The sequence below is a fragment of the Sceloporus occidentalis genome, unplaced genomic scaffold (genome assembly GCF_023333645.1).
Source record: "Sceloporus occidentalis isolate IW3139 unplaced genomic scaffold, rSceOcc1.0.p SCAF_9, whole genome shotgun sequence".
In the NCBI taxonomy this organism is placed as follows: Eukaryota; Metazoa; Chordata; class Lepidosauria; order Squamata; family Phrynosomatidae; genus Sceloporus; species Sceloporus occidentalis.
This window is the reverse complement of record NW_028316989.1, coordinates 37,982,748-38,054,836: the sequence shown is the minus strand read 5'-3', so window position 1 is coordinate 38,054,836 and position 72,089 is coordinate 37,982,748. Positions and strand designations below refer to the sequence as shown.

General features: G+C 43.1%; 1 long non-coding RNA gene across 1 annotated transcript; it reads right to left on the bottom strand.

Moving 5' to 3' along the window:
- Positions 1 to 11,448: 11,448 nt before the first annotated feature.
- Positions 11,449 to 34,588, bottom strand: LOC149307300 (uncharacterized). The gene is made up of 4 exons (XR_016282279.1): positions 34,513 to 34,588; positions 17,569 to 17,628; positions 13,730 to 13,784; positions 11,449 to 11,710 (listed from the first exon to the last, which is right to left on the bottom strand). It is a non-coding gene; the product is annotated as an uncharacterized LOC149307300 (long non-coding RNA).
- Between the last annotated feature and the right edge of the window lie 37,501 nt (positions 34,589 to 72,089).

Below are 72,089 nucleotides of genomic sequence, written 5' to 3'. Positions count from 1 at the left end.
AGCTACTCTGATGTCATATAAATCTGTGTTGGCCCAGACTTCTGGATATCTAAGCAACCCCTAGTGATTTTGGAATGTGAATTCTGAGCAGCTTGTGCCAATTTAACTTCCTTCACTCTTTGATACACTTCATGAACTTTAAAGGAAGTTAGCTGCTGGTAATGTTTGGGGTGGCCTTGAACCCTTCTTTCTGGAAAGTAGAGAAACAACACATATTGCTTATAAAGATGGTTTGTGTGTGTGTTTCCAATGAACACTACTTTTTCTTCCAGGCCCATGTGATGGAAAGGGCTGTAAATCTAACAAATAAATCATGAACAAATTGTCACTTGGGGCAGAACAAAACAAATGGGAGTGTATGGGTTGTTTGTATGGATATAGGCAATTTAAAAAAAAGAAATAGAAAAGGAAGCTGTCTAACATGCTTTGACAGCTCCACCAGTCATTACCAGAGCTATTTTTGTGTTGAAAGGAAACGTCATGCTGCAAGGCCTTCCAGGCGAATATGCAACTATGGCAAAATGAGGATGAAGCATAAAAAGAACAGAGGCTATGCATCTATATTCCCTTTACTGGAGAAGGTGCAAATTGTCAGCAGGGTTACTGGGCTGTCAGAGTGCAGCAAAAGAGGCAATGGGGACAAATCATGTCAGGGCAGCCCTATTCAGCTGAATATTGGCATTAAATGAATGCGCACATGGGAAATCATATCAGAGACTTATTACACTGGTCTCTGAACTTTGTATGCACCTTACACATGCACATGTACACTTTTATGGTATAGTATTTGTACACTTATATAGTCTAAGGGATCCTTTTTTTTCCCACAAGGGCCCTTTTTGTGTAACTCCCAGCATCCACAGTGAGCCTGGCTATCCAGCATTCGTCTGATGAAAATAATTCAGGTTGACTCCCTGTTGTTCACATGCACCCTAAATGCACCTGATGAAGTTGGGGAGGCTGCCAAAACCCTTGCTTAATTTTGGGCAAATAAACTCAGTAATGTTTCCAAGTGTTCCCAAAAGATGCACATTGCTGGCAGTGTGAATAAGCTTTCAGATTGATTTGGATCAATCTGCATTGCCCCTTCCTAAAAAGGGAGGGGTTTTCGTAAGCAGGAGGAGCACTTACTTTATTAGCTGTACAGTGTCCACCTAGCCAGATATCCTCCCCACTGTTGCTGGCAAAGCACCATTTAAGACACCTACAATGACAGACATCACAAATTGCAAAGAGAACACTGAGAACACTTTGCAAAGATGCTAACACAGCAAGTAAAAACCTTTGATAAATGATTTCCATGGTCTTTTATGGTAAACGATGAGGAAACGTCACGAAAGCATGCAACAACAGAAGCAGATGCACATCACCAGCAACGACAGTGGAAACACATAGATGCACATCACTTGACTAACATTAAAAAAGAAAAGAAAAAAAGAAGCCAGGATGCATCGATTAGATTCACATTGCCACCTCCATTTTAATCCAAAACAATGCCATGTGTGAATAACACTGGGTTAAAATGACTTGAGCACATTTGGGATCACCAAAAGAAATGGAAACTACAAACCTGATATGCGTCAATGCATCCCTCAGATGCACATCTCTTCAGAATAAAAGCTAGTATGTGAATGGCCCCCAGATGTGTACAGAATGACAGTTGCAGATTGGTGCATCTTGACAGCATCAGTTTGAACCAGTTGAAGCTTCCAAATCACCATTTGTCATGTAGATATATGCTCTGTAGATCGAGTTGTAAAAAAAAGGGAAAAGGTAATCCCTTGACATAAATATCTAGTCATAACCAACTGTAGGAAGCGGTGCTCATCTCCGTTTCTAAGCCGAAGAAGCATTGTCCAAGGACTGCTCTGGTGGTCAGGTGGCCAGCATGACTGCACCGAACACTGTTACCTTCCCACTGAGAAGTGGTACCTATGTATCTACTTGCATTTGCCTGCTTTTGAACTGCTATGTTGGCAGAAGCTGGGACTAGTGACAGGAGCTCACCCATCATGCAGCACTTGGGCCTCGAACTGCAAACTTTCTGGTCTTCCGGTCATCAGAATTGCTGACTTAACCACTAAGCCACTGCATCCCACATCGAGTTGTAGAGATATCAAAAATCAGCTTTGGTTGGGGAAAAGTGTAAGTGATTGAATGGTGTGTGTGTGGGGCGGTGTGTGTGTGAGCATCATCTATTTCCTATCCAGAATTATTGATCTCTTTTTAATGCTTATTCTGGAACAAACTTGTTGGTACTGCAAGACAGTTTACTATTATCTCTGTGTGCCCAAACACACTGGACTTCTTCCATGCAAAGAACAGATATGAGGCAATTTTTGTGAAAATGGAAGTGGTGGTTTCTTCTATAGAAGTAAGTTCTCCTCCCCCACCCCTTTTAAAAAAGAGTCCTTTTCATGCCTTAATGTTCCTTCTTGCCAGATTCACATGGTAGGGGCAATATGGCCCTAAAATAACTCAACCTCTCAACAATGTGCCTGCAGGATAAAAGAGGGATATGGAGGGATCATTTCATGCAATGTTGAAATATATCTGTCTTCTGCTAAGAGCTGTCAACAGCTGCATAGTAGCATCAGTATGCAACAGTGGGAAGTGGCGATGGGAAATGATAGCCAGTGAAATTACAGGAAGATTGGAGCTATGCAGAGTGCAAAGGAGGCAGGCGGAGATGGGTTCTTAACACCAAGATAAGCTTCCTTTCTTCTTAAACAAAATGGTCTGGGATCTTGGGTAGCCAGGAGACAAATGGCTGTGGGAAGGGTAATATCTTGAAAAGTGCTGCATTCTCTGCAAATTTATTACATGGCACAGCCTAAGGAATTGCCAGCGTTCATTCCCATCTGTCACTCTACTACCTACACAGATCTCTTCAAATAGTTTTTAACCTAGTAAATTATGGGCACTCCATCCATTTGCAGTACCACTGGAGCACGCCAAATAGAAGAGCAAGAGACTCTGAAGTTGCTTGGCCACACATGTCCTGGTTTTCATGTGAAATGCTGGAGGATATGGATGTTACTGTCATTTTCAAAATTATGAGTGTGTGCATTTAGGTTTATAAATTATCACATGCAAAACTGGAAAGTCATATGCAGAAGCTGACATTGCAATTGGCCATACAGCAGAATTTATCCCATCTGACTCTGAAACAGGTGCTACAAAAACCCATGTAATTACAAAATAAAAATAGATTTCATCATAGCACCACCCCTCCAGGTTGCAAACTGAATTAAACATGCAGTAGATTCACTTAAAATAAATGTGGTTTTCAATTTCTTACAGGAGGATATGAGTAAGAAAACACACAACACACCCTATAATTATCACTGTTTGCAAGCATCCTCCAGGATTTGACACAGGCCCTTTTTGAGCATTGTGACTATGGCAATTTTGTATGCTATACTGAGATCAATAAAAAGAGGGATATGTTTCATAGTATTTCAGGAATACATATATGTGTCCATGTTGAAAGGAATCATGGCTATTTAGGAGCTTCATCTCACTTGAAATGTGGTGTGGGAGGAGCGTTGTAGAGATACCATGGGCTGCGAAAAAACCCAGCAAACTCCAAATAAATAGATTCAAGAGCAAATTAATCCTAAACTCATACTTTTAAATTTTATTTTTCTTTTTAATATAATTTTATAAGTGAAATTTTAACTATTATTTACTTATACAATTTGATTATTTATTGTGATGTTTGTTGATTGATTGATGTTTGTTGATTGATATTTGTGATGTTTGATCAGTTGATCGTAATAAATCTATCTATCTATCTATCTATCTATCTATCTATCTATATCCTAACCTCTCCCTAGAAGCCAAAATAACTAAACCGAGGCTGTCTCCACACTGCAAAAATAATTCAGTTTGACACCATTTTAACTGCCATGCTCAATGTTGTGGACTTCTGGGAACTGTAGTTTTGTGAGACATTTAGCCTTCTCTGTCAGAGAAATCTGGTGGCACAATAAACTAAATTTCCCGGAATTACATACGGTAACATTGAGCCATGGCAGTTAAAGCGGTGTCAACCTGGATTATTTCTGCAGTGTGGATGCAGTCTGTTGTGCTTTGAACATATCTTGAGAAGAAATGGCTCATTAGAAAAGGGAATAGTGCTTGGCATGGTAGAAGGCAGTAGGAAAAGAGAAAAACCACATTACAGATGGATAGGCTCAATCAAGGAAGACCTCATGCCAGAGCTTTATCGCATGGGGCTTAAACCGTTCCCCAGCGCGTTCTAACAGGGGCAAGCGGGGGCGTGCACGGAACGCGATGGGCACCGGATGGGGCCCAAAACGCGACTTTATCGCATGGGGGGACACCGCCACCACGCGTTCCCATCGCATCCCAATTCGGTTCCAGAGGACGCAAGTCCAACTCCCTGCCATGCAGGAAGACATAATCAAAACCCTCTGGACAATAGCCATCTGGCCTTTGTTTAAAAAGCTCCAAGGATGGAGACTCCACCAGCCTCCATTGTGGAACAGCTCTTATGGTCAGGAAGCTGTTTAGGTGTAATTAGTTTGAATCCATTCCTCCAAGTCCTATTCTCCAGAACTGCAGAAAATAAATTTGCTCCATTTTCAATATGACATCTCTTCAAATATATAAACAGGTCTATAATATCACCTCTTAATCTTCTCCAGTTAGACTCAATTAGGGTGCTCACAGGCATGAATCTACAAGTCTTAAGCAGAGCAGTGGAGGACAGGGGTCTTGGAGATGTCTCATCCACAGGGTCACCAGGTCAACCTCAAGGAAGCTAACAACAAGACTCAGAGACTTATCACATGGTTATTAAACTGATTTACCTCTATCTGGTTTAAAGCTGAATTCGAGCAGCATCCTGATCTTATCAGACATTTTTTTGCCACCTAATCTGCCACCCAAATACAGCCCAGGACAACCCCCACCTCCAGAGACACTCTGTTGGCCAATTCTTTACATCAGAAAACATCCGAATCCGAAAAGAGCCAGGAGGAGCGGCTCTGGAAGCAGGGACGGACTCCGGCTGTATTCAGGTGGAAGATTTGGTGGCAAAAAAGTCTAAGATCAGGATGCAGCCCGAATTCAGAAGTTGAAGACGAAGAGCACTTTCAGTTGCTGTAGCTTTTCAACCCTTTTAACTATAAAAAATAGTTTCAGCAACTGAGTAGCAAGATAAGTACGTAGTGTTATGAACCATGTGCAGCAAAACAACATACCTTTGTTACAACACCCTAGTGTTTTCAGGCACTTAGAACATTTTTCCAAACCTGTTTGTCCAACTTTTTGCTTGTTGTTTTCTGTAGAGGACTGAATCAGTTTTACAATATGAAATTTCACATAAGGCATGCTTGTTTTCTTGAGGAAAAACCTCATCCACTAAATGTTTTGTTATGAACAGCAAGTAAACTCATACAAGTTAGGAGCAGCCTGACTGTGAATGTTCATAGATGGTAAATGCATCTGTAACTGGTAGACAGTAATTGATCTGTAGCAGCCTTAAGGCTATGAGACTACAGGCCATTTCAGAAAAAAAGAATAACAACTAATGGAGGTCCAGGTTCAATGAAGTTTTATTGGATTGTTGTTGAGCCCCTGCTTTGTAGTGTTTTCCCACAAAGAAAGGAATTCATTTTCAGAAATGGGATAGAGAATTGGTTTGAGCTTTCATCAGTCTTAGATCAATAGGAGAGTAATTTCATTTGAAGGATGAGTAATTTCATTTGAAGGATGAGCCTATAAAGAGTGCAGAGGAAGCAAGCTGGAGGTGAGGATGGATCTACACAGCTAGTGTAACGATTCCATGCTTTCCCCATCCAAGTTTTGTTATCATGATTATTTTAGTTATTCGTAAAGCTCCATATACTCAACATGATGCTTATTTTATTACTAATTACATGTTGGCCTAAATCTGGTTGTTAGTCCCAACCAGAGTAGGCCCACTAAATCAATGAGAATTTGGCGTCGGCACCTATGTAAATTGCAGTGATTCAGTGGGTTAGTCGAGTTAAGAATAACAATTGGATTTAGGTTTTTTATTCCATCTTCCCTCCAAAGAGGTTACAATTGTTCCCCATTCAGACTTTCCTTTCTTACAACAATTCTGTGATTTAGATTAGGCTGAAATAGGGAAAGAGCCAGCATGGTGTACTGGTTTGAATGTTGGACTATGACTCTGGAGACCAGGGTTCAAATCCCAGCTCAGCCATGGAAACCCATTGGGTGGCCCTAAGTATATCACACTCTTCAGAGGAAAGCAATAGCAAGCCCCCTCTGAAGAACCTTGCCAAGAAAACCCCATGGTAAGTTCACCTTAGGGTCGCCATAAGTCAGAAATGACTTGAAGGCACACAACAACAACAACAATTAAGGAGTTGAAGGGGGGGAGAGAAATAGTGGCTGATGGTCGATCGCCAAGCCATGCAGCTCCCAATGGGGATTTGAATAAAGTGCCCCTAGTCTAAATCCAGAACTCTCACTACTAGTCTAAGAGGCAGGGTGGTGTAGTGGTTTGAACAAGGAATCTGGGAGACCAGGGAATAAAATCCTACTTAGCTATGGAAAATCACTGGGTGACCTTAGGCAAGCCACCCTCTCTCAGCCTCAGAGGAAGGCAATGGCAAATCTCCTCTGAACACATCTTGCCAAGAAAACTCAGGACAGATTTGCCTTTGGGTCACTATAAGTCAGAAGCAACTTGAAGGCCATCAACAATTACTACTAATCCAATCCCTGTTAGGACTAGAATATCAAATGTGTAATACTGAAACAATGTCAAGCTAATAAGATGTAGAGCAGAGTGCCAGTTGTGGATCGAATGATCTGCATTCAAAGTTCAGCTCAGTCATATGGCTTTATTATGACAGAGCAACCCTCCCCCCAGCTGTGTCATCCCACTTTTTCAGCTGCTTTTAAAATGTCCCAATTTCTCTCTCCTCCTCCCACTGCTCCCCTTTTACCCTCAATTTACATTACTTTGCCACAAACAAACTGAGTTCAAAGTGCAACAATAGCTTGCAATTATTCAGCAGGGAAAAGAGAAGAGTAGGGGCAGAGGCTCTGCTGCACTAGAACTGCTGCAGCATCTTCTAGCTTGTGTGTTCTTTGTTGTTAAGAACTTTTGCTGTCTTGACCATACTCTAATGTTGCTTGGCTACATGAGTCTTTGTTTTCATCTATTAAATGTTATATGGTATGACAGGGTCATTTGGATACGCCAATGTGGGCCCAATGTGAATGCATTCCAGGCTGCTGTGGATTCATGGACTAAATCATAGACAGCCGTGAGAGGGGACCTGAGAACAAAGAATAATACGTGGGTCTAAAACTGCAGAAATAATCATTTGAGATCAGTTTAACTGCCCTGGCTCAGTTCTATGAAATCCTGGGAATTGCAGTTTATTGTGGCAACAGTGCATTCTGACAGAGAAGTCTAAACGTCTCACAAAACTACAGTTCCTAGAATTTGCTAGCATCGAGCCAGGGCAGTTAAAGTGGTCTCAAACTGGATTATTGCCGCAGTGTGTTTTGGCCCATAGAAAGGTTAGAACTGGGTTGGTATGCAAAAATAGCCAAAAACCCACACTAGGGAGCTTATCGCTTACCTTTTTAAACCGTCTCCAATCTCCCAGGCTGGAACTGGGATGCGGGATGAAGGTGCTGGTGGAGTGCGGCTGGGACATGGCTTGGACCCAGTGGTTCGGTGGCAATTCAGTGAGCTAAAATCCCTGCATTCATCCCGCGTCCCGGCCTGGAGTCGGTTTAAAAAGGTGAACAATAAGCTCCTAGGTTTTAGGCCTGGAAAACTGTTCTCACTCAGGCAAAGGGCTGAAACAGACAGCTCTTTAAAGCCTGCATCCAGGCGTTTTCAGAGCATGGCATTTTTTTGCCGCATGCTCCAAAGCCACCTAGAAACTGGGTGGCTGCCTAGACATGGGAAGCTTCAAGATGCTCCAGCAGTGCGCTGTTTACACACCACATGCCACCAGAGCATCTTGAAACTGCCCTGGGACTGTGGCAGGGCTGGGAAAGCTGGCTCTTTCCTGGCCCAAATAGGAGCAGATCTTTTCCTCTCCTATTTGAGCTGAGTTCAAGGTGAATTTGAGGCACAGTGTGTTTGCCACGGCCCCAATCCATCTTTGGCAGAGACTGCTTCAAGCTACCCCTTTGGTGGCTGTCTGTTTCAGCCTGAAATTGCTCTAATAGATGTTTTATGGTGAAGACTCATTTCAAGTTAATGGTGTCACTAGGATTGGCATCACTCAGTGTGTTACCTCATGGTGTCACCCCGAGCTCCTCCCATACCACTCTATACAGATTCCTTAATAATGTTTTTTTGTAGTAATGTTACTCCTAAATTGTAATTCCTGTATATCACTCAATCTAATGGCAAAAATTGTGACATAAACAACCAGCAAAATTAAAATTATACTTTAAAATTACACTGTCATATGCACGGCTTAAATGTATTTACAGGCACATAGTTTCATGTGGTTAAAGTTAAAATTTGGTAAAATTGATGTTTTAATTTTTTTTTAAAGAATAAAAAAGTTTTTAATTAAAATTTAATTATTTTTTTAAAATCTGGGGTCTCTCCTTTCTCCTCCCACTGAGCCTCAACCCACTCACAGCATCTCTTCAGAGTTTTAAAGGGATGCAGGCAAAAGCCACAGACCATTTTTGCCAAAAAGTAGATATTTGGAGAGCAGTGAGGTCACCCCCTTTAGGGTGTCACCAGGTGCAATCCACACAACTCGCACCCCCATAGTCTGTGCTGCCTTCTAAAACAGTATAGCAATCATTCCCCCTCTCCATGGATTTGTGGAAACTGCATTTCTATGAGGAAGGCTGAGAATTTCAGTTATTAGCATTTTGATCAAACTCTAATTCACTGGATCTATTTGTGGGTTATCCTCCAATTGTATCCTAGGAAATTCTGGGATTGCTTGGAAGCTTTTCTGGTGCAGACATCACTAAGAGCAAGCACATGTCTCATACCATTCAACTGTCCTGATCTGGCACGACAGTCCCAATAAATCTTCAGTCGTCCCACTTTTTCAACTGCTTTAAAAAGTCCCAGGGACATTTGGAAGGTATGTAGTGCATTAGCCTTTTTTGTTACTGTGTGCCTTCAAGTCATTTCTGACTTATGGTGCCCGATTTTATAGGGTTTTATGGGGCTGAGAGTATGTGACTCGCCCAAGGTTATGCAGTGGGCTTCCATGGGCAAGTGAGGAATCGAACCCTGATCTCCAAAGTTGTAGCAAATGCTCAAACCACTATACCACACTGGCTCTAGCCCCCTCTACCCCTTCTGCAACTATTCTTATTAGCCTCCAATCTGTAAAGGAAGAGTGAAAGTGAATATTGCTTGTATCTGTTGGCCTTCTCTCTTCAGATTTAGACACCATAGATAATGATGGCTATATACCAGGGATAGTCATTGTTTTGTCATTCAAATATTGTTGGACAACAGTTTCCAACAGTTGTTGGACTAGAACTCCCAAAAGCAGGGCAAATGGTGAGGTAAGCTAGGAGTTGTAGTCTGACAACACCTGCAGGGTTACACAGTTCCCACATCTAATATAGGCTCATTGCGGGAGCTAATAAGATTGGCATGAGACATCCATTTCACTTGTGCCTTCTCTGCCTCTGCTATAACAGTGTGGTGTGACATTGTCCTTTATGTGCACAACCTACATACTTGTCAAATGCCTGAAGAAGGCCTCTGGGTGCCAAGATGTAAAAAGATATTAAACACAAAGCACTGTGCTGGAAATAAATGGATGGGCAGACATTTTTCTCCCTCTCTCATAAGGCCAGAACTCAAGGGCATCTAATGATATTGATGGTATTGATTCAGGGTAGAATATAGTCCACACAGCATACAATTTATTTATAGAATCTACTGCCACAAATGTGATGACGGCTAACCCTCCAGATGACTTTTAAAAGAGACTGGACAAAAGTATAGAAGAAGGGGCCTATCACCAGTGAAGCTGATACCCCCAAGAACAACTATGGCTTTAGATCTCTATTCGTTTGTCACTACTTGAAGAGGGATCATAATTCAATATAATATAATATGCTTGGCTGCAGAAGGTTGCAAACTGCTTGCATTTCCACCTAGTGGAATCAAATAGCAGGAGATCGGAAACACATCTTTATACTGGGAATCCTGGAAAGTTGCTGGTAGTTAGAGTAGACTGTACAATTAGATGGATGACTTCAAATATGGAAGCAGACTTCTATATACTGCACTCTGATTACAATCACCCAGTTTAATGACCACCAAAGCAAGCTTTTTTTAATATATAGACTATGTTGTTTGTTCATGTCTGCATTTGTTGGGCTGCATTTTCCCATTTTTCTATTGGTGCATATATTCCCTTTCCCATGCATTCTGTTACATCTGTTGTTTTGTAGGCAAGGGGTGTGTGAATATTGGCATTTTTCCTTTAGTTTAATTCCTGTTACAGGAAAGACTCCTGGGATATTTATTATTGACTTTTGAAGTACCTTCCTTGTGTGAGAGCATGCCCCATAAATTATGAGCCAATAAAGATGTCTCAAAAATAGCTGATGTTTTTTCTTTTCTCCAATGTATGCTTGTAATTCATACTCTCCAGCATTTCACAGATGAGAACCGGGACATATATAGCCAAGCAACATCAGAGTGTGGTTGAGATGGCAAAAGTTATTCATGAGGAAGAACAGACAAGCTAGGAGAGGCTGCAGCAGTTTGCTTTTGCCTGAGTCTACTGGGAAGGGCAAGATTCCACTCCTCCCTGCTGAAGTATTTTTCCACTTTGTACTCAGTTTGCAGCAATTGATGTAAGCTATGGACAAAGGGGGGACCTGGGAGGAGGACAGAGAAACTGGGACATTTTAAAAACAGCTGAAAAAGTGAGAAGGCAAACAGTTAACCAGGATTTAGCTAATTCTGAAAACTTGAAAATCGGAAGGCTGGCAGTTCGAGGCCCAAGTGCTGCATGATGGGTGAGCTCCTGTCACTAGTCCCAGTGACAGGACCAACCTGTCACTAGTCCCAGTGACCGACCTAGCCGTTCGGAAGCATGCAAATGCAAGTAGATAGATAGGTACCACTTCTCAGTGGGAAGGTAACAGCATTCGGTGCAGTCATGCTGGCCACATGACCACTAGAGTTGTCTTCGGACAATGCTGTCTCTTCGGTTTAGTAATGGAGATGAGTACCATCCTTTACAGTCAGTTACGATTAGACATTCATGTCAAGGGACTACCTTTACCTAGCAATCTCTGTTGGAAGGTATGATAATTGTTGACCTAATCCCAAACCGAGCTAAGAAAAATCCATCCATAAGTAATGTAGCTGGGGGAAGAAACCTTGACTTTAATTAAGAGGAATTGTTCATAATACAGATATACTATATAATTTATTAGTACCAATTGCTATAGTTTATTGTTGGGCATTGCTTAAGGTTACATGTGCTCAGTGGATAGAAGGCCAAACTAATTGGTTGATTCATGTTGAAAAGATGCAGGCATCACATGTGTCCTAGCTGTACTGTATGATTAATAGCAAATACTGCTGATTTATGTTGGAACAATACTGGTTGAGGGCACCTTACTCTGACATATGGGTATATTTACACCACAGACATAATCTGGTTTAGCAGTTGTTCCTTCTTCTCATGGAGCTCTAGTTCAGCAAGTTGACCTGTAAATAAAAAAAACCACTCTGTACTCTCAGCAAACTACCAAAACAGCCAAACTAGCATAGAACCAATGCATCACTGGGATGAATGCCATGGTCTTCTAGTTTTCTCCCCTTTGTCTTGATCAGTTTGCCACACTGAAAACTCGAGAGGGCTCCTGTACCTTTAATGATTGTGTAAAAAAGGAATTTTCAACAGGAGGTGCTTTCCCTGCAACCAGGTAAAAAGCAAGGCCTACTGCAATTCACCCCTTTTACACAACTGTTAAAGCTACTGGAATCCTCTCCAGTTTTCACTATGGCAACTTATTTCATAGGTAGGTCCTTTCTAGCCCAATTTTGTGAACATAAAGGGGGCAGGATTTTAAAAGACACATACGGTAAATCTAATATTTAAAAATAAGGTTAAGAGGTGATATGATAGCCCTGTTTAAATATTTGAAGGGATGTCATATTGAGGAGGTAGCAAGCTTGTTTTCTGCTGCTCCAGAGAACAGGACCCAGAACAATGGATGCAAGCTCCCTAAGTCATTCATCATAGGGCATGGTTTCCAGACCCTTCACTATTTTAGTCGCCCTCCTTTGGAGACACTCTTGCATCTGTTAAAATGGATGCAAGCTCCAGGAAAAGAGATTCCACCTCAACATTAGGAAGAACTTCCTGACAGTGAGGGCTGTTCGACAGTGGAACACATGCCCTCAGAATATAGTGGAGTCTCCTTCCTTAGAGGTCTTCAAACAGAGGCTGGATGGCCATCTGTCGGCGATGCTTTGATTTAGATTTCCTGCATGGCAGAATGGGGTTGGACTGGATGGTCCTTGTGGTCTCTAAGATTTTATGATTCTGTGATTCTAATGACCAATTTGAAATTTAATTTTTAAGAAGTTTAAGATTTTTTTTCCTTAAAAGTCTGAGAGCTGACTCCCTCCTCCCTCCCTTGTTTACAACTTTTCATGCAGATCTTGATGTCTGCTTTGGAAATCTGGCTGTAGTTCTCCTTGGCTTCACAGAAGTAGCCATGCTCATACCGTCCAACGGGCCTGATTTGTAAGGTACAGTCCCGATTAATCCTCTGCTGTCCCAATTTTTTTAGCTCTCTTTAAATTGTCCCAGTTTCATTTTCTTCCTCCCACTTTTCCACTTTGTCCTCAGCTTACGCCCATTTCTGCAAATTGAGTTCAAAGTGCAAATGGAATGTAGTTTCTACTCAGTTAATTCAACAAAGGGGAGAGGTGGGGGGGGGGGGAATCAGGCAAAAACAAACTGCTGCAGCCTCTTCTAGATTGTGTGACTATCTTCTTAGTTAATAACTATTGCCATCTTGACCACACTCTGATGCTGCTTGGCCACATATGTCCTGGCTTCCCTACTGTAAAATGTTGGAGAGTATGCATGATTTGCTCTCACACAATGTCATATCTTATAACTTTCAGGGGTAATGGCACCCACATTCTCAATGTATGTACTACCTATCTCAGTTAAATAGTACCCGAAAAGTTTTTTTTAATTCAAAAATGTTATGGGCAGTCCCTATGGAAGGACAGAAAGAGAAAAATGGGGGATAGAGAGGAGAAGAATGGATAAGACAAGTCTATAGAAAGGAAAGCACTTGAGAGATGTAAGTGATTTATCAGTTGAATTGATCCATTACAATTTAACTGAGTTTTGATTGTCTGAACAGATGAGCTAATTAATCAGACAGATATCCTTTAACATCTTTAACAAAACAGAATTCCTTGTGTAATTTACAGGTGCTGGAAAACAATATCGAAAAAGATATTGTAATCCCATTCTGTATACAAACGAGAGAATGCCTCTTCTAGGATGATGCCTGCTACGATTCACCCGTGCGGTATCTCAAATAAAAGCATATGTACTGTATCTCCTTTCCTAAAGAACTCACACATGCAAATATCACCAAACAATCAGGTACAATTCATTTGGTCAATTGACTGACAGTTCTTTAATTTTTTTTTCTTAGTTTATTTATCAAGATTTCTTTAACCAGAGGGGAACCTTACCCTTCATAAGTAAATGTGCTTTTCTTTGGAACCTCTTGTTTTGCAGAATAATATCCTAAAGGGAGAAAAGAAGGGGGATACAACCTTTTGAACACTTATTTCAGATTGGATTAGATATGAGTTCTGCCAAATTTTCTACTCTTAAAGGAATTTTGGCTACTTCCCGCAAAACACTTTTTTTGTGTGTGTCTTGTGACTCTGACTAAATATATGACGTGATTTTGCTAGCGTCAAGATTTTCTTGGGCTGCTTGCACATCACTTTGTGCTTCTTGCTGAAACACAAAATTCTTCCAAGATGTAGCAGTTTATGTTCCCGTAACCAGACACACAGACTCTAGAGCTCTGGCATCAAACTTCAAGCCCTTTTTTGGTTGGCTTCTCTCTTTACAACTGATGTGGGATTATTATTTTTTTAACACCAGCTCCTATTTCAAAGGGAAGGTATATTTCTCTTTGGGCTGCCATAGAATGTCAAACAAGGAGCTATGCATCTGGACACAGTTTCATTTTACTGTGAGGAAAGCCCACCAGACTGATTCGGGGGTCATTCATTTTTACTTTTAGTGCACTATGCAAATAATCTCACACATTTTGGGTTTGTGGTTTACACCGTGGAACCGCATCTATGCACATCTCTATGAGTTTGGTTGCTCACACGTGTTCGGCACTTGAATAAAGATGGAGTTGATGACGCAAATGATGCAAGGATATTCCTCAGTCAGGAATATCCTTAGGATCTTACCACATTAATTTGGCTTGATGGGCAAATTCATATTCAACTATGAATGAAAATCCTAATGATCTCAATCCTTCTTGAGTTGTCATTTTGGAGAAACTATGATTTACCATGAATATTCCCTTAAATTAAATTCCATCCAACTGTGGACTCTGTATTGCACCATGGTTCTAGCAGTTAAGCTTCTGGCATCCATTGGCTGAGCTGGTGAGAAACAACAACATTCCAGCAGTTCAAGGAACAAGGCTTCCAGAACGGAATGTACATAGTCCAGCTTTGGTGACACACTAACACAGTAGGAAAAAACAACAACACCAAGTTGCAGCCATAGAAACCAAAGACAGGGGCTGAAGTTGAGAGAAAAAGTTGGAAGAGGCTGAGAAATACCTGCTTAAGCGGAGAGACCAATTAAGAAAAGGAGTTTTTTCTGGTGACACATTACATACCAGGAGAAACTTCATCTTTGGGGTTATACAGATGGTTTAAATTCCCACTGGTTTGAAGCAATTTAAATGACCCTGGTTCGCACTTAAATCGAATCACTAAAGTAGGGCCATGAGCTAGACCCATTTAATGTGTGTCTTTTTAATGCTGATTTTTTTCCACGTCTTTTTCAATACATTGATTCCATGTAAGTGTGAACGAGATGCGTATCAGAATCGATTTAAATTTCCCCTTCAGTTGGCTGAAGCAGGTCTGCTTTGAATCAATTCATTTGTCAATGTGAACGACAAGTAGGTTATTTTATAGAATAACTTCAAATACATTTGTATCATCAATTCCATCTTTATTTGCGGTGCTGATGCATGAGAGCAACAGAACTCGCAGAGATGCGCAGAAATGCAGTTCAGATAAAAAAAATGTGAACAAATGCGTGAGTGAGATTATTTGCATAGTTGCATTGCAAAACAAAACACATGAATAACTCCTCAGTAAGCTGTTAAAAGAACAGATCTAGAGGCAATGGGGGATTTCACACTGTGCTATATAAAGCAGCCAGTTCTTAGAATGCAGACTTTTGGTAACTTTTGTATACAGCAAGTTGGCATGACATAATCTCATTTCCCTTCTGCTTCTGCTTTCTATTTCCAGTTTTTGCTTTATGTAATGGTTCCCCCCCACAACCAACCATGTGAACAGACCTGCCTGGGATATTTTGAGAAAGCCTGATTGGTCATGTGCACTGATAGTTGTCTGCTCACAGGGAAATGCACACTTACCTGCAGATCCAACATCAGATTTGGCATTTTTGAGCAGTTGCATGACCCACTAGCCCTTAAACTTGTATCAGCAACTCCATATTGGGCAGCTGAATGGGAGCTTCCATTTTTATTTTTGAATTATAAATGCTCACAACTGACAATGCATACCTTTGAACAGTGTGCACAAGCACACTCTTCTTGTCCATGTGGAAAACACATCAAAATCTGAATACATTGAGAAAAATGACTGGAAAAATATGTACCAAAATACACTCTGAAGTGTGGATGGAAAAGAAATTGCATTAACTGATTGTATTCATGTGTGTCTCTGTGTGTATGCATGTGTGTGTATGAGAGAGAGAGATTATATACAACTATTGGTGTAGGTCTACCCATATCTTTCAGTTTTCTAACATTTGAAAGAAATCATAAGTGGCAGATTTTGTTCCCACTCCTTTGATTTGGTTGAATTATAAAGGCTCACAACTAACAATGCATACCTTTGAACAATACAAACAAGCACACTCTTGAGGAAACACATACAAATATGCATACATTAAGAAAATATGCACAAAAAAAATACTCCAATTTACATTTGGCCCTCTACCTTCACACAAACTTTCACAAATGATACAAAACACGATTTAAAAAACGTAACTGGGACTAGAAAACACACAATAAAATTTCGGCTGGGAGATATTCACAGGCTTGCTCTGGAGCATGTTGGGAAATGGTGTGCTTCTGCCACTGACAGGTAAGGGGACCCCAAGATGCTTTGCCCAAACTATGTCCCCACAAAGGGAATCACCAGCTTTTTAAAAATAATTCCTTTTGGTAGTATTGTATGAATAAAAAATTGCAACTTTCTGCATTTCATTCATGACAGGTTCTCCTTAAGATCACAATAAGTCAAAAATGATTTGAAGGCACACAGCAGCAACAGAGAATTGCACTGGCTTTCTTAGCTGCTTGCATCACTGCTGACTCATGTTCAGCCTGTGGTCCACTAAGGCGGGGTACAGATGGCAGAAAAGGGGTGGTCCACAGCTGCCCCTTTTCTTGCCGGGTTGGAGGCAAGGCAGCCTCAACAGTAGCCCCTGTGGCTCCAACCTGGCACTTTTCCAAGCCACGGGGAAATGGCAAAATGCTGCTTCCCCGTGGCCTGGAAAGAAGTGTCCATGAGGCTTCATGCCCCATGGGCACCCTGACAGGTGCAGCCAGAGGAGAAAGGGGCCACTCCTTATGGGGCTTGAGCGTATGTGTTATTTCACTTACGCAAGGGGTCCAGAACAGATCGCCCACATAAGAGAAGGGCCCACTGTATCATAGTTTAGTATACATGTATAATTGTATATGAAAACTAATGGGAGCTATAGTCAATGATTAAAAAAAGAATGTTGATGGCTCTAGCTGGAGATAGTGCTTGGTTCAAATATGCACTAATGTGTGGAGGAATATTTTTCTCGAGCCAGCCTTATGGAAAAAGGAAAGCCATGGCAAGAACAAAAGTTAGTAAAGAGGGGCTGGACAGATGAGCCTAAAATGGGTACTTTGAAATGAAAACAAAATAGGGGAAGCCCGTGAAACTATAGGACGCGGTGTGCGTCACAACAGGATGAGACTGTGGAAGACGGTAGTTCTTTCTGGAGAAGTCTAGCTGTAAACTTCATTTGTTAGTGAATAATAAAAGTCTTACTGAGGAACACAAAAGACTGGATTACTGAACTCTTAAAAGATGCAGGATCTGATACCATTCTTGCATTATAACCACCTGCTTCCCAGGATGCTTCCTGACTAGAACATTGAACAGAACCCAGTGCTGTATTCTCAAGAGTGCAATAATTGTGATGACTCACATAACTGCAGATTTTCAAAAGAGATTTGCTCTGGAATTCTTACCTTGCAAGGGAATCCATGATGTCATAGCGTTTTTGATCCCAGATGTCAGCACAGAGAGTCCTGTCAACAGAAGAAGTCAGTCAATACATTTCCTTAACTCTAGTAGTATTTGAAGACTAGGATGGTGGATTATTAGACTATAAGAACTGACATGCACTTTGTTTATATTGTATGGTGGGAAACTGCTCAGAGTGCTCTATATGAGTGAAGAGCAGAATATAACCAGTAAATTGCTGGCCTTACTGCAAAGAAGAAAATAATTAGTAACATAACAAAGATCCTGTTTATATAGCATACTTCCTCCTATTTTTTATTTCTAATTTAAGTGTTACAAATGATATTCAAGCCCTAGCAAAGATACTAGAAGGAAGCAATTGATAATAAATTGTATTATTATACTGAACAATTACAGCAAGTGGAACAGCTCCAGCACTCCTGGCTTGGGTTGAACAATAATACTCACATCTCTGGTTTAAGATAGTCCAATACATCAATGGGAGACTGGGCCTGCTATAGAGTACTGATGAGAGTGAAGTTCAATATGGGGGATGTCAAACTATGACTGTGTTCTTCTCCACCCCAGTTTGAAAAGTCTTATGCCTAGTTTGAAACAATCTAAGCTTTGGTTTGATTTGCCTTGTATTGGATTGATATACCTACAACCAAGGCCACCATTGTCAGGCAACTGGCTTCCCTTCACTTCTTCCAGACTTAGCTGGTGGAAAGCCAGGAGTAACAGTAACAGGGGATGAAAGCTCTTTCCCTCTCCCCTTTCACTCCTGTCCCAGTCTTGCTGCACTCAAGAGTTTAGGATTTCCTGGAAAATGCAATGCTTGTGTTTGGGACTTTGCTTTTGCAAAGGGAATGGAATGAGAAATGGTAAAGGTAGAGAGTGGAGAAGAACCTTGCTTTTGCTCTTGCCCTTGCTCTGCCTCCAAGGAAGTTCTGGAGCAGTGAGAGAGATTAATGCTTCTTGGAATGGATTTTTTGGTGTTAGTAGGAAGGGTCATTTAACCCAGTTGCTACTTTTCTAAATGTCCTCCAACTGTCCCAAATTGGCAAGGACAATCCTGATTAATCCTCTGTTGTCCTATTTTTCCAGCTGCATTTAAAATGTCCCAATTTCTCTCTTCTCCTTCCACTTCCCCCCTTGTCTCTCCTTTATTTCCATTGGTGCAAACTGAGTTCAAAGTGCAAGTAATTTGCACTCAGTTGACTTGGCAGGGGGAGAGAAAAGGAGAAGGTGGAAATCTTGACCTTTCCAGTAGACTCAGGCAAAAGGGAACTGCTGCAGCATGTCCTGGCTTGTCTGTTTTTTTTGTCGTTAATAACTTTTGTCATCTGGATCTCACTCTGATGTTTCTTGGTTACACATGCCCTGGTTTTTATCTCTGAAACGTTGGAGGGTTTGCTGCTATCTTTGGTGAACACTTTAGGAGGAAAAGGGTAGAGTAAGGATTGGAGCCAAGAGGTATTCACATACCCCTGCTATGAAGCATTTGGCTCATTACAAGTGCATCTCCCGTGCCAGCAAGAATCCTCATGGGGAGACCTGGATGGAAATGTAGACAACTGGAGGATTAAAGAAGTCCCGAAATAGAAGCAAATGTGGCCTTTTGCACCTCTTAGGTACTAGCTTCAGTTATTGTCACAGACAATGTTTGCCAAGTCATTATCGTCCAATACCAGCAGCCACCAAATGCTGGCTGCAGAATGCTCTGAAATTAAAAGAGCATGGCTCATGTTCAGTTGTACGTCTGACTGATCTGATGCAAGAGGATTTGTCCCCAAACAAGAATGTAAGCACTGCCCTTGTTTGATAATTTGCTACCCAGAAAGAATTGGCTCTCTGTTGGCTTTGAACAGGTGAAGAGAAAAGGTCAGCATCAATTCAAAGGCAGCCCCAAGATGAACTGGGTTAGCATCATGTTGTAGCCTCTGGCCTTTTAATGTGATATTTAATTCCTGAGTTGCTTTTGCATGATGATGGAGGTGAAAAACACTCCTGTGGTTTGGACTGACTTGGAGACTTTATGCCTCCATGTGCCATTTTTAGCTTCTAGACACTCTGCAAAGTGTTTGCATTTGAATTACTGCAGTATATTCATGTTTGGCTACCATTGGGGCCAAAATAATCTAATGACATGTTTATGTTAACAGGGTGGTCACTCACATATTGGCAAAAAGTAAGAAATACATTTTACACACACACACGCACGAACGCACACACACTCACACACACCCCTGAAGAAAGGACACAGATTTGGATAGACTGTGCACCTGCCGATGTATATGTATATATGTAAGTGCAAATATAGATATAATGATCATAATTTATATATAATCTATCTCACTACAGCAAGGAAGACCATGACCAGTTGAAGAGTGTCCTACCTTATATTATATTGAATTAGGGTTTGAATGCTGCTCAGCCGTGGAAGCCCACTGGCCATACTTTTTCAGCCAAAAAGGCAGTGTCAAATATCCTCTGAATAAATCTTGCCAAGAAAATCTTATATATCTGTCACCCTGAAGGCACACAACAACAAAAACAACAACTGCACTGGACTGAGCAGGAGGGTGTCTGAAAAGCACAAACAGATGAGGGCTGCCTGGTGCCATCCAATGGCATCACTAGGGGGTGTGAGAGCTGCAGCTTGCACTGGTGGCACCTCAGAAGAGGGGTGACACCCAGTTGCCTGCCTGCATCTCCTGGCCACAGCCTCCTCATGAGGAGAATGGGGCTGTGGCAAGGAAGAGGGCCAAGTGCTCCCTGGAAACCTGGTTGACATCCCTGCCCCTGGATGCGTTGTGCCCACCCCAGGAAAACCCACCCCCATTCTGGGTGACACCAGGGGCAGGGATGCCACTGGTGCCACTGACCCGGCCTGAATCCTTGCCCAGCCATCTCTCACCATCACTGTCCATCTTACATCCTCCTGGTACTGCTGCTACCACTCGTGATGTGGCCCCTCTTACCCTTTGCTCTTCTAACTGGAGGCCTTATTCTGCTTTGGTCAGACCTCACCTGGAATACTGTATCCAGATCTGGGCATCACAATTCAAGAAGGATGTGGACACGCTGGAATGTGTCCAGAGGAGAGTGGTCAAAATAGTGAAAGGTCTGGAAACCATGCCTTGTGAGGAGCGGCTTAGGTTTTTTTTTTTCTTTTTTCCAATTTATGTAATGATTACAGAATTCTTTGTTAACTTTATCAAACCATTAATGGGCATGCCACCCATATCGCAGATCTTTACCTTCTAAATGTTTGTTGTTGTTGTTGTTGTTGTTGTGTGCCTTCAAGTAGTTTCTGACTTACGATGACCCTAAAGTGAACCTATCATGGGGTTTTCTTGGCAAGATTTCTTTAGGAGAGGTTTGCCATTGCCTTCCCCTGAGACTGAGAGAATGTGATTTCCCTAAGGTCACCCAGTGGGTTTCATGGCCAAGCAGGAATTGAAGCCAGATCTCCAGAGCTTTAGTTTAACAACCAAATCACTATACCACACTGTAGCAATCTTTTGTTCCCTAAGCTCACTCACTCTTTTAAGCAAGTGCATATTTTCCCTAATTATATAGCACTGAATACATTTCACATGGTAATATAACTTGAAGTTAAGTAAATCCTGTCACCTTCTTGATTTGGCATCTTCCTTGAAGATTTTCAAACAGTGGCTGGTTGGGAATGCTTTGCTTGTGTATTTCTTCCAACTCTATGACTCTATGAGTCTATGTGTCTCTTATGATAGACATCATACCACACCACACTTCATTAAATGCTGGACCCACTATGGTCCAAAACAGCTTTACATGTTGCTAACCTTTTAATTTTTTAAAAAAAATATGACTGTTTTCCCATGGCATGACAACATAAAACTAAAGAATCCTTCCAACTATACATTTAAAAAATGTAGTCAGCAATGACCAGCCCTTAGGGGAGATAAGATATTTCCATTCTAAAAGAACAACACTCATGTTTTCCTCTTTCACAAGACAAGATAATGAGAGGTGACTTAAGGATTCCAGTAAAAAGAAATTATAGATTTCTGCTTGCTTTAGAATAGATTGTTGGAAGATATTTAAAGGTAAAGCCTTTCTTTTCAGCAATTATCTATTAACTTAGCTGGACTGGAGCCATCAGAATTGCTAAAACCTACATGCATCAAACTGATTCAATAAGAGCCAAGTGGGTCTTCTACAACGGTTATCTTTAACCATTGCAAATCTGGGGCCCACTTTTAATCACAACTTGCACTTTAAAATTCTACTGATATATATAATTTTTCCTTCATTACTATCTCTCTTCTTCCCTTACTGTAGTGAACATTCAAATAAAATAAAAATTTAAATATATATATATATATATATATATATATATGTATTTAAATTTTTATTTTTATCCAGCAACCTGTACCAGTTTCACTTTCTGACATCCTATAGTGGCCTTGTAAATCTGTTCTGCAAAAGTGGCCTAAATCCAATTGTTAGTCCCAATTAGAATAGCCTCATTGGATACATGAAACTTGCATAAATGTTGATTTATCAAGTTCCTATTGATTCATTGGGGCTTCTCTAGTTGGGGCTTGAAACTGGAGTTAGACCTGCAGGCTGCCTGTAGCTCTTAAGCTTGTTTTTACAGACTCTGGGCATTCAACCCACCCACCCACCCCCCGCCATCTTTCCAGTTTCATCTTTCAAATAGGTGTCAAGACCCCTTCCTCACCACATAGCACCAAAACATACCAGCTTTTCAAAACTGGACAAAAACTTCCAGCCACACCTGGTTTCACATTTATGGATGGATGGATGGATGGATTTGTTGGTCTGTGCATCTCCAAAGTGTCCAGGGGCAGGAGATAACTGGCTCCCAGAGCTACTGAAGTTGACAGTTCTTGTTTTAGGCCACAGGGCAGAGGTAGACAACTGTTGCCTTTAAGTTGTTTTTGGATTGCAAATTCTATAATTGACTATTCTCTATGCAGACTTCAGTTGATGAGAATTGTAGGCCAAAAAATATATGGGATGCCAAGTTGTCCACTTCTACTATCATGTATATGAGTCAACAGTGTGGCATGGCAGCTTAAAAACCCAATGCAATTATAGGCTTGCATCAATAGAAGTATAGTGTCTAGATCAACAGAAGTAACAGCGCCACTTCATTCTGCTTTGGTCAGGCCCCACCTGGAATACCGTGTCTAGTTCTGGATACCACAATTCAAAAAGGATGTTGAAAAACTACTAGAGCGTGTCCAAAAGAGGGAGACCAAAATGGCGAAGGGTCTGGATACAATGCCCTGTGAGGAAAGACTTACAGAGCTGGGGATGTTTAGCCTGGAAAAGAGATGGTTAAAAGGTGATATGATAGCCCTGTTTAAAAATTTGAAGGGATGTCACATTGAGAATAGGACCCAGAGCAATGGATGCAAGCTACAGGGAAAGAAATTCCACTTAAATATTTAGAGGAACTTCTTGACAATAAGAACTGTTCGACAGTGGAACACACTCCCTTGGAGTGCGTTGGCATCTCCTTCCTTGGAGGTTTTAAACAGAGGCTGGATGGCCATCTGTTGGGTGCTTTGATTCTGTATTCCTGAATGACAGGGGTTGGACTGGATGGCCCTTGATATCTCTTCCAGCTCCATGATTCTATGGCGGGTTACAGACCGCCCATTTGGGGCGGCCTGCACCCGCCCCTTTCCCCGCTGTATCGGGGCCTCAGCTGCCAGACCGGCAGCCTCCGAGGCCCCGATCCGCTGCTTTCCAGGCTGCGGGGAAGCTGCAAAAGGCCGCTTCCCTGCGACCTGGAAAGGGGTGTCCTTGGGGCTTCAAGCCCCAAGGACACCCGGCGACGGCGGGAAGGAGGAGAAAGGGGCTGCTTGGCCCCTTTCTCCTCTGAGTCGCTGGCGCAGCCATCTGAAGTCTGCGCCCAGCGACGCAAACCCAGAAGGGGCTCCAAAACGGAGCTCCTTCCGGGGTTGCGGAAAGGGCGCCCTAGGTGCCCTGGCGCAGCCCCAATATGTCACAACTGCGCCACCTCATTTGGAGGCAGCACGGTTGTGACGTAGTGATGGCGGCGGCCGTGTGGAACGGCTGCCACCATTTTCTATGCGCAGAGCGCGTACTAGGGTTAGGGGGTGCGGAAGCACCGCCCCTTCCTAACCCTAGTACGCGCTCGTCGCGTACTTTCTGGCGGTCTGTAACCCGCCTATGTCTAGTTTATTACAGCATAAGGCTGCAATCCTATACCCACTGTCCTGGAAGTAGGCCTCATTGTACTCAATGGGATTCACCTTTCAGTAGACATGTATAGGATTCTACTACAAATGTGATTTTGTTGATTGTTAATGCAACTCTGATTGCGTGTCTTCCTTCAACACTATCCTTCTGTTGTATGAACATCTTGTCTTCTGAGTACTAATAAAAAGCAATATGCTATCTCCTGTGGCTTGTTTAGTCATCAGTTTGCCTCCTGCAGAATATCTGTTTATTTCCCAAACTCTTCAGAATTACTTATGCCAGTTCACTTAATTGACCTCACAGGAATAATCAAGCAACACTTTTCGTGATGCTCAAAATATGAACCAAAAAAAAACCACATGTGGAAAGCAAAGGAAGAAAAAGACATAGCCAGTTCATTCAGTATCTTCAGCTTAAGAGTTTGTTCAAACCTTCTTGTTGGAAAGTAAATTAAAAATCCCAAACATGTCCAAAAGGGCCTTGCTGGAGACCTATGATTGAGAGATGCCATCCTTGAAATGTCACTTACTGAGGGCATGACCATTGGCTGCAAATAGATTAAAATATGTCCCATCTGGAGGGAGTCGTCTTGGTCTCAGCTGGGAAGGAATGGGGTTCTGCCTCCTTGGCTGCATCCGCACTGCAGAAATAATCTGCTCTGGGGCTGCAGCAAACTACAGTTCCCAGAATTTCATCGTATGGAGCCATGGCAGTTAAAGCGGTGTCAAACTGGATTATTTCTCTCCTTTCGAAGGGGAAGGGGGAGCATTTTATCAGAGCTTGAGGACAGCAGAATAGAAGTCAAAACCCCAGGATGTAGGACATGTGAAATGTGTTAATTGCTTCATGCTCATTTACTAAAATGAATCAAACAAGCCTTCTCATTTTTTTACCCTGAAATAGAGAACACAAATTGCATAACGTTTGCAGCCACCAATTTACAGGAAAAGACCCACATTTATAAGACAATGGATATTATTTAAATTGGAATACAAATTGGAGAGCATCTCAGCTTAGTGGAAAAAGTAGTGCTCAGGTGACCTCTGTGTCTGCTTCTCATGCTACTATCCAGGTGCTCGCTGTTAGTGCTCAGTGTCAAAGCTTCCTATTCTTTTGGTTTTTTATAGTTGCTTGTCTTTAAACTATACTTAGACTGGACAGGTTATGAGAGACTGAACCATTGCTGAATGTAGGAAATTGCTTCATATTCTATTGGGCTCTTTAATCATCAGGTCCCATGTTGTCTACTCCAGCTGGCAGAGGCCTTACTGGTCATCTGTTGTTTTTGAACCAAATGTTCTGGAGATTTGGGGCCTTTCACACTGTGTGGTTATAGCACTCCAATTCCACTTTAAATGCAGTGTTTCCATTTTATGGAAGCCTGGGATTTGCAGTTGAGGGAGGAGTATTTGGAATTCTTAGGCCCAGTACAGACCGCCCGAAAAGGACTGTCTGCTGGCACCTACTTTTCCACCAGGAGAAAAACGCAGCGCACAAACCACATGGCTTCCCACCAGCGGAAAAAGAACCTGCAAAAAGCGGGTTCTTTTTGCGGCGCGATACTGACGCCGCACTGTACCAATGGCACAACGTCAGTAACACGCTGTGATGTGCGGACACTAAGCGTCCATCACGTCAAAATGGCGGCACCCATCTGTACAGGGCGCCACCATTTTGATGTATGGAATATGTGCTAGGGTTGCGGGGTGTCTGTAAGCAACGCCCCGAGGCAACCCTAGCATGTCATCAAGACATGCGTCGAGGCCCATCTGTACCGGACCAAAGTGAAAAAGCTCTAGTGCTTCATCAAACTGTAAACCTCAGGACCCCACAGGATGGAATCATGGCAGTTAAATTGGGGTCATATTGCTATTATTGTGTAGTGTGAAAGGATTCTTAAACTTGTAGCATTCTTCATATAATACATTGGCTGTTTTACCAGCTATTTTCTCACCTCAGCTACCATCCCCAGAAATATGGAATTCATCATGGTTTTCCTGTCCTCCTTAAACAGAAAAACAGATGTTGTTCTTAGGTCACATCAGTGTTCATATATGCTTCAGCAGAGCAAGCACAGAGAGACCGGAAAGCATGCAAACTAGAGTTTTTTTAAAGCCTATGTATTTTAAATAGACTTTTTCTACCCCAAATGTCTTCTGCACATAGATCACGAGCAAGTTACCATTTCTCAGGTGACAAGAAGGTTAGTCATGGATGTCAAGGGACCAAATTTAGATACCTCACAGTATGTATCATTTATATTTTCTACCATTCCAAAATAAAACCATTTGCTTTTAAATTTGCCAAAGTGTCCATATTATATGTTATGTGATTGACTGCTTTGGCATGGATTAGTACGTTTGGGGACATTAACACAATGAGAGCAGCAGTCATGCAACTGCTCCTGGAATGACATTTCACACCTGCAGATTTATTCAGATGGGGTTTGCCATTGCCATTTTCTGAGGAGGCTCAGAGAGTGTGATTTGCACCAGGTCACCCAATGGGATTCTATCCCTGCCTTCTAGAGCCATAGTCCAATGCTCAAACCAAGCACAAGGTTGCTTTGGTCTGATTTTTAATTTGTGGATTGCCTAAATAATGTGAAATGAGGGGTAATGAATGCACAAATAAAGTACATTGCCTAAATAACATGAAATAAAGGGTTATGAATGACTAAATAATGTGAATTGCCTAAATAAAGTGAAATAAGGGGTAATGAACAAGTAATGTGAATTGCATAATAACGTGAAATAAAGGGTAATGAATGAATAAATAACGTGAAACAAGGCAAAACCACAGGAACCGGAGGCAAGCCCTGCCAGAAGTGTAAAAAGTCCAAGATCTGATTCTTCCCTCACTGCGCATGTGCAGGGATGCTAATTCGAATTCTAGACTACGAAGGGTATGTACTCATATGATAACTTCTTTTGCATTCGCACTACTTTGGCTTTGGGATGGGCGCTGTGTTCTTCTGTGCATTTGACAACTATTCGCGTAATAGCTTTCATTTTCGAATTGGCCCTACTTTCTTTTTTTTTCGAAATTGGGAGACATTCCTCCCATGTGATATCGTCCAAGGTCAGATTGGAATTGGGCATATTCCCAGTTTTTGCTCGGTCAACAATGTTTCTTGCAAATGCATGCCTTCTCTCTGTGTGCGAGAGCCCCCACTTCTCCTCTCCACCCTCACATGAATGATGCTCAGGGGGAGTTCCCATCCGGTATCTGAAAGAATGCAATGCGGGAAGCTTTTGTTCCACAGTGAGACCTGGGAGTTCAAGCTGGAGGTTACTACAGGACAAAGATGACAAGAGAGATTTGTGCAAGCAAGCAGACAACTTTGGCTTGGTTGAACGATCAAGCGTTTGGGATGAGATAATGCTGCTGCACAGTCAGAGGAAAGCAGGAGACAGTAGCAGTTTTGCAAACTCACCCAAGCTGCAGCCTCACCATTTGGAAATTTGGGATACAAGGCAGAAGATGTTAAAAAGGATCCCTTAGCAGTGGGATTATTGCTCAGCATGAGTGCAGCATGCCAGAGCCTGGGAAAGTTGCTTTTTTGGACTAAAACTCCCTGGGATAATGGGGGCATTGTGGTCTAAAAAAAGTAACTTTCCCAGCCTCTGGTATTGTATGCATCTGGTTGTGAAAGATTGTCCTCCAGCTGATCCTGGTACCATGTTATTCTTCAGAAATACAGAACAGAATTTCTCCTGTGTTGTGTAGCTCAGTGGGATAGCTCTGTATCCAAACCAAAGAGACCTAGGCTGTGTCTCCACTGCATAAATAATCCAGTTTGACACGACTTTAACTGCCATGGCTCAATTCTATGGAATCCTGAGATGTGTAGTTTGTTGTGGCACCAGAGCTCTCTGACTGAGAAGACTAATTGTCTCCCAAAACTATAGTTTCCAGAACTGTACTGAGCCCTGACACTTAAAGTAGTGTCAACCTGGATAATTTCTGTAGTGTGGCTGCAGCCCTAGAGCCTATGAAAGCCTATATGTTTGTGTGAGTGAAACTAAATGTGCTTCATATGTGTTCTGTTGGGTACGATGGGAAAAACAAACTGTGCAGGGCAGATGTTTTCTTTTCCAGCAAAACCATACAAGGTCAAAAACAGTGACAATAATTTCCATGTAGTAATCTGCCTCCAATTCTTTTCAAGCCTATGACTGTTAACTTGTCCACTGATACTGCAGAAATACAAGGGCCTGGGTTTAATAAAATCAACACACTGAAGACTTGACTGATCATACTGGCTGCAATGGGCACATATTTTGGATTTAGATTAGATTTAAATGTAGATTAGCCTGCAAAAAGTAGCAAGAAAATGTTACAAAATATCCTGTGTATAGTGATGTGGTGGGTGAAGCACAGGGTTGCATTTGATCATAAAGTGAGAATGTAGCATCAGCGCTGGTTGCTATACCTCACATTTTGGGAATTGTCACCAGTTATATAATAGAACATATGTGTGGATTTGCAGCATGTGATTTCAAACTGAACATCTGCAAATCAAGTACAGGACTCCAGGTTCTATATACTAAGCCAGCCCTGTCGTCATCGTCATCGTCATCATCATCAATTCATATACTTGACCTTTTCCCTCCAAAATGGAAATCAAGGTGACTTACATTAGGAATATTGAAGTGGTCTCACTACAGACAGCAGATTCTGGGAGATGCAAGGAGAAAGTTGTATATGCCATGTGGCTTCCTCCATGCCCCTTAAGCTAGCCTGCTATATTCATTCTTGTGATAAAGACCTCTGTCCCAACAACAGTATTGAACAAATATCCAGTTGCCAGTTCAGATGGCTTTTTGCTCATGGGATGGGATACCATCTTATTCTTTGCCTCAGACAGGAAACTGTCTTGGGCCATTCCTAGAGCTCAGTATGGATGCCACAGTTACAAAAAAATCCTTGCAAGCTAGGAATTCTGGAAGTTGTAGCTCCCAAAGCAGCAACTTTTCCAAGATCTCCTATTTCAGCAAACTCTTTGCCCAAATGTGCATTTTAGAGTGGCCTTTTAGTCCTGTACTTCCAGTAAAAGGAAGCCCTGTGCCTTTGTGAGTATCAACTCTGACCTAAAGGACAGAGAAGCAGTTCAGCTGCCGGGGTCAATGGTCCAGTGCCAGCTAGGCTATTTTTCGCAAGACTTTAAGCAATATATGTCTCGACTTGTCTGCAGGTCAGCCCTGCGTGTCTCCAAATTGTTATTCTTGTGGGGGGTGGGAGGATGTAGCTTTATATTATAGATACTTTGGTTCTATTTTTAACCTTTGTGTATTTCAATTGTTGTACAATTACTGTGTCCTTTTTTTAAAGGAAAGATTCCTGCTTCTCCTTTTCCGCTTTTTCTTCATAGGCTTCACAGTCAGAATTTGGTACAGAATTTGGTAAGTCAGAATTTTGACACTAAGAGATATTCTGCTTGAGTTTAAAATGGTTAAAAACTCTTATGAGCTAAAATGGAACGAAAGGGTGCTGGCCTGCAAAGACCACAGGCATGGGAACTGTTTCATTCCCAGAAACTGATGGGCTAGGTTGATCATTCATCCCAGTCTGAGTGCACTTGACCATTTCCAGAATCTCTAAGCAACGTTGTGAACTATTAAAACCTGCCTCTTAAACTGTTATTGACTTCTTAAGTGAATGCTAAAGATCAATACCTTACAGCCTAGGGCCCCATACAGACAGGCCAAAATAAAGCTGCTTTGGGTCACTTTGGAGGTATGCTGTTTAAATGATGTATGCGTCCTAAGAGTCCAGAAGCTGTGCCAAAGCCATACTCCAGTCCTTAGTATCTTGCAGAGAAGAGCATTGGTCCCACTAGTAACAAATGTTTCACCAATGCACATGACCAAGAGTTTTCTTGTAGGGGAAGAATAGCTTTGTTTACCTTGAAACGAAGATGTCTGAAGCATTATAATACAAATGCACCACTAAATGACCTCTGCCTTCAGGCACACAATGCTTGATTCATTACAAGGATCTGATGACTTGTCTACACAATTTAAATACTTCTCATCCTATTTAAAAAAAGACTGTGATCTGGCCACATGTGATTCAGAGGAATTTAGGCTTTTTGCAAGGGGAGGGGTGAACTCTATAAACTGTGCTGGAAAAGGATTTGGAATTTTTACCAGACTATCCATGAGTATTTGTGAGGATGTTCATTATCTAGCATGTGGTCGTCCATTCACTTTACATGAATTTGCATGAATTCGTGCGGCTGTACATTTTTGGCAGAGGGAGGGTGAATAGATGCAAATTTGGATAGGAAAGGACCTTTTACATTAACTAATCCAAATGTTGGTAAATACATGGATTTTCTGTGCATGCAGCTTCATACATATCTGCAATATTGCATGAGAGGTCCTGTCTCTACCAATGACAAGCCCAGAGCCATTGCCTGTTTTCTGTTTCACTTGGCAATTAAAAATATATAGTCCTTGCACATGAAGATTCCATTGGCCATGATACTTCATCAGATATGTTGCCAGGATGTCAGAGCTGTGATTTAGCTCTCCACTTGATCCCTAAAACCCACCTTAAAAGCTATTTGGCTGTCCTGAATGATGGAGGTCTGTGCTGCTGCTGTGTAGGTGCTGCAGGATAATGTGACCACTCCTTCCCGGCAGCAAGAAAGGCTGTGAAGAAGAGCGGTGACAGGTCCCTGCAAGGGTCCCTGCATCCCTGCAGTCTGGCTTGTTGGTGGGAGTGGGCTGGTCCTGTGATCCTACAGTGCCCCACTCCCCTGCAGTACAAACCTCATCACTGTGGATGGTTGATTTGCTTTTAAGGTGAGTTTCAGGGCCGTTTGTGGCCATGGCAATAGTGCCATGATCACACATAAGAATATGAAGCAGTGTCCTGGCTTAACAAGGTGGCATGTGAAAGGGATCTAGTAGTCCTAGTAGACCACATGTTAAACATGAGTCAGCAGTTTGATGTGGCAGCTAAAAAGGCCAATGTGGTTCTAGGCTGCATCAGTAGAAGTATAATGTTTAGTTCTAGATCAAGGGAAGTAATAGTCCCACTGTATTCTGCTTTGGTCAGGCCTCACCTGGAATACTGTGTCCAGTTTTGGGCACCACAATTCAAAAAAGATGTTGAGAAGCTGGAGTGTGTCCAGAGGAGGGCGACTTATGACTTATGAAGAGAGACTTAGGAAGCTGGGGATGTTTAGCCTGGAGAAGGGAAGGTTAAGAGGTGATATGATAGTGCTGTTTAAATTTTTGAAGGGCTGTCACATTGAGGATGGAGCAAGCTTGTTTTCTGCTGTTCCAGAGCACTGAACCCTTTCCTGTATTGTTATATATTATTTATATGTATTATGCTATTATTTCTTAGATTGTACATCATGGGCAGGTTTACTCTTATCTATTTTATTGTTTGTATGTACAGCGCTGTGCAAATCTACAGCGCTATATAAATAAAGCATAATAATAACAATAATAAGATATGGAGCAATGGATTCAAACTACAGGAAAAGAGATTCTATCTCAACATTAGGAGGAACTTCCTGACAGTAAGGGCTGTTCGACAGTGGAACACAATCCCTCAGAGAGTGGTGGAGTCTCCTCCTTTACAGGTTTTTAAACAAAGGCTTGATGGCCGTCTATTGGGGGTACTTTGATTTTGAGTTCCTGCATGGATAAGCCTTGGTGTCTCTTCCAACTCTATGATTCTTAGTCTAAGTAACATCATACTAAAATGCCAGGCACTGTTAGCTATCACAGCTAATAGCCATAAACAAACTTGATCTGTTAGTCTATAAGGTGCTGTTGTCTTCGCTATTGTACAGCTTTCATAGATGGATTTTTAAAAAAGCCATAAAACTGAATAGCTAACATTACTGCACTTTGTGGAAATAAATACTATCAGTTGATGCATGATGCCTTAAAAACTTTTCCAAACTTCAGCCTTCTCCAAACTGGAGCCTTCCAGATGTTTTGGACTATAAGTAACTCCAGACCCAGCAAACATGGGCAATGGTGAGAGACTGTGAGGCCTGAAACCTGAAACATCTGGAAGACATGAATTTCGGGAAGGCTGCTTTAGTCTGTGTTAAAGCTATTGCCAATCAATTTATTCGACAAGAGCTTTTGAACCTTTTGATAGAATGGGAATAATTTCCCACTGTTGCTTCTCTCCGTTGTCAGCCTAGCTAGATATGACATACAGATGTGTGCAATTAAAACCTGACAGCTGCTTTTTAAAAAGAAAGAGCTGATTCAGTGGGGATGCAATTTAGAGGGAGAGATGGGATCCTTTAACACTCCACCTCCTCCGCATTTTCCCATGCAGCAACAATTTCATTATGCTTTCCTCACTGTAGATTTCCAAACATGACTTTGAAGAGCAAGATCTACCACTACCATGCTCAAGAGAAGGAGTTGTCAGGGTTTAGTTACATGCATCTGTCTGTTTACTTAAGCCTTAACTACAATACAGATTGTATGTATATCCAGTTAAATACTAAGGGCCCTTTCATACTACACACTTATATTACTATGATCACATTTTAACTGCCATGGCAACATAATATGGAATCCAGGGATGTGTGATTTGGTAGAGCACTTGAGCTCTCAGGCTGAGAATTCTAAATAGCCCTCCATAAACTGCAAGTCCCAGGATTCCATAACATGTTAAAATGGAATCATGGGTGGCGTACAGACCACCAGAAAGAGGCAGCAGGGAGCCTCCTCTTTTTTTCGTGTAGCCGCGCCGCAGCAACCAAATTGCGCAGTGCGGTTGTGCGAAAAAAAGTGCTGAAAAGTGGCTCCTTTTTGCGCTGCCGTAAACAGCTGGTGGTGGCGCGAGCACGTCACTGCTGTGCGGCTCCATCTGGATGCCATGCAGCAGTGACATCATAGCTGTGCACGCCGTCTGGACAGTGCCGCACAGCTATAGCATCATGGCGACGTGCTAAGGTTGTGGGGCATGTGCATGCGCTGCCCCGAGGCAACCCTAGCACATCGCCATGATGCCACAAAGGGCCTGTCTGTACAGGGCCATAGTTCCATAATTGTTTTGGGGGGGAGGACAACAACAGCTGGCATCCTGTTCAGCAGTTATGAAAGCATAAGCTGGACTTACAATATTTTAACTGCTGGGGATTCATGCTTATGATCACAGCTGACCGAACCTGATCCCCACAGCCTACCTTTGCAGCCTGGCAGTGAAACTGAAACATTTCTGAGCTGCTAGAGATTACAGCACTGGGAAATGACGTCCCGGTCACTGCATTGCTTGGGACAAGTGGTTGTTTCAGGACTCTGAAGGGTCTTTCCAGTTGCCTGTTCTCAAGGCACCCTATGACCAGGAGAATGCAATGGATATCATTTTCCCAGGGCTCTGATTTCCAGCACCTCAGAAATACTGTTGGGGCTCTGCCAGGCTGTGAAGGTAGATTACCGCACTACACTCTTATAGTGCTGCTATTTCACTTTAACTGCTCTGGCTGCCTCCTGTTGCATTCTGGGATCTGCAGTTTAGGGAGGGGCATTTAGAATTATCAGCCAGTAAGCTCTTAGGCCTCACTGAACTACAAACCCTAAAATGCAACAGGGGGCAGCCAGCACAGTAAAAGTGGAATAGCCGTACTATAAGCATGTAATGCGGTAATGTGGTTAGAATCACAGAGTTGGAAGAAACCACAACAGCTATCCTGTCCAAGCCCCTGTGATGCAAGGTGGGGTGAATGGACAGTACCAGTTGTAACTACAATGATGGAGCTCCATCATTGTAGATATGATGATGAAGGTTCGTAATCGAACTCTTATGGATCTACGTCTCCTAGAATCTCCCAATGAGTGTGGCCACTGAGGCGTTCTGAGAGTGGTGGTCCAGAACTGATTTTTCCTCTAGGATTGTGATCTGGCTATGGATTTGATCACTAATAAAGAAGTTTGTCCAGAATAAGTGTTGGCTTGTCTCTGTTGAGATGGGACCATCAGGATCAGTCTTAGAGGTCTTTCAAAAGCCACACTGCCTGTCCTCAGCTCAATATTTTGCAAAGCAGTGCTATTTTACTATCCCCCCCCCAACTGTTGCCTTTGGTGCTGAGTTCCCTTTGAAGCTGATCATGCTAAAGCTGCCATTCCCCAGGCTGTTTGAAAAGTTTGCTTTCAATAGCCCAAGTGTTTGAACTTCTGGACTAGACGTGAGAATCCATACATTACAGGCAATGTAAACACTCCCACTGAATCAGAATCAACCCAGAATCAACCATAATTATGGAACTAAAACAAGTCTTACTGTGTTCCCATCATTAGCGTATTTCATGGTACTTATCTGTTTAAGTTGGAGGCCCATGAAAAAGATCAGTATGTTTCACTTCAAAGGATAGCTTAGACTTCTATCCCAATGACAGGCTTTGCATGGATTAAACTAAGTCACATTGCACAAATACAACTATGCTCACTGGTTAGGTATTCCTATACAGTTCTTGCAAGTATTAAGATGTGCTTCAAAACACCTATGCTAAAATGACGCTGGTTAGAGTAGAGCCACAGAATCAATTGTTGAATGGTGAATCAACACATAGATAAATTCAATTGAATCAATGGTTTTACTCTAGTTGGGATTAATAATAGGATTTAGGCCTAAGATAATTAGATCAAGTCACACTTGACATATACTCAAGACCATGCAAAATAAATTAACCCATAATATTCTTGTTTTGTACTCACAATTATTGATGGTGATAAATTTAGTCCAGTTTGTCTTTCAGTATTATCCTTTGAGATTCACTTCTCTTAATTTTGCAATGGAGTTCACCAATCTAAACAACAAACACAAAATACGTATCTTAGGAGATAGGTGTGCACAAAAATGCAAACACTAATGAAAAGGACATTACAAAATGCATTATATTTGGAAAATTGCTCGGAATGTCTGCATGCAGTTAAAGTTTGTGAAGGCAGAGTTGTGCATGCTGTGCCATTGGACTTATGCATTATCCACTTGTGTTTGCAAATGCCCATTGTGCATGTAGATACTCAAGTACATTTTGTTGCACATTTGGTTGTGCACTATTGCGAATTGCTAATGAGTCAGCATTGTACAACAACTGCTTAACTCCGTGAGCATAAAGTTATGTGCCATTTCCTCACTGTATGATTTTGATTACGATATTCTGGAAATAGATTACCGGTACTTAAATTGCTATTGATTTATCTATATACAGCAACTTTTATAGTCTTTAAAATATGATGAATTCTTGGTTTTCTTTTGCCATTTCATGGCCCTGTAAGATCACTTAAGGTGCAGTCGTTCATTCATTCAATACAGTTCCTAGGAGACAAAATTGTTTGAGATCCTATATCAAGAGATATAACTAAGACAATAGAGTTCCATCATTGTAGTTACGTCTCCCAATGCAACCCTCAAAAACTCACTATAGAAGCCAAGCAGATGGACCAACATAGGGATTTCCAGGCCACTGGAGAAGAATCTGGCCATCTCTCAGCAGTATGTTGCTTTGCAACAGGCAGCCAGAGGAACCCCTGTACGGTTTTATCATAACCTCTTTTCCAAAAGTGCCTCATGGCTGGCAGAGGGATGGATGCCTCCTCACCGAATGCCCAGCTGTTAAGTACTTCATACATCCCTGCATTGGTAGGACTGCCCAGCTTCTACAAGGGAATTTTGAGGACACTTTCAGTTGTAACTGGTCATTGCAATCCCAATATTTACAATATCAAGAATCTTGAGGAGAGTCATTTCAACCTTTTAGAAGATGGGGAAAATTAAAAAGAGTGGAGACAAAATGGTGTTTTGGGGGGGGGGGGAGAGAACATTACCATCTGGACAACCCTAGAGGCACAGATTGAGACTCCTGTGGACAAGGTTCAGCACTGAGACTTGAGGTTCTCTAGCCACTGATTCCTTGATTAAGAACATATGATTAAGAGCATAAGATCCTTCTGGAGCACTTAACAATCCGCTTGAGTTCCAACCTAAATAATTTAGCATCATTTGTAAACTTGGCCACCACACTACTTGCCCCTAACCCAGATTATTTGAAAATAAATTAAAAAGCACCAGTTCCAGTTATCAGTCTGCAGTTGTTTTTGAATAGAGCTTTCACTGAAATGAGCCCTAGATGGACATATTGTCAGACAAAAAAAAAGTATAAAGCACTTTGTTGATTAAATGAAATTTTGGATTACTTTTCTGAGTCACTGGCTTACATACAAAACTGAAGTGTATTTACACTAAAAGTTATGATAGTTTGATACCACTTTACCCTTTGTTCTATGGAAACTTGGGATGCCTAGCTGGATAAAATACTTAGAATTCTGTACTAGGGAACTCAACTGTAATACAAGACAAAGCATTCTAAGCACCTCAGCAAATTGCAAAAATCCTATAGAGAAGAGCCATACAGTAAATGTGGTATCAGACCCCTATAACTGTGTAGTGTAGACACAGTGTTGCAGTTGAGACTCATTCAAATCAATGAGATACTATTTAGTCATGACTATCAAGCCCCATTAATTTCATTTGATCTGCTCTAGGTATGTGTGGGTCTAGATTTAACTCCCTGATCTTCTCTTCCATGTTTCATTATCAATCCAAGTACTGCTGGTATTGTAGTCAGCTTTATACATAATTATATTAACTGTACTATGCCACCTGCTTGTCTTCCTTCACTTGTTCAGATGCATTTTGTTCTTTTCTTATGTTCTCTTTTGTTCTGTCTTTCCACTACAAATGATGAAAAATGTTCTAAACTTTCTATTAACAATGATGAAACTCTGAACATTTCACCTACCAGTTCTGCATTGCTCAGATTGCTAGCAGTTTGCTCATTTAAGTATTCTTTTACTATCTATGTTTGCCCTCTTGTGGTAAGATCCAGGAATAGAACCAGGAGCATATCTACACCAGGTGGTCTGTGCAAGCCATGAACTGCTTGTCTGTGGCAAATTTCAAGGAAAGAAGGAAATAATAGTTACTTAATAGACACAAATACAGTACCAGTCTGGGGTGTCATTAGGGGATGTGGGGAGGGGGGTACAAACCAAACCAGCTGACACCAGGTGACATTCTTTGCCATAGTATTTCACAACTACACAACTGCAGCCCACAACTTTGCGGGGTTTTCCTTCTCTGCCAATCTTGCAGAGACCTACCGACTCACCCAGCTTCTTGTTGTCATCAACCTTTATCAGGTTGATCTGATTTTCAGTACAATGGCTCTGCAAACATGTGCCTTTTGGTAGAAATGGGCCGTGGCATTTGCCTGTATCCTTTTAAATAGCTGAAGAGAGATGGCGTGAGTGGGGCAACGCTCATTGGAAAGAATCGGGAATGGCTGTAGTTTTTATTTTATTTTAAAAAATTAAAATGTTTAAGAAATTAACATTTTTACACCAACTGTTTAACAACAATTTTACAATTGGGAAAGGAGAGGGGAAGATTACAGAACCATCCAGTTAATTCTCAGTAGCCAGATCTGAAATGATTATATCAGCTTCTGAAACCTCCAAAGGACTATGGCAGAAGTAATCATTTCATATCTGTCTATGGGGACATAGCTAGACCTTTCTGGGATCTGCAGTCCCCTCTCCTCCGGGCATGAATGGCCAGGGGTAGAGGGTTTCAGCAGCTTTATGGTAGCTTTGGGTAATAGTAGTAAATGGCCAGATGTAATGGAGTTCCACATGCAGAACAACCATGCGAGATTGCAGCCTCTATTTTAGGCCCGGGACAGACTGCCCTACAAGGGTGGGCTGCTGGCAGCCTATTTCCCTCTGGAGGGAAGCCGTAGCCACCTAACCATATGGCTTCCCTCCGGAGTAAAAAGAACCCAAAAAAACGGGTTCTTTTTACAGCGCCGGAGTGATGTTGCAAGTGCGCCACTGGTGCACTCGCGATGTCAGCGATGCACACCACCGTGTGGATGCTGCGTGGCACTTACGTCACCATGGCAGCACCCATGTACACAGGACACCACCATTAGTACACCGCCACTCTGTACTAGGGTTAGGGACCGTGTGGTTGGTGCGCGGTCCCTAACCCTAGTATCGCCATGCCACAAAGTACCCGTCTGTATCGGGCCTTAAAGTGAGGAAATGGCACATAACTTGATACTCACAGAGTTACCAGGTGGCTGAGCAATGCTGCTTCATTAGGGAATTGTGATGCTGCACAACTGAATATGCAATCTTTCTGTGTAATGTAACATGCAATGCAACTTGCATACACAATAGCTATTGCACTACATGTGCAACTCCTCTTCTGCAACCTTGAACTGAATGAACTTTATCTTTTTGTCTATCCATGGTATCCTCAGCACTCTTCTCCAGCACCACGTTTCAGATGAGTTGATTTTCTTTCTTTCAGCTTTCTTCACTGCCCAGTTTTCACAACTTTACATAGAAATGGGAAATACAATGGCATGGACAATCCTAACTTTAGTATTTAATGATATATCTTTACACTTCAGGGTCTTGTCTAGTTCCTTCATAGTTGCCCTTCCTGGTCTTAGTGTTCTTCTGATTTCTTGACTGCAATCTCTGCTCTGATTGATGTTTCGGTATGGAAATAGTTTGTGAAAATCTTGAACTATTTCAATCATGTCATTGGCTACTTTAAAATTATATAGATCATTGTGAAGGAACTAGACAAAATAATTAGTATTTTCTTTATGTTCAGCTGTAAAACTGAATATATTCTTGATTTTATTTGGTTTTTGTACAGTGCCGTGTACATTTACGGTGCTTTATAAATAAAGCTAATAATAATAATAACTGCCTTTATGCATACTGCTTTGACTTTCTTCAATAATCTTTCCATATCATATCTCTCATATTTTCTTCCAGTATTATGGTATCATCTGCAAATCTTAGACTGCTGCAACATTTGTGTGCTTTCAAGCCATTTCCATCTTAGGGTTAGGAACAGCTAAAACTGCCCCTTTTAAAAGGTAGCCCCATGCTATGGAATGTGGATTGTATATTACAGTAATCCAGACAGAATGTTACTGAGTTATGTCTCATAGTAGTCAAACCAGACCTCTCCAGAAAAATATAATTCCATTGCAGACCACACTCCCCAATCTTGTTGTACCATCAGACTCTATTATTTTTCCTGATGTGGAAGCCTCAAACTCAATGAGATTTACTTCTGTGCAATACAAAAAGAATTGCGCTTAGTGGTGTTTTTGTCATTGCACACCAGGAGTCGCTGTTGCTTGAAATAACTTTTGAAAGCACTTTTCTTTTAGAAAACTGATGTACTTTTTTAAAAACCTTTTATGATAGGTACCAAATCAATAGAAAATTTAGATACATTTATTCAATAGACTTTAGATTGATCTAAAGAAGCACAAGTTCTTAATGATAAAGCTGCTTGGGTTTTGCTGGTTGCTGTCATTTCTGTATCTGCCGTATTAGTCCTTAGGACTGGAGCGTAGCTTTGGTGCGGCTTCCGGACTCTTAGGACACATGCATCATTCAAACAGCATACCTCCAAAGTGACCCAAAGCAGCTTTATTTTGGCCTGTCTGTACAGGGCCAGTATTAGATGGTCAGGAGAGGTCCAGAGAAGGAGGGACGGAAGTGGTATTTTCCCTTTTCCATCCTTTGTAAGTTTTACCCTCAACTTATCCATGGGTCATATCAAAATCCATGATTTTGACCCTGAAACATTGCGTTGACTTATACATGACGTCGACTTGTACATGAGTATATGCGGTAAATGTCAATTCTATTAAAAACACATAGTTAAAACAGTTTTACAATGCAGTTAGCCCTCCATATCCACAGATTCAAGCATCCACGGTTTTAAATATTTTTAAAATGTATCAGTTCCAAAAAGCAAACCTTCATTTTACCATTTTATATAACGGAATCTATTTTACTGTGCCATTGTATTTAATTAGACTTAAGTATCCACAGAGTTTGTTATCCATGGAGATTCCTGGAACCAAATCCCAGCAGATATTAAGGGCTCACTGTACATTTAATAATAATACATTTTATTTATTTCTCGCCTCTCCTCAAGGCTTGAGGAGGGGTACAACATGTTAAAATACAACTAAAACACATGACTTAGTGAAGTGATGACTAGAACCAGGATCTCCAAAGTCCCAAACCAGTGTTCTAAATTCTTGCTGTTGTTGGGTGCCTTCAAATTGTTTCCAGCTTGTAGAGACTCTAAGGTGAACTTACCACAGTGTTTTCTTAGCAAGATTTGTTCAGAAGAGTTTGGTATTGCCTTTCTTTTGAGGATGAGTGTGTGTGAATTGCATAAGATCACCCAGTGGACAACGGCTGAATGAGAATTGAATCCTGGTCTCTTAGGCCCCATTCCCACTGGGTTATAAAGCGAATCAAGAATCGGATTATAGGGACATTGTTCCCATTTGAACTCATGTTCAATCCTTATTTAAGGAAAATCGTTCCTATTTCAATTCACGTTCGATCCTACTTTGATCGATTTATCCAGCGAAAACCCAAACCAGTGGTGGATTACCCAGGTTATCCTGATGGCACTTTTCCAGTGCTTTTTTTAGCAGTTGCCCTGTCAGATCTGGGGCAAACTAATGGGAACGATGGGTGTCCAAATCAGTATTTTAGGAGGGGAGGAGCAATGTTCAAGGGGCTGTCCCGGGGGTGTTGCCAGCTTTGTTCTCTTTCCTGCATTCCTGGCACCATTTTCCTCCATTCGCGTAGCCTTTCCCCTGGTGCAGCGGGAAGCAGGGCAAGGCAATCGTGTGTGTAGACAAATTTATTTATTTATTTATTTATTTATTTATTTATTTATAAAATTAAGCTTTTGATCGCCTAGGCGCTCTGTCGGATGTCCAATCATTGCAAATTGCTCCATTGGTCTTCAAACGCAGTAAGCGTATGACGCCCCCCTGCCAAACCCCCTGGTCCACATAGATCGATGTGTGAGGAGACCCACTGCACACCCTTTTTATAACTATTATTTCTTCTTTTCCCCTTTTCTGTCTTTGCTGAGCGCCTTAGCGCTCCAGCGTCTGGGCGGCAATCACAATGATGCCTAGCCGCCCAAGCGCTCAGGCGCTTCAGCGATCCATTGACCACAAACCCCCCCCCCCCCAGAATAGAAAAGCAGGTTTGAAAGATGCAAATGGGAACGGGGAACAAAAATAGCCCGCGTCAAAATGCATCAAAATGTGCGTCTAATCACCTAAGTGCTTGATTGACAGCTTAAAAAAGGAAAAACTGGTTCCAGACAAGCAATGAGAATGGAGAACAAAAAAGTCAGCATCAAAATACAACAGAGAAATAGCAATGGAAACAAGAAGATGGGTCAAGAAAAACCGAGTCTGTTTGCTCCCTTTTGTAATGGGAACAATGGACGTGATTCAAATACGACCTGAGAACTCGCTCCGAGTCTGACTCGCAGCAAGATTTGTCGCTTTATTGCCCAGTGGGAATGGGGCCTTAAAGTCCTAATCCAACATTTGAACAACTTCATCACACTGGCTTTTTGTAGTAGTTCTAACCTCTACACCAATGTGAATCCCAGTCCAAGCCCACATCAGCTTAGTGTCAGAGATGAAAATAGAGTGAACAATTTCAGAATTTTATCACAGTCTTTCATTGAAAAGAACAGGAGAGACCCTTTGAGAAAGGGTGGCAACATCTAATCTCTCTGGGAACAGAACAACATTCCCTTCCCCTTAACATTTCTTGGCATCTTATGAAATTCCTCATGCTTAGTGTTTTAATGCATGTCCCAGTTCAGTCCTTGCTGTTGCAAGACTAGTGTGCAATATTTCTTTGAGTGGGCAGTCATGTAGGTAAGTAGGGCAAACAGCAGGTTACCTCCCTTTCCGATCCTGTGTCCACATTCCCTGGGAGTCAACTCAGTGATGCAGGATATAGCCACTTCCCTTGTTTACTTACAGATGCTATTGGAAGGCTGTGGGAGATTCACAATTAGGAATGAGAAAAAAAACCCTTAATGAAGGGGTCATGGTCAGTCAGCCAGGACATTATGCTGTCTGGGTTAGAGCAAAAAATAAATCCCATCCCAGGACATGATCAGCAGGGACTGCTGGTTTCCATGTCAGTGGGGCAGGATGCCCACTCTGAATTTGTCTCCAAGCTTTAAAGGAGATATCCAAGGAGCTGGCTCCCTGAACCCCAAAAAGGCACAGACCCACAGTATGCTCCTTTAAAATTTGGACTAAAATCGAGAGTGGATTACACAGATAAGGAAGAACAATTCAATAGGGATGTTAACAAGCTGGAGCATGTCCAGAGGAAGCCAAGCCCTATGAGGAGCATCTCAGGGAGCTGGGTATGGTTAGCCTGGGGAAGAGAAGGTTAGGAGGTGACATGATAGCCATGTTTAAATATTTGAAAGGATATCATATAGAAAAAGGAGCAAGCTTCCTCTTTGCTGCCCCAGAGGCTAGGACACTGAGCAATGGGTTCAAACTACAGGAAAATTCCTCCTAAACATTGGGGAAAACATCCAGACAGTAAGAGCTATTCGACAGTGGAATATGCTGCCTCAGAGTGTGGTTGAGTCATCTGCTGGGAGTGTTTCAATTGTGTATTCCTTCGCTTCAATCGTTTGGAGGGGCAGGATATGAATAATAATAATAATAATAATAATAATAATAATTATTATTATTATTATTATTATTATTATTATTATTATTATTATTCCTGCATGGCAGGGAGTTGGACTGGCTGGCCCTTTTGGTTTCTTCCAATTCTATGATTCTATTTCCCTTTCCTTTCTTATCTGAATGAGTGAATGCTTCTATTCTTGTCGACAGGATGGGGGCAGGGGAGGATGGGATTATTATAACTGGGAGAAAGAGACCTTTCAAATAGGAGTGCCTGTTTTCAGCTCTGCTGATAACCAGCTGCGCCCTTTCCTGGAAGTCAGGGATCTTGAAACCGTAGTACACACGCTGGTAACCTCACGTCTGGATTTCTGTAATGCACTCTACATGGGGCTACCCTTGTGCTTGTCCGGAAACTTCATCTGGTACAGAATATGGCAGCCAGACTGGTCTCGGGTACATCTGGAAGAGACTGCATCACACCAATTTTGAGATCTCTTCACTGGCTGCCCATCAGTCTCTGGTCCCAGTACAAGGTGTTGGTTATTACCTTTAAAGCCCTAAATGGCTTGGGTTCAAAATATCTCGAGGACAGCCTCCTTCCATATAATCCACCCTGCACACTTAGGTCCTCTGAGAGAAATCTGCTACAACCAATGAAAACTGTGGCCTGGTTCAGACCGGCGCTTTGCACCGGCCTGGCCATGTACTAGGGTTGCGCAGGGGCAGAGCGTCTGCACGCTCCACAACCCTAGTACGTAGCAGCAGTGTCATCATGGCGGCCTCCTGGCCACATGGGGGCCACCATGATGACATCACATTTGTGCTGCGGTTAAACGGCGCAGTGCGTGCGTAATATCTCCGCACCGCCCCAGGTTGCTTACGGTGGCCTGGCTGTGGTGTGGCAAAGAGCTCCGAAACAGAGCTCCTTTTGGGTGCTGCATCATTCCCACAGCAACCAAACAGCTGTGGGAACGATGCCAAAGGGAAAGGGGCCGGGTGGCCCCTTTCTCCCATGGCTCTGGCTGTTGAGGTGTCCAGGGGCATGAAGCCCCAAGGATAACCCTTTTCCGCACCACAGAGAAGCAGCATTATCCGGATTGGGGCCACGGGGCTGCCATCAATGGTGACCAATGCCCACTGGAGCTTGTAGGATAGAGATGTTAATATTCAACGATTACATATTCACAAGTGAGGATGAATAATTTCCATATTTTCTTCACACTATGGAGAGAACAAATATTTCTGTGCAGTTATCTTTTGGTATTCACACATGCCACCATGTTCAGTAAAATTATTCTGCATGGAAATACATGAGGTTTTGAACATGAGAAGAACAGGTAGCTTATCTGTAATTGTGGTTCTTTGAGTGGTTATCTGTGCTCTCACATGACTGGATCTCACACCTGCACAGATCCACACATGGAAAGTTCCAGAGCTGAGTTGTTTAGGAAGTAACCCTGCCCCTCTCAGGCATGCATCTATACTTGTTGCCAAAAGCTACTCCCTCTTCTGTTCTCCTGTCTGTCAAATAAGAATGGACAAGCAGAAAGAGAGAGGAGGAGGGAGGGTTGTGTGAAGCCATAGATGACCAATGTAACTGCCACCAAAATAATCATGTTGAAGGTCAGGAGGCAAAGATCAACTGATGCCATGGGCTCTAAAGGTTTTGATGTGAGTTAAGACAACATTAAGGACAAGGGTATGGATAGAATGGGTCCTCTAACTAGAAAATATAAAGAAGATAGTACTTTCAGAAATCTCTTGACAGTGCCATTTTGAAACAAATGTATTGATGTTTGACTGCAAGGCTGCTGTGCTACAATTGCTGCAAAGTAGGCTCTGAAGGAGGAAAGGGATAGGTACTCATCCTTTAAATACAGGATGAACAAAAGTATTATCTACTACTCAGCTGAACGGGTAATAACTTCTAGATCAGAAGTGTAAGTTTGAAACAGTCATCACTTGCTAGTGTAGGAGTGCTTTCTAGATGCTTGCAGTGATGTAGACTTGAGTCAGTCAACTCAAACTCAGGACTCAGGTTGCTTCAATTAACTTTGGACTCAACTCCACAATAAATGATGCACTGACGTGATCCGATTCGACTCATGACTTGGATGTTTTAGTGACCAACTTTTTGGCCTTGGTTCAGTAACATAATGCATTCGTCCAGAAATGTTTCAGAACAGAAAGCGTCTGCTGAGTAGACCTAAACCCTTGTCTCAAGCTCAGAGTGCAGAGTGCATTGTTTGGAGAGGAAATGCAAATGCATTAGGCAAAGATCTTGAATCAGAAGGAACCTTCCAAAGCTTTTCAAAAGCTTAAAAGCTGCTCTGATCTGCAGCAGGGGCAGGCTGGCAAGTAGGCCTCAACCCCTGTCTCAAGCCCATTGCCTAATGTGTTTGCTGTTCTCGGTGGTGTCATTAGGGGGTTGTGGGGATGCAGACCGCATCAGATGACACCACTGCTCCCCAAAAACCTACCTCTTGGCAGAATTGATTATGGCATTTATCCGCTTCCTTTTAAAATGCTTTAAGAAATAGTGATAGTATGATGAAGCTCAATGGAAGGAGAAAGGAGAGGCCCCAGATTTTTTTTAAAATTCAAATTTTAATTTTTTAATTTTTATTCAAAAAATATTGTTTTAAAATTTTCTTTAAAAACATCACATTTTGACCAAACCTTAATTATGTATACATAAAATGCATTTAGGTTGTGCATATGATACTTTAATTTAGAGGTACAATTTTAATTTTGCTAGTTGTTTGTCACAACTATTAGCATTACATTCAGTGGTATATGGGAAATATGATTTATGAGTAACATGAATGCAAAAAGGCATTACTATGGGTTCTGTATTGTATATCCTGTGTGACTGATGGTAAGTACCCAGGAATCCTGGTGGGCTCAGGTGGTCTGGTGGTGCATAAATGAATATGTGGGAGTGAGGGGGACATTGGCAGAACAGGAAGAACAGGAAAAAAGATGCTGTTTAAAGCCCATGGTAGACCATTTGTATGAGAAGAAATTGTGATATGTAAATTGTTTTCTTTTACAGCCATTAATTCAGCAGTTCTCACACTTTTTACCCTTGGGATCCTATTTACATCTACATGCAGACTTCAGCACCAGCACCCCCTTGATGTAATATATGAATACAAAATATTTTGTTCATTTAGTGTGCATATTTTCATTTCCCATTCATGTATATTCATATTTTAATACTTTATAAGGAAATAATATTGTTCAAATAAGAACAGTTTCATTTTTAAAAAACCCAATGCTTAATTCTACATGTGTGTAAATTTTACACATACTGTCTCACACACAGCCACACTCGCATATGCTCACAGACAGGTACGCACTCAAACATGCTCTTTCGTTTTTTTCTTTCACTCTCACAAATACACATTTACTTTTTCTCACACACACAGTCAGTCACACATTCATTCAATTATGTATATGTGAGTATACACAACTGCATATGCTAGTATGTAAAAAAAGAATGAAGAGTGTGGCTGAGTGTTTAAGAGACAAAATTTGTGTCTGAGACTGTATATGAATGAACATATCTGAAGGAGAGAGCCAGAAAAAGAGCATTTCTGAGTGTGTGTGAGAGAGAATTAGTGTGTGAAAGCAAGTCAGTCATGCACCCAGAGAGGTGATGAAGGTGTGCGAGAGAATGAATGTGTGTGGAACTGTGTGAGAGAAAGAGTTTCACAGTGCGCATGTGTGAGAGAAAATAACATGTGAGAGGGTTTGGGAATGTGTGTGAATCGGCGTGTGTGAAGGGTGAAGGAAGTCTGTGATTTAAGAGCGTGTGTGTAAGAATTAACTGGCTAAGAAGATGTGTGAAAGAAAGAAAAGTGTGCAGTTGAGCGTGTGTGCATCTGCATGTGTGTATATGAGAGCAGAGAGGCTTGTGTGTGTCACAGGCAAAGAGAGAACGGAATCCTGCGTTGCACCTTTTGAGGCTGGAAGAAATTCCTCTCAGAGAAATGGGTCAGCAGGTCAGAGAACTAATGTGCATGAACCCCTGGGAGAGTGAGCAGTGTGAGAGAAAAAGAGTGAGATAAATAGTGTGCCTGAGTGTAAGAGAATGAGTGTACATGTGGGATTGCTGGGGCGGGGGGGGGGGGGGGGGAGAAAGAGAAACGCAGTCTCTTAGAATTTGGTTCCTGTGCCTCCCCAAATCTGCCACTCTTGATGCCTCCAATAGCTGCCCAAAGCTTTATTCCTCCTCTCTTTTGGGCCCACCTGCCTCCATGCCCACTTTACTGGACCAGAGAAGCTGCTTTTCACACACCTCCACCTGAGAATGGGAGTCTGTAGCAGTCCAGCCAGGAGGGTGGAGGTGGTAATGTAGGACAGTGGCAAGCCGAGGCACACACTCTGTTCCAGCAGCTCACAAAAACTGGTGAACTTGCACCACTTCTGCTGAGCCTGCTGGTCCAATTTGCCATGCATTTGGGAATGGAGCCACCAAGGCTGCTACTTCTCCACCTCTGAAGGGGCCCAGGAAGAGCCAGGTCACAATGGCAACCCCAAGCAAGCAGCACCACTGACTTCTTCCTCCCCTGGAGTCTATTCCAAACACTGGTTCTCCTTCAGCTGCCATGTGCCTATGACACACACTGACTCACACAGCCTCATCTCAAGAACCAGGGGAGTTGGGGAAGAAGAAGCAGGAGCTCAGGATTGGCCCAACCAGAGGCCATGATCCAGAGTGCTTCCCTGCTCCCCCTTTCCTCCTTCTCTTCTTCTCTTTGGCAGAGGCAATTACTGCAAGTGCTCGGCAGAAGAAGTTTGGAAAGTGGAGAAGGAAGCAGAGGATCAGGACTACCAAGACTTGCATGTCCCTGGAGCAACTTTCATGGCACACTTGGGGTCCCACCTATAGTTTTAGAACCACTGCATTAATTGAATAAGTACTGTATTTTGCATCCTGCTATGAAGGTCCTTTCCAATCTTATGATCTTATGAATACTTCTTTAATCTTCCTTGTTCAACTCAATTGAGAGAGGAATGCTGTGTGCCTTAACCACGTCCACTGAGGCATGTGTGTGCAGTCAAAGGAAATTCCACTCTCTTTCTCCATTCTCAGTTGGCTGGGTTGTCTTTCTGTCTGTGTGGTTGTGTGTGTGTGTCTGTGTGTAATAATTAGTAGGAGCCTTGGTGATGCAGTGGTTAAATGCCTGTACTACAGACACTCACTTGCAAACCATAAGATTGTGAGTTCAGTACCAGCCAGGAACTCAAGATCAACTCAGACTTGCATCCTTCTGAGGTCGCTAAAATGAGTGCACTGATAAGCAGTATAGAAATGTACTTGCGATTGCTATTGATAGGATCATCCCCGCTCCCCTTGATCAAGAGATTCCACAATTAAGTGAAACTTTTTTTTTACATTTTGTACACACACACACACACACACACACACATACATATACCCAAAAAATTGGCAGAGAGCCTTTCATCACACTGGTGGATCATACAGTTCCACAAGGCATAGTTAGATCTCATCCCTTCTTCCTGCATACTTGACACACATGTTTTCTGGCTAGGCATCCTTCCCCAAGGCCAGCTGCAGGAAGAGGCTGTCATCTTCCTGGACCTCTTGGGGATCCCTGGGCAGTCTAGGAGGATGCCTTTTTCTTCCTGTGGGTGGCTGTAGAAACAGAGCGGTCTGGCTGACTGCCTGTCCCTTGTCTTGTCCCCATTTCCCCATCCTTCCCTGGCCAGTGAATGGCTGTGAGGAACAGCATCCTGCTAGAAAACAAGTGACTCAAGCAGGGGAGTCATAGCAGATAAGGGTACTGAATTGTTCCATCTGTCATGATCAGAAAAGTTGCAGCCGTCACAAACAGGATGCCAGCCATCTAGCACCTGATGATTGTGGAAACCTTTTCCTTTCAATCCCTGAAACAGGAAGATGGATGCAACACATTTTTAGAACATGTTTACATGTGTTTAAATTATCCCTGTCATCTATTTTAGGGTAGCCCAAGCCTGGAGGATTTTCTGTAAAACAGATACCAACCTTGCCTACAGGTTCTTTTGGAGTGCAGATCCCAAGATCCTTATTTCCTATATGCTAGAACAAATCTTGCCGAGAAGACCCTGTGACCCAGGGCCCAAACAGACAAGCCAAAATAAAACTGCCTTGGGTCACTTTGGAGGCATGCTGTTTATATGCTGCATGCGTCCTAAGAGGCCAGAAGCTGTGCCAAAGCCACGCTCCAGTGTTAAGGACTCCAGCGCAACTTTGGCGCAGCTTCTGGCCTTTTAAGATGCGCGTGTCATTTAAACAGCATACCTCCAAAGTGACCCAAAGCAGCTTTATTTTGGCCTGTCTGTTCAGCCCCCCAGTCACTTTGGGGATCTCCATAAGTCGAAAATGATTATAAGGCACATAATCCCAAATTTCCATTGTTTGGCTGTTTCCAGTCTAGCTGCAACCAACAAGGGAATAAGATCTTTATGCATTATAGCTTGTTAAGCCCAGCAAAAAAAAGTTGAACAGGACCAAGTCAGGATCAAGACATACATTTTGATTGGCAATAGTGTCAATTTCACTCCCAACTCCCAACTAAAAGTGTTGAATTGACCACCATAATTGAACATAGGAACCTATTGAGCCACATTCTATCCAGCAAGCTGTGCTATTGCCCGCTGAAATACATATGTATCAACTGGTACAAGCAATCCAATAATTGAATTGTTGATTTTCTTCCATGGGAAGAGATTGTTTTCAGCAAGTGTGATTTCCATAGATTATTCCACAGTCTATCAAATATATTGTGGTTCATATAATCCTTCCAATCCTGTTTTAGCTCTGTCACCGAGTAATCTATACTATCTACCAGCAATTCATATGTGGTTGTGAAAGGCCCTTTAAATAATGCTCCATAAAGTGATATCGCCTTCTCAGATGGGGTTAAGCTTTTTAGTGGCTTGTAAGGCAGTTTTCTTTATTTTTACAAAGTGTAGGAGCTGTATGATTTGAAATAGGGATTTGGCAGCTCTCTAGCAGCAAATTCTAAATACCGAATGAAACTACAAATCCCAGGAATCCGTACGATCTAGTTGTGGCAATTAACGTGAGATCAAAGTGCTATATTTGCACAGTGTGAAAGAGATCTTCATTGTTTTTGCTGCAGCAGACTAACCAAACTGCCTTTTTGGGAAACCTTGTAAACATATTTCCTTTTGCAATGGATTATGTCTGCACTCATCACTGTGTAACTATGCTGTGGCTTTCATCCACTGAATATAAAATAAAAACTGGGCCACCTGCTATTATTTGCATGCTTACAGATGGAGTTTTAAAAAATCAGCAGGGGGAATCTTTGCTGTTTTAGATGATGTGGCAAAAAAGGCACCATGCAGTGATCAACAATATTTTTGCAACAGACATCCAGATATGCTTTTAGTGTCATCCAGGTAGAGATCTGCTCCACAATTTCCCTCCTCCTTTTGCTAATCAACACACAAAAGTATCCTGGTTGCTGTCCAGTATCTTTGGGATGGGATCTGGCAAAGGAGCTTGCACATAATTCATCATTCTACGTATTCTATTATTATTGTTATTAACTCCTGAAATGTTAGCTACAGCATTTGCACATGTAGCAAATAGCAGGATGCTAAACAGCAAACATACCAAACAGGAAAGGAAATAGGAAAACATGACCCAGGGCTTTAACATCTGGCAGAATAGAAGGTATTTTTCGGCCAATTCAACATGACAGCATATGTGAGAGGAAGTAAGGCCAAGAGGAAAGAAACAACTGCACACCTGAGCCCCCAGAGCTTCCTTTCTCAGTGAGTGCTGAATCTGCTCTGGCTTTTAGTCAGAAATTTCAAGGAGTACTCCAGGTGCTCAACCCTGTCCCTACTTTTAAAGTACAGACAAAAATCTGGAGCAGATGCATTGCTTTACTGATATGGAACCCACCAAGTGCCATTGCTTTAGCAAGTCAATTTGATGCTTTGTGATCCTTAGATGTGAATTCCCCCCCCCCCCCAGTTTCTTTTCTTTTGTTTACCAAAATTCATACATTTCTTCTCATTTTGGACTGAATGATCTTGAGATTAGAAATACTTGAATGCAGGAGAAACGGAAATGACAGGTTTGTCCATCTAAGCCCATGACTTTGAATATTCAGTAATTAAAAATTCATAATTGAATCCCTACATAAACGTGGGGATACTGAATCAGAGTTGCCACCTCTTTTCTGGGGGCAGAAGCTCCCCATCTTTGGTTGCATCCACCCTGCAGCAATAATCCAGTTCGATACTGCTTTAACTGCCATGGCTCCATGCTATGGAATTCTGGGAAATGTAATTTGTTGTGGCACCAGAGTGGAATAGAGCAACATACTACAATTACCAGAATTCCATAGCATGGAGGCATGGCAGTTAAAACGGTTTCAAACCGGATTATTGCTGCAGCTCAGGTGCAGCCTTTAATGCTCTTCTGTATGCCTAGAATAGTTCTAGCTATTGAATTCCACCAGTGCAAGTGCAGGAAAATTTCATACTGGTTTGATGAATTTATCAAAAATCTGCAAATCTCTCCATGTTTGGGAAAGAACATAAGGTTCAAAAAATTCAAAGGTGGGCAAAGGAAAAAAAAGAAGAAAAAATCTGATTTCCTTGTATCTACATAAGCTGGCTTAAGTGAGCATGGAGTAATATCTTTCCATGTTCTAAACTAACTGGAATGAGGGGCACGCTACTAGCAATTTCTGTATCTGGCCATTGTCACACACACCTTGGCAACATCCAGATTAGAGGACTGTACCATGATGCATGTGGGTCTGCCTCTGAAATGCCTTTGGAAACTACAACTAGTTCACATGCCAACTGCCAGGGTTGCAGCAGGACAAGCTGTTGCTTGCACATAACTCTGATTCTCTGTCATTGACACTGGTTCAGAAGTGGGTTCTTTAAAAAGAAGAAGAAGGGGATTCTGAAGCTGAATTGTCATGCTTATTATTGGCCTTTAAATAAGGAATGCAATTCTTTGCTTATTTCATTCCCGAAGGAAGCAACAAGTAAATTTAGCCATTTTCTTCCCACTGTGAGAAAGTTTTTCAAAACGGTGCAGTTTTTTTAAAAGATTATTAAGTTTAGGACTTATTCTGTACAAAATTCACATGTGCCTTTTTTGGGTCAGAAAATGGCATTCATTTTCTGCACCAAAAAAACAACAACAAACAGAATGCATTTTCTGGATATTTTCAAGATAACTTTAGGATGATGGAGCTACACACATCACAGAATAAACCCGTGGTAGAGAATTGTGACAACATACAACAGGTCACTGCACAAAATATCCTGTTTTACAACAGAGTCTCCTCTTGTGCAACAGGGCACCTCACAAGGTGGTAGAGTGCCAAAACGAAGGGAGGCACATTGTCCTGTTGGGGGTCAGTCCGCTCCCCCATAAATTCCCTCTGCCAGCTGTGTAATTGCACAATTGCAGTTTCCAACACCAAGTGCCATGCTGTTGTGCATCACCCCCATTGTCACAATTTTTGCACCATTTACACAATGGTGTGGCTATGTTTGCCCTTCCCTCCAGTGAATACAACCATTATGCAGCAGCACAGTTGTTTTCTCAACACTTATAACTCAGCTTACAATATTGTAACTACCCCAAAAGATGCCAACCATCCCCTTTTTTGTACTCCATACTGGCCAGGCCATTCTGAGACTTGCAGTCCAAAGAACTAGCATTCCCAAACATTAGATTAGCATCATGGGTGTAGTTTGGTGACATGGCACCATGCAGGCTGTACGTATCCAAACTGCAGTCATAAAAACAATGGTTCCTACCTCCCATATCCTATACCTTTTATACAGTAGTTACTGTCCAGAAGTGCCCATAAGCCTTAACTGTAACTGGCATGCAGCTGGAAATGCTTACACAGAATTTGTCAACCCTGATAACACCACGATTTGTTTCTCACACAATCTTTCCACAGTCCGCCAAAGTGGATGAAGCTGCTTTGTGAGCAAAAACTGTTCAGTTGCTACATAGCTGAGCCATAAATATGTTTATTAAACACCTTTCCTCCAAAGCCAAAGATCAGCTTATTAACTCACCAGTCAAGCTCTGCTGATTTCATTTTCTGCAAACTTGCCTTCTTTTTTTGTAGACTTTGACCTCTTTTCTGTATCTACAGCAATGCTGATTCATCCTGCCAGCCTGCTGAACTTCACTTCACAGCTGTTAATGTTTAACATAGGACCGTTGGGCCTTAGGAAAATGAAAGGCTTCCAAAAAAGCAGCTGTTTTGTACATCCTATGATTCCAAAAACAACAACAACGAGGCACGTGTAATACAGAATCTATTATGTTGCCTGGGGTGATCCAGTAAAGTAGACATTATAATTCATCATTGTTACTGGGTTGGGTCCAACAAACTGTGAGCAGAAGGGATATAATCACAAGCAAATGCTGGCACAAGAACCCAGAATGTTGTCCTTGATTCCTGGAAGAGCAATGAAAAAAATGTAATAAATACATAATAATGGGCATCAGCTAAATCACAGCAATTTGCTTCCAATGCAACAGTCATTCGAGGAGGCCAGTGCCACCATAGAAATCATGCATGTGATCCAGCCAAGGTCCCACCATATAAATATCCGGATGCTTCCAGCATGGTGCACCTTTGCACCAATAACTATACAGTAAAGTAATATATAAATTGCACCTTTATCTATTTCCATTAAGATTGCCAGGGGAAATAAGACACAAGGCTCTTGTCCATTTAATGGTAGTGTAGAAGAGGATATATTTATTTATTTTTATTTAGGTATTTATATCCCGCCCTTCAGCCCTAATGGCTCTCAGGGCGGCTTACATTTATTATTATTTTTTAACCAGACAGTTTCCTGCCCTCAGGCTTACAATCTAAAAGACACGACACAAAAGGAGAAGGGAATGGTGAGGGGGCAGGGGATCAGGTCCAGCATTCTTCTCTTCCTCTGAGGCCTGTGTGTGTGTGTGTGTGTGTGACTTATATCCCACCTTTCCCCCAAATGGGATTGGAAGGCTTACTATAGTTTAAAAAAACAGACAGTTAAAATATTAATTACAAAAGTTAAAAGAGAATTAAATATCAGTATTATTTTTAAAACATGGTTAAAAGAGTTTAAAGCACTTAAAGCATGTTTCCAGCATAATGGCAGTAAAAGATTAAAAATTTAAAACATATAGCAGACTACATTACACACATACTTTATCGTTTTTGCTTACCTTTTCCCTCGTCCTCCCTTTTCCTTTCGCGTTGTGTCTATCTAGCACATAAGCCTTAGAACAGAGGCTGTCCTACCTATTAATATGCATGCTCAGATCTTGAAAATGTTACACTTTTGCTAGAATCTCCAAACCAGTGTGGGCACCGGACATACTATCAAGGAGATTTGGGGACCTGTAGTCTAAAAAAAATAACTACTCCAAGCTTTGATTAAGCTACTATGAGAATCTTTCCAGTCACAGAGTGGGACATTAATGCTACAAACAAACAAACAAACAAAGCTGTGCTATGTACACAATAATCTCTCTCTTGGGAAGACCATTATTTTATTTCTTTTGTTGATGATGTATGAAACCATACCAGAATTCTTCCGCTTAAAGTAAAGGTCAAATCAGTCATTTTCACCATAGCAACCTAATGCATTTTATATGGGCAGAGTGTGTCCTGACACACTGTACTTTTAAATTAACATATGTACAAGGTTAGTGGCAATATCAGATAGTTGCCAATACTTGGCCCCCTTTCACATCTTGGCTCTCTTGTGACACAAGCACCCAGGGATACCAGACCCTGGGCCAATAAAGAGTGAGGCCCAGGGTGCAAGAGATTCTGGACTAGTTTCTCCTATGCCTCTCTCCCCCCCCTTTTATATCAACTCTTCTTCCCTTACTATTAAATTTGGGTAACTCAAATGCCAGTAGAAAGCTGGTAATGGTCCTCACCGCAAGCTCAGGGGTATGGATTTCAGCATACCCTTCAACCTTTCACATATGAAAATGGGGACACGTGTGGCCAAGCAGCATCAGAGGGTGGTCAAGTTGACAAAAAGTATTATTGAGGAATAACACACAAAGTAGGAGATTCTGCAGCAGTTTGCTTTGGCTTGAGCCCACTGGGAAGGGCAAAATGCTGCCCGCTCTGCTGCTCTCTCTTCTGTTGCGTTAACTGAGTACAAACTACTTTTGTTCTTTGAACTCAATTTGCAGCGACTGCAGTAAACTGTGGGGAAAAAAGGAAAAAGTGGGAAGAGGATGAAAAAGTGAGATGACCCAATCAGAATTATCCCTGCCAAACTGGAAAAGTTGGAAGATATGCTACTCTGGCATCAGGGATTGACACATTTTGGCTCATGATGCTGGGGAACAAAAGCACTATTGTCTGCAGAACCTCTTACACACAAGCCACCCTAGGGGCTAGATATTGTTCTTGAACGTGTGGTTGATTCCAGAGCTTGGAGGAGTTCCTTTTCCCTTGCACAAAAAATCAGAGCAGATCCCTCACCCACTGGCAGGAATGTCACCAGCGCCTGTTATTTTCTGGACTACAACTCCCAAAATCTCTGGGAGAATCTGGCAGTTATTGTCTGAAGTCTTAACTCTCCCAGGTTCTGGATGATCAAGAGCTCCAACCCCGTCCCAAGATGCACTTCTTTGCATCAAGCAACTGGCAAGTAACCATTGTTATGTATGAGGTCCACTTCAGTCCTTTTAAAATGAACTTGACAGTGAATTCCACACCAGGCACTCCTGGTTTACAGAGGCCTGTTTATTCACCAGGGCAGCAGCAACCCTAGCTCTTTCAGGAAAGGCTGCTGAAGGATCTGGGCTTTATTTAGGAAGTAAAACTATCTGGCTGGATCAGAAGGATTTAAAAAAAGCCTTCAGCCTTTGACCTATTACCTCAGGTTCTCAAGCTATCTGATGGCACCCAGAACAGAGAGCCATGCTAGGATGCCAGCTGCTTTGCTATATCAGGAGAAAAAAGACTTCCAAATGCCAGCACCCTCGTGTGTTTGTATGCGTCTTCAAATTGCTTGTTGACTTATGGCAACCCCATGAATTCCTTAGGCAAGGAATACTGAGAGTTAGTTTGCCAATTATAGCAGCAGCAACCATAAAACTAAACAATTCAGAGCTTGGGAAAGTTACGTCTTTGGAAGACAACTCCCAACAAGACAAGATAATAGGAAGCTGGAAGATACTCACTTTGCAGTAGGGTTATTTCTTTTCAAGATTTAATGTGACGATCCATGCTGGAAAATTGATGGGGAGTACCAGATCCGATGTCTGTTAAATGTTGCTTAACTACAGCAAAGAGTAGACTGCTTAGTTCATGTTTTTAATCTTTTTGTTCCATTGATATCTTCTCTGTTCAGTGAACTCAAGGCAGAGTATATGGCTCTTCACTCCACCTTTACCTTTACAACAACCCTGTGAGTTAAGGCACGCTGCACCTGGTCCAAATATTCCCAGAGACTTTAAGGGGCTCAATTGGGATTTAAAAAAAATAAAAATATCAGGTAACAGTAGAAGAGCAACAGGAGACAATGAAACTTAGATTAAAACTGTATGTGACAACTAATGTGGCCAAGTCTTCAAAACAGCAATAAAAGACAGTCAAAATTCATGACATGCACAGCAAGTAGCTATTAACATTTGCATTTTACCTAAACACCAAATGAAAGTAATGATTTCAGGTAATCTAACCACGTGATGCATGCATTTCTGTCTTTATGAGTGGCCCACACCTCAAAATACATTTTGGGGGGATTTCTCATTCAAAAGGAAGGGGTCTCCAGCCTTCAAATAGGGGACATCCCTTGAAGTCATTAATGATTTATGGTGACACTAAGGCCTATCGTGGGTTTTTCTTGGCAAGATTTGTTCAGAGGAGGTTTGCTATTGCTTTCCCCTGAGGCTGAGAGCATGTGACTTGCCCAAGGGTCACCCAGTGGGTTTCATGGCCGTGCGGGGAATCGAACCCTGATCTCCACTCAAACCACTATGCCACCCTGGCTGTATTAGGGACAAGCTTTCTGGCTGTCAAATACGGGGCATCCCTTATAATAAGGAGCACCTGGCAACTCTAGTAACCACCCCAAAATTAAAAGTCCTGAATGTGGGTGGGTGAGGGAGACCCAGTAAAGTCTGGTACTGAAACATCAGCTCTCCCTCTTATTTATTTTGATGGTGAGACTGTTTTGTCATTGTGGAGGTGAGCAACTACTCACCTTAATCCGACCCAGGGATGTCCATGACTTCTGTCATCAGGGAACCGCTCACCTCATGGCCAGACAGTCATGTGCTTTGTCTGCCTAACACACGGCTCCTTTGGGATGAGTTGGTTTCCTTCTCCTTAGATGGCTATTTTGTCTCCAAGGTAGGGATCACTTTCTGAAAGTATGTATGTTTGTTTACCAGTTGCCTTTTTATCACGCTTTTGCTCCACTATATTCAAGGGAGTATACACTTGATCAATAGCCCTGTAAGGTCAGACTGAGAAAGAATAATAGACCCAAATTAAACCCCAGTGAATTTGAAAACTTAGTAGAGATTAGAAATGAGATCTTTGATGTAGGAGGCTCTGACCTTAATCCAACTAGTAGGCCCAACTAGAGGAGACCCATTAAATCAAGGGGCTTTTCAGAAGCATTGACTTCTCAGCAATTGATAATCTAGATGGAACTCCATTTAGGCTTATAACTGCAAGCCTGTGACTACATATAATTAAGGAACATGTAAAACATACCCTCCAACTGTTCTGATTTGGCAGGAAAAGTCTCAGTTAATTCTCTATTGTCTTATTTTTTTCAACTGCTTTTAAAATGTTCCAGTTTGTCCACTTTCCCCCATTGTCTACAGCTCACTTCAAGTGCTGCAAACCCAGTTCAAAATGCAAAAAGAATTTGCATCCAGTTAACTCCGCAAAAGGGAGGGGACAGGAGAGTGGAATCTTGTCTTTCCCGGTAAACTGAAGGAAAAGCAAACTGCTGCAGCATCTCCTAGCTTGTGTATTCTTCCTCATTAAAAACCTTTGCCATTGTGACTGCACTCTGATCTTGCTTGACCATGTGTGTCCTGTGAAACATTAGAGGCTATGCTAAAAAGTGGTTTGTTCTAGTGCAACTCATTTTGAGAAAGCCCAACTATCTCTGTGCTGCCAGAGGATAGAGGACAGCTCTCCATCAAAGGCCCTTGACAAGCAGAATATTACCACTTTGACAGAGGCATCCTGTTAAAGAACATGCAACATCAAATGAGAACAGCACTGATTACCAATTTTGTCATCTCAAACCCATGTTGTCAGCTGACAAAACATTTTTAACAAATGCAGGACTGAAGGTTTTGTTCTAACCTTTTCCCTCCTGTTTACTTTTGCTGAGTAACAGCTACTGACTAATGCAATCCTCTGTCAATGATATTCTGACATGTTGGGTCACTGTTCTGCCCTTGGTTTTTTCACAGGATAGTTTTGATTTGATCTAAAATGAAACCTATACCTAATAAAGACCACATTAACATGTGCAGAAATAGTTCTCCAAAATTTTGAAAAAGGCAACTTGTCTGAAAAACATTAGGATGCTGATTTCCTTTTAAGAGAGCTTTAAATGTCTGGTCAATATCATTTCAGTAACAAACATGCCCAGTCTTAATAATCTATCCTTGCAAGGGAGAAACAGAGAATCTCTGCTTTTGATTTAGCTAGGAGAATATATTTGCAGATATAAATAGATGCAATATCTCTTCCGTATGACAGCCCTAAAGAAACAATCAAAGGGCAGCTTATTAAAGAATAACTAGTCATTATTTCAACATTTTTCTTCTCCCAAGAATCGCTTAGCACATGGCCTGTATGTGAGAAGGAGGGTGGGAGTGAGGGAGTCAAATTGCTACACATCCCACACCATTTGATGCCATTCAAAACTTTTCTTTTGGCAGCAGGCCAGACTTTGTAAAGTTGCTGTAACTCACAGCTACCCAAGGCTCAAAGAGTGGCTATGATAAACATTTTGTTTTAAAAAAAGAGAGATCCTGGTATGCCATGTAGCTCATAATGTAAACCAGCCACTCTCCCCATCACCAAAGGAATAATCAGAATTAATTGGCCAGTGGTCCTAAAGCAAAGCAAAATTGTATCTCAACCTGTGATGGAAGGGGGCTGCTAGGAAGGGGAGGAGAGTACACATACATGGTTTTGTTTGTACCACTCTGGTGCTGCTTCCTTGCAGCAGTTGTTTGAAATTGCAGTAAGCCAGCATCAGGTGGAATGAGAACCACGCAATAACAAAAAGTTGGAAGGTAAAGTTTGTTCCCTTCATGTAGGGTGGATGATATGTTACACCACAGAACAATCCTCCTTCTCCCCAGTCAACCTTTGCTATCAATTTAACATTGAAAGAGATGTTTGATCACATAGCCAATGATGGCACACCAACGTGAGAACGTAGCCTACTCAAGTAAGAAGATCCGGCAGACTTGGCTTGGAAGTGCTAATACAGTGCACCTGCGCCAACCGCAGGCTTGCCATCAGCGGTATGATCTTCTGCAGACGGCATTCCCTGGCTTTTTCAGTGGGTGCATGCATATGTGGTGGCATGAGTAGGAGTGTGTGCCCATTGAAAAGAACAGGACTTAAGATCCCACCTTTTTTGCTATCCACTCGGGGGGGGGGGGTCTGGAATGGATCTCCCACGGTTAGCAAGAGTGCACTGTATATGTAGACAGGATAGGTCCTTTGAGACAGAAATCTGCATAAACCCTTTACAAAGGAGTGTGGTGGTGAGTTCTTGCCAAAAGGTTGGGAAACAAAGGGCACTTCCCTCTAGAGATGACACCTCTTTGTGTTAGACATCTAGATTGATTGCCCTGGAATTCCCGCACACCTCTGGCCATTCTTCCTCCAGGAAAAATCCACTCAACCCCCTGAGAAACTGCCTCAGGATATGTTTCTTCTTATAAATATTGCCATATGAGATGGTCGCAAATCGGTCTCGGTTGAGTTCAGACAGACACACTGTCCATTTCTCCCTTGACTCCTCAGCACACGCAGACCCACTCAGATCCCGGGCTGCTTGCTGAGCCAGATTCATCCACTGCACCCGCCAATTGGAGCTCTGTGCCTGAATGCAGTAAAGTATCACCCTCTGAAATCGCTATCAGCTACCATCTTGACATCATTTGTTCCTGTATATGTGTGTGACTGAGTGTCTTTGAATGAAAGTTAACTTCCCTTTGCTGTTATAAATAAAACTAATTTGGAATCTGCAGTTTGGAGTTTTTTGGTTTAGAACTGTTATACATAAGCTAGATCCCAGCTTTTAAAGAGTTACTTACCCAAAGCCTTTTCGCTGCTTCTTATATTGTATTTTGGGTAACAGATATTGTCCTGCTGTAACCAATGGCTGAGATGAAGTAAGCATGTGAGCGGACCACAGGTCTCCACAAGTGTACTTATGCTATTACCTGGGAGGGTTAGAGACTGCCCCCTCTTTCTCACTTTCTCTATGGGTGTGCAATAGCAGCCATGGGCTTTCAGACATTGCACCATCCCTTCTGCTACTGATCAGCTTCAGAGGTTACACACCAACACATTCTGTTTGCTTTTGCACATATAAGAAGGGAGAGCCTCTGCCTCCAGCCTCTGTTCCTTCTTCTTTGGGTGTGTGTAAGATCAGCCAGAATGTCCCTTTGTGCATCTTCTAGCAGAAGGTGGCTATTGTGCACCCAGAGCAAGGGACATGGGACAAGGGGGCAGAGGAAAAATCCTTCTATAACATCACAAATAATGCACACACAAGTGTAGCTGTGGGTTATGCTGGCATCTGTCACAGAGAGGATTTTAGTAATAGATGAAGATTCATCTGCTGGTCCAGTGGGTTTTGTGGGATGCTAGAAGCAGAAGACATTGTGTTGCCTTGGGCTTTCAAGCTTGCCCATAGACTCTATGGGGCAGTACACACGAGGCGGCTCAAAGCTGCCCCTGTATGCTGCGCATCTGTTCAGCAGCATCCATGTGCTGCAGCACAGATGTGCACTCAAAAATGAGCCACTCTAAGCAGTTCCTTTTTGTGGCATCATAAGGCTGCGATGTAGCCCTATGATGCTGCTTCTGCCGAGAGGCATCTATGCGCTGTGCCACATGTGCGCAGCTGTGGTGCCAGATGTGTAGATGGGTGCGCACACCTGCGGCAATAGTAAGGCTGAGTCCATCTGGACTTCAGCCCTATCTAGCCCTAATTTTGGCCCCAGGGTGCCACAAAGCGCCCATCTGTACTGGCCCTATATTAGTTAATTATTGTGACAATTCAATTGTCTTCTATTAGGTCTCCCAAACAATAGGAAAAGGAAAGGCATGGCTTTGGAATCAGCTGGTAATTGAATTTTCACATATTGCACACCAATGATTTCTACAAGTTGCATTTAAATTACAATGGTTAAAAATCCCCATTTAGCATGTTATTCTTCCCTCCCCCTGTATGGCAGTCCTGGATGAAGGGTTGGAGATCTTAGTAACCTGAGCATTTGGTCCATTGCCCTGGGTCATACTCGACACTGGACACAGGGATGGCTCAACTTTAGTTCTAAACCAGAATTTAGATAAATTAATTTTGGATAATAGCTCCATCCCCTTGGGAGGAATCTGGAAGTTTTAGTTCAAAAAAAACCAACACTTCCATGTTCTGTTCTAAGCTCAGCTATTGTACCTTGTACCTTATTCTGACACCATTGTAATTTAGTCATTAAAATATATCTCCTTATGCATACACCTTGTGCAGGACAGCCAGCTCATCCCGTAGATTTAGAAACAACGAAAAGCTCATTTTGATTAAGAAGATCTATTTGGTAACTGTTACGGATGAGTCAACCTGAGGCTATGAATCATCAGGGGCTTTATGAAAAAGGTCAGGCTCTAAAACTGGAGTGGGGTGGGAGGAAGGAGAGTGACACATTTCAGTCTCATTCTGAGTGTGTATCGATGGGGGCAGGCAGATTTCATGTTATGAGAGCACTGTCATCAAGAATACAACAGCAGCCTGCTATACACAATTGACATGTGTGTTTGGAGTTTGTTAGAGGCATGCTTTTGCCTTGAAGGTGGTAAGATGGCTTGTTGACATGGGATAATGAATTATTAATGTTAATTAATACCACATCCTTTTGCCTTGTACAGGACCCAGGATCTTGTACAGGATCTACATATTCCATGTAGATCATCCTGAATTTGGCTTCTCTGTCCAATTTAGCTTCATAATGAGTCCAAGCAAAGGTCATACAGCATATAGACGAAGGGTGGGAATCACTAGAAGTCATTGAGTTGCAGCTCCCAGCATTCCTGTTGGCTATGGCTATTGGGAATCACAGCCTCACTGTATTTGGAAGGCACATGATTCCCACCCCAGATAGAAAGAAGGAAAGCATGGCCACAACATCTCTTCTGTGATTCAAGAGCCATGTGTTCCCTTCAGTCAAGATTGAAATGTCAAGATGACTTTCTTTTTCGGCTCAAGCAGCATTCAGCAGCAATAAGAGGGAGCCCAAAGAATGGAGTGCGCCTGCCATTTTGGGTGCTTGAGCGGCACAACAGCAGTGTTGGCCAAAAAATTCTCTCCAAAAACCTGAGTCAACTTATCCACAGGTCAACGTAAGTACTGTACTGTACTTTAATTCTTATTTTAAAAGGAAACATTCCCTGGTAAAAGGCAAGACTGTCATCTGTTCTGGAAGCACTCACACTCCCCTTTATATTCCCTTATCCATGAAGCTTTTAGTATGAGCACAAACAATTATGCCTATTGGAATTTTGCACGTTTTTTTGGCATTGTTTTCCTTTGCTTCATCCTTTGCATCCTTTGTTACATACCCAAAAGTTTTACTCTCAACTTATCCACGAGTCATGTCAAAATCCATAATTTTGACCCCCAAACCTGCCCTTGACTTATACATGAGGTCAGCTTATAGTAGAGTATATACAGTATGCTAGAGGACCTACAAAGGCCTAGAGAAATGTTTTCTCTAGGTATCCCTAGGTCTCCACCATGACTCTATGGTCAACTTCTAGCAAAGTCAGACTGGAGAACCTAAAGAGAATATATTAATCAAATCTTCAAATAATCAAATCCAAAAAAATCAAAGCCACAAATGTGGAAAGCCCAATGTAGTTAGGAATAGGAGTTAGAGTGTTAGGATATGAATGAGAGGTTGAGAGATGCGAGTTAAAGTTAGTGTCAGTCGGGATTTAAATGTATTAAAATAAATAATCTATGATGATACTATGACCCTTTAAATAAATAAATAATAAAATTTTTATTTATACCCCGCCCTTCCGAATGATCAGGGCGGCTAACAAAGTGCACCGAAGCGCAAACAGAGTACAAGGTTAAAAACAAACACAATATTAACAATCCATAAAAACAATAAAAAGCCCCTTAGCCCAACCTCACGGCCACGAGAGAGGAGGGAGGCCCACAGGATGTTTTAAACGGGGAATGCCTGATTAAATAGGAAGGTTTTTAAGCCCTTCCTAAATTGGGCCAGGGTGGTGGATGAGCGGAGCTCCGTGGGCAGCGTGTTCCAGAGGGCTGGGGCAGCTGTGGAAAAAGATCTTCTGGCCGTAGCAGCCAACCTAGCCCCAGGCACCTTCAGGAGTTGCTGCCCGGATGTTCTGAGGGTGCGAGGCGGAATGTACGGGGAGAGGCGGTCCTTCAGGAATCCTGGACCCAAGCCATTTAGGGCTTTATAGGTAATAACCAACGCCTTATATTGTGCTCGGAAGCGAATGGGCAGCCAATGGAGATCTTTAAGCACAGGTGTTATATGGCTGGTCCTGGGAGCACCAGTGACCAGCCGTGCTGCCATGTTCTGCACCAGTTGCAGCTTCCGAGTTAGATATAAGGGTTGCCCCATGTAGAGTACATTACAGAAATCCAGTCTCGAAGTTACCAGAGCGTGTACCACAGTTTCAAGGTCCCTCTGGGCCAGGTATGGGCGCAGCTGGCGAATCAGCCGAAGCTGATAACAGGTGCTCTTGACTGTCGCATTCACCTGAGCAGTCAGGTGAAGGGAAGAGTCAAGAAGCACCCCCAGACTGCGCACGGAGTCCTTCACGGGGAGCGTGACCCCATTCAGGACAGGTGGAACCACCGTCATTCCTGGACCAGGGGAACCTATCACTAGTACCTCCGTCTTCTCTGGATTAAGTTTGAGTCGGTTTTCCCTCATCCAGCCCATTACTGACTCCAGACAGGCCACGAGGGAAGAGACGCCATCCCCGGTCACTGCATCAGTCGGAGACATAGAGAAAATAATTTGGGTGTCATCAGCGTACTGATAACCCCGCGCCCCATGTCTCCGGATGATCTCTCCCAGCGGTTTCATGTAAATGTTAAATAGCATGGGGGACAGAATGGCTCCCTGAGGGACCCCAGTTTTAAGGGCCCGCTCACTGGAGCACACGTCCCCCAGCTGCACCATCTGGGACCTCCCAGAGAGGTAGGAACAGAACCACTGAAGCGCAGTGCCCCCAATTCCCACCTCAGCCAGGCGCCCCAGAAGGATACCATGGTCTATGGTATCGAAAGCCGCTGAGATGTCCAAGAGTACCAACAGGGACACGCTTCCCCTGTCAATGCCCAGACGGAGATCATCGACCAAGGCGACCATGGCCGTCTCAACCCCATGACCCGCCCGGAAGCCAGTTTGAAATGGGTCCAGATAATCCGTTTCATCCAAGATCCCCTGAAGCTGAATCGCAACCGCCCTCTCGATCACCTTCCCCAAGAATGGCAGCAGCGACACCGGCCGATAATTATTATGAACCAGGGGGTCAAGGGAGGGCTTTTTTAGGATCGGTCTTACTATGGCCAATTTAAGATCCGATGGAAATCGCCCATCCCTGAAAGATGTATTTATTATCCGGCGTAACAAAAGTGTCACCGCCGGTCCCCCCTGGGCCGCTAACCATGAAGGACAGGGATCAAGAGAGCAGGTTGTTTTCCGAACACTTCCGAGGATCTTGTCCACATCCTCGGTACTCACCGACTCAAACTGATCCAGAATAATACAGTCTACGGAGGCTCCGGACACTTCTACCCTGGGTTCTGCCATAATGTCGGCGTTCAGACCTTCGCTTATACGAGAAGTTTTATCCACGAAAAAGTCGTTAAATAAGTCGCAGCAGGCCTTAGAGGGTTCGAGGATCTGGTTCAGGGCGGGAGGGAGCTGAGTTAGCTCCCTAACCACCCTGAACAACTCTGCTGGACGCGACTCCGCAGACGCAATACGAGCACCATAGAACGAATTCTTTGTTGCTCGTATTGCCTCTCCATAGTCCTCTAACAGTCGGTCTAGGAGAGTCTTGTCGCTTAAGCGAAGGTGTTTCCGCCAACGGTACTCTAGCCGTCGCAGAGCCCGCTTCCTCGCCCGGAGATCTTCCGTGTACCAGGGCTTGCGTTAGGAAGCGGGCCTGAGAGGGCGCTTGGGAGCGATTCTGTGTATAGCCCCAGAGAGACCGGTATTCCAGATACCGGTAAGGGCATCAACAGAGTCGCCGTCATTTCCAACCGTGAGCCCCTCTAAGGCTTCTTGGAACCTCTCAGGTTCCATCAGCCTTCGAGGGTGGACCATCCTAATCGGTCCACCACCCCCGGGGGGGATCTGGGTAGAAGCCTTGATTTTCGCCTCCACTAGGAAATGATCCGTCCATGACAAGGGGGAAATATCAGCTATTTCCACCCACGGATTTTCCGCCTCCGAACAGAAGACCAAATCGAGAGTATTACCTGCGCAATGCGTGGGACCCCGTATCAACTGGGACAGGCCCATGGCCGCCATGGTCTCCATGAATTCCCGAGCCGCACCAGGTGGAACAGAGCTTGCCGTGAGGGAGATGTTGAAGTCACCCAGGACAAGAAGCCTGGGCGTCTCCAACATCAGCTCAGCGACAAGCTGTGTCAGCTCGTTAAGGGAGTCCGCTAATGCACGGGGTGGCCGATACACTAACAGAATCCCTAGACTGTCCCTAGCCTTTAGGGTCAGGTAAATGCACTCGATATAGGTGGTCTGTCGGAGGTGGTTCCTGGTGAGGGGCACGGTGTTCCTATGCACCAAGGCGACTCCCCCCCCCCCCGCCCACCTAACCTGCGCTGGTCCTTCACCGAGTACCCGGCAGGGAGGGCCTGAGCCCACACAGCATCCCCTTCAGGCCCCAGCCAGGTCTCGGTAATGCAAGCCAGGTCACACTTAGAGTCCTCCAGGAGGTCCTGGAGGATGTGGGTCTTGTTATTAATAGACCTGGCATTGCACAGGAGCAGCGACAGGGTTTGTGGCACGGTTGGAATGACCCTCAGGTCCTTCAGGTTGGGAGGGGGACAGGAAGGCGAGATAGATATGACGCATCTATCCCGTCTTCCCCTGGAACGAAAGTCCCTTCTCCCACCGCCATACCTCCCCCTGCCCCACACAACCTCGATTGGGGCTCCGCCCACCAAGGTGTTGTCCCCGGCCCAGACATCCCCCGCATCTCTATCCCTCCCCCACCCTCCTATGGCTGTTAATGGAGCAGGGGCTAGCCACAGTAGGCATTCCCCGCTCCTAAGGCTATTCTAGCCTCCTACACCCGCTGCTATGCAGCTCGGAGAACCCCGGGAGAAGGCCGCCCGGCGAAAGACGCAGCCCCAGCAACAGCGGGGTCGGTGGCGGCCGATGGTCCCTCACGCAAAGGAGGCAAGAAAAAAAACCTCCTAGGCCGCTGCCCAGATGGAAGAAGGGCGAGCGACAGCGTCTCTGGAGGGGAGCCAATTTTATAGGGCCGCTCTCTCCGGCCCAGCCCCTCCGAAAATGCCGCTCCGGCGGCGAAAGAAAGGTCCTCCACGCCGCTGCCAGGTGGAAGAAAGGCGAACGGCAGCGTCTCCGTTGATGAGGCCGGGAGCCGGCTTTATGGGGCCGCTCTCACCGGCCCCGCCCCTCCAGAAACGCCGCTCCGGCGGCGAAAGAGAGAGTCCTCCAGCCGCTGCCAGGTGGGAGGAAGGCGAGCGGCGGCGTCCCCGTTGGGAGGCCGGGAGCCGGCTTTATGGGGCCGCTCTCACCGGCCCCGCCCCTCCAGAAACGCCGCTCCGGCGGCGAAAGAGAAAGTCCTCCAGCCGCTGCCAGGTGGGAGGGAGGCGAGCGGCGGCGTCCCCGTTGGGAGGCCGGGAGCCGGCTTTATGGGGCCGCTCTCACCGGCCCCGCCCCTCCAGAAACGCCGCTCCGGCGGCGAAAGAGAGAGTCCTCCAGCCGCTGCCAGGTGGGAGGAAGGCGAGCGGCGGCGTCCCCGTTGGGAGGCCGGGAGCCGGCTTTATGGGGCCGCTCTCACCGGCCCCGCCCCTCCAGAAACGCCGCTCCGGCGGCGAAAGAGAAAGTCCTCCAGCCGCTGCCAGGTGGGAGGGAGGCGAGCGGCGGCGTCCCCGTTGGGAGGCCGGGAGCCGGCTTTATGGGGCCGCTCTCACCGGCCCCGCCCCTCCAGAAACGCCGCTCCGGCGGCGAAAGAGAAAGTCCTCCAGCCGCTGCCAGGTGGGAGGGAGGCGAGCGGCGGCGTCCCCGTTGGGAGGCCGGGAGCCGGCTTTATGGGGCCGCTCTCACCGGCCCCGCCCCTCCAGAAACGCCGCTCCGGCGGCGAAAGAGAAAGTCCTCCAGCCGCTGCCAGGTGGGAGGGAGGCGAGCGGCGGCGTCCCCGTTGGGAGGCCGGGAGCCGGCTTTATGGGGCCGCTCTCACCGGCCCCGCCCCTCCAGAAACGCCGCTCCGGCGGCGAAAGAGAAAGTCCTCCAGCCGCTGCCAGGTGGGAGGAAGGCGAGCGGCGGCGTCCCCGTTGGGAGGCCGGGAGCCGGCTTTATGGGGCCGCTCTCACCGGCCCCGCCCCTCCAGAAACGCCGCTCCGGCGGCGAAAGAGAAAGTCCTCCAGCCGCTTCAACTTTTATTTAGTAAGACTTCTTTGTTATTATTCACTTGTACCTCTGAAATGCTATATAAGGGTCACTGGACATGGTGTCTGTGATGGCAGCAGTTATTCAAGGGTGGTAGTATAGACTCAGAAGATTAGATTCTTGACTTTATCGCACTGCCTCCGGTGCCCGACTTGCCTCTTCCAAATTTGAGCCAAATTCAGAAGTTATGCTGATTTTATTGCATGGACTTTCCTCTCATAAAGGCTCCCCTTTGCCTCCAGTGTTGAATTTGGGCCTCACGAGTCGCTTTGGCGGCCATTTTTCCCAAACCGGAAGCTTCGGAATTGGAAAAAATGGCAGCCAAAGCAATTTACCAGGCTCAAATTTACCTCAAAGAGTTAAGTCCAGCACTGGAGGCAATATGATAAAGTCTAAAGTCTTTCACAGGAGCCACAAGAGCATCTAGAATAGTGGTTCTCAAACTTTGGTCCTCTAGATGTTGTGGACTTCAGCTCCCAGAACTCCTGGTAATTGATAAAGCTGGCTAGGCTTCTGAGGTTGAAATTCTAAACACCTGGAGAATGAAAGTTTGGGAACCACTGCTCTAGATGGTTCCCTCCTCATTTGATGCCATAATGATGGGCATGAGGAGGTGCCCATATTGGGGGCAGAGGTAGTGGAAACCATCACAGCATCTATATACATGCAACTATATATGTCACTTGCAATCAACCCATATGGTATACATATGGGTACTCCTTTGCTGGCACCATACTGTAAGAGAGCAAGGCCACACACAGTGTGCGGAGAGCCCTGGGATTCCACTCCCCATTTTCACATGCATTTTCCACACATGAGACTGTTTTGCAGAAGTATGAACATATTTGCACAGAAAGCTTGGGTGCTATGAAAAAAATGAAATGAAATCCAGTCAAATCATCTATTTGTTCCTAAGTGAGAGCAGCAGATCGACAGCAGAAATTCAGCAAACAAACCCATCTGTTTCTGAATCATTTCTCAGAAATGTTCCCTTGCCAGTTTGCAAAAGCCATTGCAAAAACACACCCTAAATAAACCTTCGCCCAAATCAACACGTGAGTCATAATAAATCTGTTAGCCTTTTTGTACAATTTTGGTCGCACCAAAACTATAATTAGTGAAGTGTGAGGGAAAACACAGTAGAAGTACGTTCTTTGGTGCTCCATTAAGCACATGGTACTCACTTCCTAACGTGTTAGTTTTCAAAGTAGTAGCCACATTAGCATCTTGCAGTATAAAAAAGAAAAAGGGGGGAAAAAGGGGGGGGGAGAGAAAAATAAGGAATGTGGTAGCATCTTTAATTTAGCATGAGCTTTTGTGGGTATAAACCCGCTTCCCCAGATGCAGTAAAGAGGGATTTTAAAACTCAGGTTATAGATGACATGATTTTCACCTTTTTGGGTCCTGTTACATTCCATCCTTCTCTCACAGCCGTTATATCTGAAGCCTTAATACTACCCTGTACTGCATCTGAAGAAGTGAATTTGTACTGCTACAAATGCAGGCAAATCAAGCATCTGTGTGTATTTTCCCACTTTTCTTATGTGGCTTGAAACAAAGGACAACTGATGGCCCAAAAAGTTCTAGTACATATTGTGTTATTCTGTTTCTGTACTCCACATCCAGTCATGCCCTAATATCACCAGGGTTTTGTCCACTCTTTCCTGCTTGGGGTTTAGTTAACTGTGGTATGAGCCAGATTTCCTTCCCTCCCCACCATTACTACCATGAACTGAACCTTTCACTTGCATGCTCCACCCATATTTAATTTTACTCATAGCTATACCACTTTAGCTCTATAACTGTCAAAGGAGAGGAGAGAGGAAAAATTCAATCTGGTAAGAAAGGTCAGTGGGACACGGTAGCTTAGTGGTTAAGATCCTAGTTCTGACGATCGTAGATTGGCAATTTGAGACCCAAGCACCACATGATGGGAGTAAGCTCCCATCACTAGTCCCAGCTTCTGCCAGCCTAGCAGTTTGAAAGCATGCAAATGCAAGTAGATAAATAGGCACCACTTTGGTGTGAAGGTAACAGCATTCTGTGAAGTCATGCTGGCCACATGACCACGGAGTTGTCTTTGATAAAGCTGTCTCTTCAGTTTAGTAACGGAGATGAGCACCGCCTGAAACCTACTGGTTAAGCTCAGAGCAAAACCATTGAATTGCCAAATGACTCAACACAAATTTCATTTATGTGCCTAATCTAGCTGGAACTAACAACAGCCTTAGTGAGGAAAGGGATATGGAAATGATTAGAAAGATGGTTGGTACAGGAAGGCTGTAAGAACAGTAGTGGGAAAATGATCACATGCTGACCTGAATTATTACCCTTTCCATAGAATCATAGAGTTGGAAGAGAGAACAAGGGTCATCCAGTCCAACCCCATGCTGCCATGCAGGAACTCTCAATCAAAGCATGCCCAACAGATGGGCATTTAGCCTCTGTTTAAAGACCTCTAAAGAAGGAGACGTCACTACACTCCGAGAAAGAAATGTGTTCCACTGTCGAACAGCCCTTACTGTCAGGAAGTTCCTCCTAATGTTGAGCTGGAATCTCTTTTCCTGGAGCTTGCATCCATTGTTCCATTTTGCGTGGACAGAGACTGGGGCTGCTTAATTAGCTAGGAATCCTGGGATAAGTTACTCCTCCTGACTAGGACACAATGAATCAAGGCTGATATGCCTATTTCACAGAACATACCTTTTACAGTTTTGAAATACTGACTTTCCACCATCTGCCTGCTTTGCTTACGATCCAATTCTTTTGAAAAGGCTTGGCCAGTTGCCATACATATTAACAGAATACATCACAAGCTCTCCACCCATCAGCTACTAACTTGGAAATATAATTTGAAAGGTTTCAAAAGCAGGATATGAGTGTTTCATATTCTCCCTCCCTCCCCATGCAAATCTGTTGACCGCCCTCTTTAACTGCTGTAGACTATTAACATCACAGACACCATACATCTTAACAGCCTAGAAATGCAATTGTTCAGTGATATTGCACCTCAGTATAGTTTGTGTTTATGCATTGTTGATGGACCACTCAGTTCATCAGTTTCTGGAAAATGCTGTTGTTTTGTACTGTTCCATTGGCCCAGTCCTACAAAGTTGTGTAACTATTGGTATTATTTTCAGTACTGTAGGAATTCACCTACATTGTTGGGGTTTTCAATGTATTATTGAAGTATACTGGATACTTCATTGTAGATATTGTACATTTAGCTGGACGTTACATAGCATATTGCATTTAGAGTATTCCTGCTTTGGAGTAACATGCTCCAAGGTTTTCTTTGTTGTTCATACAGCCATGGTTCATACAGAAAAACTTCCATTTAGACCATAGCAATATCCAGTCTCAAACACTAGCCCAGCTAAAGGCTTCCAAGAAGTCCACAACTAAGGTGTGAAAGCCACCACTTCTACTACAGTTGCTCACAAATGTAGCCCTCATGCAATTTTTACAGACTCCACTTCACCATTTCACCCACTTCTTCCAGGCTGTATTCCAGTATAGTACTTATTTTTAAAATCTGTTTTCTCAATGGTTCCAAAAGAACAAAGGAAGGCCACTGTGTGTTTTGTAACAGAGGGATTGTTACATAAGCTCTATTAGTCTTCCTGTTCCAGATGATACTTAGAGATATTTCCCTTGGGAACAGCTCTACAAGGATTTCTCATTCCACAACTGGTACTGTCCAGAGAACACATTCACAAACTTCAGTAACTGTGTTCTATTTAATATGAAAGAAAAGCTTATTCGCTATCTATTAATCAGACCAATACACTTCTTGTTCACCAGGTACTTAAGTGTCACAGGGTCAGGTGGGGTGTGTGGAAGTGTGGCGATACATCATTGTGGCAAGTGTCCTGCCTAAGGGGACACTGGATACTCTTCACTCCAATGCATAAACACTACAACAGCTGGTCTAACAATGAATTACACCAAAATAATGTCCTGACCTAAGAGGATTCTGACCAAATGGATAGAAGATGTGCATGCACTGTGCTGGATGGAAATAACTTGAAACTTCAAGGTAGTTTCCAACCATGGAATGACTATGTTTTGATCTGCCAGGGCATCAGCAATGTATACTTTCTGCTGGCCGTGGCAAAACAGCATGAAGAAGAAGGCCCAAGTTGAAGTAGCTATGTAAAAACAGACTGAATAAAACTGTTCAACTATCAGTAGGGGCACTGTTAAATGGCCCAAAGTCTAAGCTTCCTAACTTTATTCCAGAGCATTCTTGTACATTCCTCTCATACTCAAATTATTAAAATTAAGCTTTTGGTTAAATGCCAAATAGAAACAGGAACAGACTTCAGTGGTCCAAGGCCCAAAGAACTAGACATTTCACGTATCACAGCCAATAAAACATCACACGGGTTCTCATAGTGTGAGACAAGTACTTTAGGATTAACTGGAACAAATCCGTAAATATAGTTAACAGCTTGGGCTCTTGGGCTAAAAAAAAAGAAAAAAAGGGCTGCTTTCCCTATTTTCTTCAGACACAAATTTAAAAAGAAACTCAAGATGGATACATTTTAGGCAAGCATTAATAGTTTTAGAGAACATTAGACTTCAATCAATTCATTTTATATACTGTGTTCCCTAGCACAATCCTGTGCTGATGCTCTTGGACTGGATCCACACAAACTGAGCCAATAAACACAAGTCACTGTGATATGCAGAACTTT